The 69,689-nt window shown below is 45.3% G+C and overlaps 7 protein-coding genes across 10 annotated transcripts; 3 read left to right on the top strand and 4 right to left on the bottom strand.

The window, feature by feature from the left end:
- The first annotated feature begins 90 nt into the window (after nt 1-90).
- On the top strand, nt 91-2,438 carry LOC123148395 (scarecrow-like protein 22). The gene has a single exon (XM_044567793.1). The coding sequence runs from the start codon at nt 223-225 to the stop codon at nt 1,966-1,968; it is 1,746 nt and encodes a 581-aa protein (XP_044423728.1). The 5' UTR covers nt 91-222; the 3' UTR covers nt 1,969-2,438.
- Nucleotides 2,439-4,922: 2,484 nt separating this feature from the next.
- On the bottom strand, nt 4,923-7,710 carry LOC123148396 (50S ribosomal protein L9). Its single transcript, XM_044567794.1, has 6 exons — nt 7,487-7,710; nt 7,026-7,160; nt 6,547-6,609; nt 5,692-5,754; nt 5,503-5,574; nt 4,923-5,424 (listed from the first exon to the last, which is right to left on the bottom strand). Exons 1-6 carry the CDS (start codon nt 7,604-7,606, stop codon nt 5,260-5,262), a joined length of 618 nt encoding a protein of 205 aa, XP_044423729.1. The 5' UTR covers nt 7,607-7,710; the 3' UTR covers nt 4,923-5,259.
- A 1,535-nt stretch (nt 7,711-9,245) lies between these two features.
- On the top strand, nt 9,246-12,735 carry LOC123151057 (protein NPG1). Its single transcript, XM_044570838.1, has 5 exons — nt 9,246-9,576; nt 10,358-10,559; nt 10,711-11,903; nt 12,002-12,149; nt 12,229-12,735. The coding sequence occupies exons 1-5, from the start codon at nt 9,415-9,417 to the stop codon at nt 12,546-12,548; spliced, it is 2,025 nt and encodes a 674-aa protein (XP_044426773.1). The 5' UTR covers nt 9,246-9,414; the 3' UTR covers nt 12,549-12,735.
- Nucleotides 12,736-21,992: 9,257 nt separating this feature from the next.
- On the bottom strand, nt 21,993-29,776 carry LOC123147140 (uncharacterized). Its single transcript, XM_044566375.1, has 9 exons — nt 29,475-29,776; nt 28,300-28,557; nt 27,825-27,926; nt 27,289-27,390; nt 25,868-26,800; nt 24,519-24,776; nt 22,948-23,879; nt 22,334-22,851; nt 21,993-22,248 (listed from the first exon to the last, which is right to left on the bottom strand). Exons 1-8 carry the CDS (start codon nt 29,608-29,610, stop codon nt 22,366-22,368), a joined length of 3,207 nt encoding a protein of 1,068 aa, XP_044422310.1. The 5' UTR covers nt 29,611-29,776; the 3' UTR covers nt 21,993-22,248; nt 22,334-22,365.
- A 2,379-nt stretch (nt 29,777-32,155) lies between these two features.
- LOC123150589 (protein yippee-like At4g27745) lies at nt 32,156-34,947 on the top strand. 4 transcript variants are annotated; one of them, XM_044570430.1, is made up of 6 exons: nt 32,156-32,282; nt 32,517-32,669; nt 33,400-33,503; nt 34,017-34,240; nt 34,526-34,622; nt 34,705-34,947. In XM_044570430.1, exons 2-6 carry the CDS (start codon nt 32,519-32,521, stop codon nt 34,741-34,743), a joined length of 615 nt encoding a protein of 204 aa, XP_044426365.1. In that variant the 5' UTR covers nt 32,156-32,282; nt 32,517-32,518; the 3' UTR covers nt 34,744-34,947. The 4 variants fall into 4 exon arrangements, with proteins under 4 accessions (XP_044426365.1, XP_044426364.1, XP_044426363.1 ...); XM_044570429.1 differs by having other exon boundaries at nt 34,523-34,622; XM_044570428.1 differs by having other exon boundaries at nt 34,526-34,947.
- Nucleotides 34,948-36,518: 1,571 nt separating this feature from the next.
- LOC123152741 (wall-associated receptor kinase 2-like) lies at nt 36,519-39,866 on the bottom strand. The gene is made up of 3 exons (XM_044572215.1): nt 38,954-39,866; nt 38,690-38,833; nt 36,519-37,732 (listed from the first exon to the last, which is right to left on the bottom strand). The coding sequence occupies exons 1-3, from the start codon at nt 39,864-39,866 to the stop codon at nt 36,519-36,521; spliced, it is 2,271 nt and encodes a 756-aa protein (XP_044428150.1).
- Nucleotides 39,867-58,933: 19,067 nt separating this feature from the next.
- LOC123152740 (leucine-rich repeat receptor-like serine/threonine-protein kinase At1g17230) lies at nt 58,934-60,052 on the bottom strand. Its single transcript, XM_044572214.1, has 2 exons — nt 59,383-60,052; nt 58,934-59,289 (listed from the first exon to the last, which is right to left on the bottom strand). The coding sequence occupies exons 1-2, from the start codon at nt 60,050-60,052 to the stop codon at nt 58,934-58,936; spliced, it is 1,026 nt and encodes a 341-aa protein (XP_044428149.1).
- Between the last annotated feature and the right edge of the window lie 9,637 nt (nt 60,053-69,689).

Here is a 69,689-nt window from a genome sequence, read left to right as displayed (position 1 = left end):
AACCAAAAAAGAAGAAGAAAGAAAAGCCTTTTCTCTCCTTCCCCTTCCAAGAGGGCATTCATCGGCCCATTCATTTCAGATTTCACTCCTCACTCTCACTCAGTCACTAGCCCGAGGTCCCCATCTCCAGCCGACCCGACCCGAGCTGAGCTCCATCCACCCATCATCCATGGTGATGGTGCCAAGGAGGAGGACATAAAAGAGCATTCGACACAAAAACAAATGGTGGCCAAGAAAGAAAAGGCACCGCATAAGCATACACGCGCACACGCAACGCCACACCACCGCACGCACATACACGCACACCTCCTCCCGTCTCCACTTATGATCACCACCATGTCCTCCTCCTCCTGCAGCGGCCTGGGCGGCGGCGCGGCGGCCAACTCGAAGCGCAAGTCGCCGGAGCCGACGTCGGTGCTGTACAACCGGAGCCCGAGCCCGCCCACCTCCTCCTCCGCGCACTCGTCCGAGCCGCCGCCCATCAGCGCCGAGGACTGGGACGCCGTGCTGCTCTCCTCCGGCGGCTGCGACGACGCCATGGCCGCCGCCGCGCACGGCACCCGGGAGGACAGCTCCTTCCTCCGCTGGATCATGGACGCGGGGTACGCGGACGGCGACGGCGACGCCTTCGGCTTCAAGGGCCCCGCCCCCTTCGACCCCTCCCTCCTGCCCCCGCCCCCTCTCCACCCGCCGCCGTTTGACGAGCGCCGGGAGGAGGCGGAGGAGCACGCCTTCTCGCTCCCGCAGCTCCCGCCGCAGCTCTCCGTCCCGCAGCATCCGCAGCAGGGGCAGGTCCATTTCCCCGTCTCCACCGCAACAGCGCGCGCCGTCGGGGGAGGAGATGGAGATCTCGAGCCCCAGGCGGCGGTGGACGAGCTGCTCGAGGCGGCGCGGCGCGCCGACGCCGGGGACCCCGCTGGCGCGCGCGAGATATTGGCGCGGCTCAATCACCGGCTCCCCTCGCCGCCCGCCCCGCCGGGGCACCCTCCCTTGCTCCGCGCCGCCGCGCTGCTCCGGGACGCGCTCCTGCAGCGCCTCCTCCCTCCGACGCCCGCAGGCGGAAGCTCCGTCCTCTCGCCGCTCGACGTCGCGCTCAAGCTCGCCGCGCACAAGGCCCTGGCGGACGCGTCGCCCACCGTCCAGTTCGCGGGGTTCACGGCCACGCAGGCCTTCCTCGACGCGCTGGGCGCCGGCGCGCGCCGCGTGCACGTCGTGGACTTGGACGTCGGCTTCGGGGGCCACTGGCCGCCGCTCATGCAGGAGCTCGCGCACCACTGGCGCCGCACGGCCGCGCCGTCGACGCCGCCGCCGGCCCTGAAGGTCACGGCATTGGTGTCGCCGGGGTCGAGGCACCCGCTGGAGCTCCACCTCACGCAGGAGAGCCTGGCGCGCTTCGCCGCCGAGCTGGGCATCCCGTTCGAGTTCGCCGCCGTCGCCTTCGACCCCTTCAGCCCCTCGCCGCCGCCGGGCCTGTCCGCGGCGCCCGACGAGGCCGTCGCCGTGCACATCACGGTCGGCACGGAAACCTCCGGGCCGACACCGGCGTCCCTCCGCGTCGTGAAGCAGCTCCGGCCCGCCATCGTGGTGTGCGTGGACCACGGCTGCGACCGCGCGGACCTGCCGCTCCCGAGCCACGCGCTGAACGTGCTCCGCTCCTGCGCCGCGCTCGTCGAGTCGCTCGACACGCCCGGCGCGTCGCTGGACGTGGCGGCCAAGGTGGAGCAGTTCATCCTGCGGCCGAGGGCGGAGCGCCTGGTCACCGGCGGCGAGAAGCTGCCCCCGTGGCGGTCCACGTTCGCGTCGGCCGGGCTCACGCCGCTGCAGCTCAGCAATGCCGCGGAGGCGCAGGCCGAGTGCCTGCTCCGGCGCACGGCCAACCATGGCTTCCACGTCGAGAAGCAGCAGGCGGCGCTGGCGCTCTGGTGGCAGCGGTCGGAGCTGGTGTCGGTGTCGGCATGGCGGTGCTGATCCATCCCCTTGCTTGCAGAGCCTGAGCAGCCCGGTACAGTTGTAGTTCATCTTGTTGCCAAAACTTGAATCTTTCTCAAGTATTACTACTGTAGTAGCCAATCTTGGTGTGTGATATATTACTTACTACTAGCAATTTGAGGCATGAAGAATGGGAATTCGAAATGCCGAAAAACTGTTAACCCCCCAACCCGCGTTTTAATTGTTGATATTGTAATCCTCCAGTGTGATCATTGTGTATTATGCCAGTCATATTTTCAGACTGATTGAAGTTCAAGTCCTTTTTGTTTCTCTCCTCTTTGTAATTATTAAGCTTTTGCCACTGGAAATCAACAAGGATTTTCCAAGCAAAATTGTAGTAAAACAATAGTTCAGTTAAATCCTGTTATAATTTGTAGTAGCAGAGCATATATATGTATGCAACTGATTTATGCTGATTGATTGAAGTGTTCAACAGATCCCTAATTAAACCAGAGTATAGTATGTATGTATGTGTATGCATCAATCAGCCTGCAACTAAGGTTTTATGCTGATTGATGTGACAACTCTAATTCTATAAGATTTTTCTTTGTCCCCTCTGTATTTTCTTTGGAGTAGGACATCAAAGATGAACTGTAGATATGAATGTGATGTGCCTTTATTTACAAGTCAGGTCCATTGTACCAGTACCTTTCACACATCAGGATTTGCATACTGCACACTTGTTTTCTTTCCTCCCATGAATTATCATGTAAGTATGCTTTTCCTCAGCTTGGAAATTGCAATTTACTACACATTGCCACAATTTGAATAGTGTGGGGTTGTTGGGATGGCATGGAAAATGCAACTGTAGCGCGCCAAATACTGAAATTTAGGGTAACATGTATGCTGTATCCTCCTCCTCGTCATCATACCTACTGTTAAACAAGGGAAAGTTTCGGTTGGGGCGTCGTCATCGGCCTTCGATGATGATGTGCATTGCCCTAATCTTGCTTTGCTCTGTTTCGTTAACCAATTAAGGAACATTCTGGAAACAGGTACATGCTTATAGTTAGTAACATGTTTGTTTTTTCAAATGGCATATGAAATGTTGCTGTCACTCAATTCATCTATATGTTTTGCTTTCAGAGTTGCGGTTGGTACGTCGATTTGCAGTTGCTACCAATGGATTATGAGCCAATATTACAAATTTAATTTCTCAAGCAAAGCCTAGATTTCAGCGGAAGTCCGAAGCTGATTTCGCCTGTCCCAGCCAGCAGCCTCTGTATGAAATCCTTTCAGGAGTCGTCGCTATTACCTTTCGGTATCATGATAATATGCCCCGTCCTCTTGCATTCGGCTGCGCAAATGAAGCGCAAGTTCACCTTTGAGCAGTTTCTATATGAAGTTGAGGTTTTCCTTGGAGCCTTCCTGAAGATCATTGCAAGCTGAAGCCTTTCTTGTGACACTTTGATTTGTCTTGCTGGCTGTCCTCATCTCTCACTTTCAGCTTCCATTCACCATAGTACCACCACTAATGGTCTACCACATATGGCTACACAGCTGAGGCCTGAGATGTCATTCTTGTTCTGCCTTGGATGGAAGGCATGAGAGATATTTTTTAACCTAGCTTGAATTTGGCTCTATCATAGCCAAGCAGCTCCTCAGCAGCCTGTCATCTCTTGTCCACTCCAATGCACCAGTGGCAATTATTTCCTATGATATGATGCAGCAGCAGTAGTAGTATATTGTGCTTAGGGCATGAATCATATGGGTGTCACATGGGGCTTGCCCCTCATCACATGTACACCCCAGTTTCTTATATTTCACTTGGCCCCCTCCACACCCTATCAGCCAGGTTGATTTGTATATCTCTGGCTACACATTAGGTGAACTTTCTTAATTCTCCTAATTTGGCTCCACATACCAGCATTAGGTTTGCTTAATCACATGATGCAGCTGATTTGCACATGTTTTGTTATTTGCAATGGTGACCTCAAGCTTATATTTTTTTCATTTCTTTTAGTTTTTTGTAATGTGACATGTCTGGGAAAAAAATTCAATCATTCTTCCAAACTCAACTGATCCATAGAGTAGATCAATCAGACAGGAGTTGGAGGGGGAAAGAAAAGAGGAGATCACATCATGGACCACCCTTTTTGTTTGACTTTTTTCTGATTGATAGATGTAACCTGATATTATTTTGTGAAGAGGTTGGAGATTATGACCCCCAAACTAAAATCTCCTAGGACCACAAATCACACCATCTCATCCATATAAGAAGCTTGAGCAGCACCTTAACAATGGAGCACTACTGCTAATTGGGCTGCTGTTTCCTCCCCAAAAGAAGGCATCTCTGTTGCTTCTCAACCCTGATGCCTTGCAGGTGAGATCACCTGCTTTACAGCTTTCTCTTGCTGCATAGGAAAGGTATTTTGCAGTGCTCAAGCAAAGTGAGGATCTGGGCACCCCAGCTCCACATGAAAGTTCATCAGACTGCCAAAGTGCTGATTTTCACTCTTATTTTTTGCACCAGTGCCCTTCTCTTTCAACATTTTGTATTAGCACTTTGGATGCAAAGATAGCCCTTGTCGACGCGTAATTACCGCAATAATTTTTTCAAAGTAATGCCTGGCAAAAAATGGGAAACAAGATTAAGCAGAGATCGCAGAGATCAATGGGTCTCCACTGACAAGTCAGTGTCAATGTAATTCAGCTCAGATCTTAAAATAGGACCAAGACAATGATTGCCCGGGGTCCATGGATCAACTGATAACCATTCAGTCAAATGGGGGAGATAAGGAAGCACAAAATATGCGTGCGCGAATTAAAGAGCATTTCCACATCAAAGCAAAAGGCCGTCACACGACACGTAGAGCAATATAAGCCGACTAAAACGTCGATGGAGACGGCCATTTTTTCATATGATGATGACGACGCCAAATGAGCATTTCTGAGGAAGCTTTCACTCCCTGCCTCTCCTTTTCAAGGATGCCTTGCACACACAACCTTTCTTTCTTTATATCCATCTCCCCCCTTTCACACCAGGATTGGGCACACTAACAAGTCAAGAATATGATAAAGTCAAACAGCAACAACAATACTAGGCCCCCTACTCCAGGCAAATTATTCACTATTTCTCAACGTTTTTTTGTAGGAACAAAAGGCCCGATCATATCGCCCCGCCCGAGACGATGGCCCAAGCAAATTGTAAAGGGAAAAGGTTGAGTTTGAAGGTCTATTTCAGCGTGTCTCTTCATCCGAAGGCTGAAATGGCCTTTTGGTACCATTCAGCACCTTGGAAGGAGAGCAAAGATCGCCCACCGAAAGTGCTTAGGGTCTCCTGATCTTGACCTTGAGAGTCCATTGTAGCTTGCCTTCTGGGCGTGGTATATCCCTCGGTAAGCGAAGTGGCACCTCAAATTCTCCGAGGGATGACAATGGTGACACCAGGTGTAAATTGTCTGGGTAAATGTTGACGTTGAGTTGCCTCGCCACCTGTTGGTAAAGTTTGATGTTACTACCTACAGATTAATGTTTTTGAATAAATAGCGGATGACAGCGCTGGAGCAGAACCTCAGAAACAATTTCATCCTTCGTTACAGGAGAGCGCAACTCGATCCCTTCGGAGATGAACCGTCTGAACACCTATGAAACATAAATATTTTGATCAGCACTTGCTAATAGTGGACAAGATTATCCATCTGGAACATCAACAAAAGTATGCTGCACCAGGACTCCAAAATTTGGTGGAACCATACTAACCAAGAGAGCATTATCGAGCCGTTTTGCTGCTGCTTGACACTGCTTCAGTTTCTCTTCCGCTTGCTGTTCAAATGGTTGAGTTGAGAAGTAAATGAGTAACATTTTAAAACGAAATGAACTTAAGAGGCCGGTGACTGGGAAAACACATAAAAGATCTGTATTTAACCGAACTGAGAAAACAAGAACTTCAATGTCAGGATTCATTTACAAAATGTTGTTTTAAGTAAGCATCAAAAGGGATCTTTTCTATGCACAGTATGGAATGGAATGAGCTGGACGTTACAGTTCAGAGGACAGCTACTACACTTGTGTATCTGAAAAACAGTATTGGAACAGTGTTAACTTAGCTGGCTACAGTGGCAAAAATGAACTTAAAAAGCACTATATTCTAAACATAATATCTACTCCCTCCGTTCCAAAATAGAATGACTCAAACCTTTGTACTAACTTTACTAACTTTAGAAAGTTTAGTACAAAGTTGAGTCATCTATTTGGAACGGAGGAGTAGAAAGCCAACAGATAGAGAGACGACTTTCCAAGGCAACATCTCAACTATTTTCAGCACCATATGTTTAGAGTGGACTCGAAGTGCGTTAAACCAAACAAATCCAGTGAAGAACAGCCTCTGGACTGATATGGTGTTAAATAGCAAACTGAGTTTCAGGATGAATAGGAGAGGTCAGTTAGACAGAAATTGTGCACAAATCAACCAAAGACAGCTGTAGGCAAAAGTTCTGTTGAATGGCAAACAGGGTTTCAGAAAAGGAACAGGATAGGTCAGTTAGTTGTGTACTAAGAACTCTCATCTACACTGCAGTTCACGAAAAAGGAAGAACCACTCGGTGCACGACATACCCGAGCATCATCCTCCTCCTTTGAGACTTCTTTGACAACCACCTCCACTTCGCGTTTGTAAAGCTGATCAAACAAATGAGAGACTTGTAAGCCAGCAAAGCAGTAATAGTTTACAATGTAAATATTCTTACGGTAACAGAACTTTACAAGAAGCAAATACTTCAGTGGAGATGAACTAGAATGAACCAAAATAACTTCAGCACCAACTTGCTCACTGAACACAAGTAGCATAGAGTTGTATATAAGCCTATTCTACCAAAGAGCTACTAAGATGCAACAAGTATTGGAGAGCTCGTAAAATTCATTCAATACGCAGATGAAGAACTGATAAACGAACTCTGGAAAGCAGAGCCTCAAAAGCCAGCAGAGTAAGCTAGTAGTTAGTAAGCAAATGCTTGTGAGCCGCGACGGAGCATTCCAAACTGCACGGCCATCGCGGCATGTTTATTTCTATCGGGGAAAAGAAGGGGGAAGCTAACCTTGCTCTGCTCGCGCATGAGTATGGCGAACTTGTCGATGTTGGGGACGGCGAGCATCTTGGGCATGAGGTAGTTGCGGAAGTGCCCCGGCGCCACCTTCACCGTCTCCCCCGCCTTCCCCAGCTTGTCGATCGTCTGAGGTGAACAAGCGATGGGTGATGTCAAAGGTTAGTTCCACTTCCCCGCACAATCTAAAATCTCTAGGGACATTGTTGAAATGAAAGGCCAAAACTGAAGCTTTATCGGTCAAAAATACTACTGCTAGCTTAAAAAGTTTCAGAAATGCTGGAGATTTATCGGTCAAACTGTCGCTGAGGCGGCACCGGCCTCACCGGATCGAAAGCACCCCGCTCGAACTGACCGGAAACGCAAGCGGCTAGCGAGATCGCGGGATGCATCCTGCAGAGGTGGAGGACCGAGCGGAGCGTCGCGGGGGGAGGGGGGCAGGGGGGGTGGCTTACCGTGGTGAGGATGACCTCGAGCTTGCGGTAGCGGAGGCCGTGGCCGGAGAAGAGGACGGGGTTGGTGGCGGCGGCGCCGAGGCCGTGGCGGCGGAGGAGGGCGGCGCGGGCGGCGGCCATGGTGGAGTAGGGTTCAGGGGAAGGAGGCGACGGGGGCCGGCGGCTGCCACCAACGGGTGCGCGAGTGAGAGTATTGGTGGCTCGGCTTCCCGCCGGACCGGGCCGGTGCCAGGCCAGGCCCGCTAAGGGATCTCCATTTTTTCCTTTGATTTTATTTTTAAAATCCTTCTGCTGCCCAAAAGAATTTGCATTTTGCACTTTCTTGAGCCCTCTTTGATTTTATTTTTTAAATACTTCCGCTGCCATGAAAACTTTGCAGTTTCCACTTTTTTGGATGAGGAAGTCGACCAGAGCGGAAATCTGGAAAAGAGCCAGGGTTCTTCTGCTGGATGCCAACACCCTCTGCAATCCAATAAAATCAAATCAAACATTCAAAATCTCATCAGAATATCAACTTTATGTTTTTTTCTTAAGGCACATAAATGCATTTTTTTGTAACATAAAAGGTTATGTGAGTTTTTAGTCCAATTTGTTTCGTAGTTGGCAGGTTGAAACTCTAGGACTCGGATATGTGCTATACTCAAGCACCACATGTTACATTTTATTTTGCGCTGAAAATCAAGACATGCATCATTAACTTTCATATTTCATGAAAGTTACAATAGTTAGACCCTCTCCATTTCAATTTCCAAAGATGTAGGATGCAACAATTCCTTTTACCACCAAGACATATTAATATTGTGTGGTTTCCGTGATATGAACTCCCCTATCCCTTGGTGGCTATGGTAAATCTCCCCTCCAGGCTTCATCAATGAGACCGTGGATTCGCCTCCCCTCTACCTGCCGCTCCGACGACTGGTGGCGGGGTTAGGGATCCCGGTGCTTTCGGTCTGGTTAATAGTTTAGGTTAGGTTTTTTTAGTCTTCTTAGGTGTGGCGCTCAGATGGATGGCAGCGCTTTTTCTCGAGTTTGTGTTTCGGTCTCCGATTCTCCTCAAGTTCGTTCATCTGAACGTAATTGAAGGACCTCCGACGTAGATTTCTGTCGTCTCCTTGCTACGATGAGTTTAGTGTTTCTCGTCGTGTGACGAGATTTGTTGTCAGGTGCTTCAGATCTATTGAAGGGTTCAACGGTGACGACTACGACTCTAGGGCACTAGTCCTTACGGGCACATGCATGAAGACTTCCCGACTGTCATCGTATGGTCAAGCCGGCTACAGTAGGGGAACAACGGTAGTGGTCATTCGATGGTGAAGAGGCGTTCTTTGTGGGCAAGCCAAATGATTCTGATCTATTATCAATGTTCACCAGAAAAAACAAAGCACCTTGTTGTTTCAATTTTGCGAAAAATGATTCAAATCTATTATCAATGTTCACCAGCAAAAAAGAAAAATAAAGCACCTTTTGCTTTGCTCTTGAGCAAAAATTCTTTTGAGTGGAAAAAATACACCCTGTTGTTTCTCTTTGCAGCCAAGGACAAAGCATAGGTTACGATCACATCTTGGTCAACATATGTGGCCGTTCAAGATCATCCATGCATGCATTTGTATTGGTGGAGCTAGACAATCTATTTTTAGCTTGTCTTAGAAAAAAATCTATCATTAGCTCGAATTTTCTGGAAAAAATTGTAAGGACTCCCTTAAATTTCTATCGGTATTCCTGATGAACTTTCCACGTGGCAACAAGCAGTAGAGAGAGTAGTCGCAAAAGAGTAAAAATAGAAGACAGAAAAATTAGTGGAAAAGGGTACGCATGCGAACCGTGGAAGAAGTTGCCGCCTCCGCTCCTCTCCATCGACGACGAAACCGAGCACCTCCCAGCTCGACGAGATCGGGTGCCCGTCGGTGCGATCCCTCTGCTGCAGCGGCATGGCGGAGCCGGAGGACGGCGGCGAGGTCGCCCCTCCTGAGGCGGCGGCGGCGGCGACGAGCGCGGCCGCCCATTCGTCTCCCCCTGCTAAGGAGGAGCCGGCGGCAGCGGCAGAGGCAAAGCCGGCCAGCTCCGGCGAGGCGGTCTCCCTCAACTACGAGGTCCGAAATATCTGAAACTCTTTTATGAATGTTTGTTTGATACGTAGTACGGTGCTTGTCCTATATAATGCTGCTATGATGTGAACTTGGTTTGCAAGAAATTGCCATGTTTGAAGTGTTTGGTCAGTGCCGCCAATGTTATGTCAAATTTCGTATTGCCGGCGATGATGGTGTCAATTCAATTAAGCGATGACTTTGATTGTTCTCACATAAACCGAAAATGTAAAGATGCCAACGTTGGTCGTGCGTTTTTTTCAAAAAATATTGTTTGAGAGGCTTTGTGTGGGAAATGTGTTCCTTTCTTGGGGATGTCAAATGCTGAATTGTGATTCCATTTCAGTTCTGGTTCTATTTCATTGATTGGTTTATCCAATTGCGAATTATTCGGCAAGTTTATAAGACATGCACCTTTTTTTGTTCTTTATATATTTGGGTGAGTGAATTATAACACGATGGTGTCAATCAAAATGCTTTTTATTGGGTGAGTGAATTGTGAATAATCTTAATGCCAGTATAGGTAGCAAGATTTTACTGAATGATGTGTAATCATACGGAGAAAGGGACATTTTCTTTGTCCAGATTATGAAGAACTGATCATATTTCTATTCCCATGAACCATGCTATTGATCTCCATTGCAATTATTAATTTCCAAAAATGAAGTTCAAACTTAGCTTAATACATGGAGAATTCCAACCGTCATGCTTTCTCGGGTTTATTACACCAAGTTATTTTTTTGCGGGTTTATTACACCAAGTTCGTTTATACATCTATCGGTAACAGGAAGCGAGAGCTCTCTTAGGAAGGCTGGAATTTCAGAAAGGCAATGTAGAAGATGCACTTTGTGTGTTTGATGGAATAGACCTTCAAGCTGCCATTGAGCGCTTCCAGCCATCATCCTCGAAGAAAACAACAGAAGCTACTCTTGTTCTCGAAGCCATTTACTTGAAAGCATTGTCCCTTCAGAAGCTAGGAAAATCAATAGGTAACAAAATTGCTTTATACCGTTGTTTAAGTTTAAAACAAATTGCTTTAATTGTGTTTTACAAAAATAAATTATCATTTGGAAGTTGTTCTTTTTTTTAGCTTATTCTTTGACTTGTAACAAATTACTGAAATACCTGTTGAACATGCAGAGGCCGCTAAACAATGCAAAAGCGTCATCGATTCTGTTGAAAGTATGTTCAAGAATGGCACTCCTGACATCGAACAGAAGCTACAAGAAACTATCAATAAATCTGTGGAACTTCTCCCAGAGGCCTGGAAAAAAGCTGGCTCTCTTCAGGAAACATTTGCTTCGTACAGACGCGCTCTTCTCAGCCCGTGGAACCTCGACGAGGAATGCATTGCAAGGATTCAAAAGAGATTTGCTGCTTTCTTGTTGTATGGTTGTGTGGAGTGGAGTCCGCCCAGCTCTGGTTCACCAGCTGAAGGCACTTTTGTTCCCAAGACAAATATTGAGGAAGCCATTCTACTCCTCACAACAGTATTGAAGAAGTTTTATCAGGGAAAGACCCACTGGGATCCCTCGGTGATGGAACACTTGACCTACGCATTGTCGATTTGCAGCCGGCCTTCTCTTATTGCAGATCATCTGGAGGAGGTTCTACCTGGGATATATCCTCGGACGGAGAGATGGAACACACTAGCATTTTGCTACTATGGTGTTGCTCAGAAAGAAGTCGCTCTAAATTTCCTGAGGAAGTCCTTGAATAAGCATGAGAACCCAAAAGATACAATGGCATTGCTGTTAGCCGCCAAGATATGTAGCGAGGACTGCCGTCTTGCCTCCGAGGGTGTCGAGTACGCAAGAAGAGCGATTGCAAACACGGAATCATTAGATGTTCATCTGAAGAGCACTGGCCTCCATTTCTTGGGGAGTTGCCTGAGTAAGAAGGCCAAGATTGTTTCATCCGATCACCAAAGAGCTATGTTGCACGCAGAAACTATGAAGTCCCTTACGGAGTCGATGTCTCTTGACCGCTACAACCCAAACCTAATATTCGACATGGGAGTTCAATACGCTGAGCAGCGGAACATGAACGCCGCGCTGAGATGTGCCAAAGAGTTTGTCGACGCGACCGGTGGAGCGGTCTCGAAAGGTTGGAGGTTTCTAGCCCTAGTCCTCTCCGCACAGCAAAGATACTCCGAAGCAGAAGTGGCGACCAATGCCGCGTTAGACGAGACCGCAAAGTGGGATCAAGGGTCACTGCTCAGGATAAAGGCTAAGCTGAAGGTCGCTCAATCGTCGCCCATGGAGGCGGTGGAGGCATACCGGGTCCTCCTTGCTCTTGTTCAGGCCCAGAAGAATTCGCCTAAAAAAGTGGAGGTTTGTTTTCTTAATCAAATGCAGCAAAAAAAAAGTACCATCCGTATACTATTTTTCTCTTGGCACTTTCTCCATTAGTTCACATACCGATGCTTCAGGGAGAGGCTGGTGGAGTAACCGAGTTCGAAATCTGGCAAGGTCTTGCAAATCTGTACTCCGGCCTCTCACACACCAGGGACGCCGAGGTATGTTTGCAGAAAGCCACAGCCCTGAAATCGTACTCCGCCGCGACACTCGAAGCCGAAGGTGAGCCGAAAGCTCAGGTCACCAAACCCTTACAAAATTTCACCCCGATCGATGTACGAGTCGATGCAATGCAATGCAGGTTACATGCACGAGGTGCGCAAGGAGAGCAAGGAGGCGATGGCGGCCTACGTGAACGCCTCGGCGACGGAGCTGGATCACGTGTCGTCCAAGGTGGCCATCGGGGCTCTGCTCTCCAAGCAGGGGGGCAAGTACCTCCCGGCGGCGAGGGCCTTCCTCTCGGACGCCCTGAGGGTCGAGCCGACGAACCGGATGGCGTGGCTCAACCTGGGGAAGGTGCACAAGCTCGACGGGAGGATTTCCGACGCCGCCGACTGCTTCCAGGCGGCGGTGATGCTCGAGGAGTCGGATCCCGTGGAGAGTTTTAGGACGCTCTCATGAGATTATCACAACATACAGGAACTCCTTACTTTTTCTACCCTCCACATTACTCCTCTACTCTCCTTGTTTCTCTCTCTTGTTGTAGTTCAATGCATGTAAAGTTAACCGATGTGTATAGGCACAATTGTTTTGCATATTTATTTATTTTGCCGTGGGACCTGTATTTGCTCATGGAAAGTGTGATGCTTTCAGAAAATGCAAGTGTGATGGCAGCTGAACTGTTACTTGAATTTCGCTTTTACTTGCACTGTTTTAATTTTGTATGAGAATGATGACGCCAAAGCCTTGAGTTAACAGCGCTATTTAATTTACACTTCACACTGCACACTCTCTATACTATTGATAGCCTGGGCTTATTTTTTGTTGCCCTCTATACATTCTGCATAGCCATTTTTTTCTCTTTTTTTTGCGAGGGTAAAGAGTTTTGATAGTAATTGTGGACTTATCAGGAAGCTGAACATATATAGCAAATGTATTGTAAAGATGGACCTGCCCTATGCTGTTCTTCATCTTGGCGGAGGACCGGCGGTGGGGAGTGGTTTCGGGGAGGCCGGGGCGGCAAGGCGGCACGGGAGCGCTGCCGGCTGCGGGCGGCGGAGGCCGGCGGTTTGGCCAGTGGTGGCTGGCGGCTTAAGGGGGTGAAGGTTGAAGAAGCACTGTAGGCCTTTGATTTCACATCCAATGGCTCAGAAATCGACTGACCACAAATGAAAATTTTAGCTGACTGATTTCTAGCCATTTCCGTCAACAACACCTGGGTTCTGATTAGTTTCTTCAGGAAAGCTAGAATCAGCTACTGCCTTCAAGAAACAAAAATGGTCGACGGAGGGGGACAGGCCAGAACCATAGAACCATTCGTGTTATCACCCCTGATCACTGCAGTTGTGATGCTTCGGGCGGGAACAAGAATGGACGGAGGAGGACAAGCTGGAGATGGAGGCCGAGCTACAAGCAGCCGGGCATCAAACAACTAAATTTCTCAACCTAAATGGCCCTGTGCCCCTGTCCTAGTGTCGAATTTGAATAGAATGATGCAATCAATTCTTCTGTACCGCTCAAAAGAGTGATAGGATACATAGTTGCATCGCATGCTGGGACACAGATCCTCTGGCTAACCCTGCCTTACCCTGCCTTTGGGTCGCTGACAAGTGGGCCCCACGCTTGGTGGGACCCATGTGTCAGTGTCTCAATGGCAGGTTAGCCAAAGTCAGGGGATCCTCGTCCCACATGCTGATCACCAAAGGAGTACAATCAATATAAGTCGAACGTACTTGAGAACATACACAGGCAAAATAAGACAATTCTTGTAAATTCATCAGTCGCAGGACATGGATTTTATGCATTCTAAAGATATCAACATGAGCTTGTAGATGCGGGGGAATGAACAACCAGTTTCACACTATTAGATTTATTTTAGTTAAGCACTCAAGTCAGCACAAGCTAAACCATGCTATAAGCTGGGCATAAGAACAACCAAACTTGAGGGAAAAGGGCTAAAAAATGAAGGCTTCTGCGATAATTAAAATGACAAGCCACCACGCTTGCTACAAAATAGTATGTGTACCAGAGGATTCTTGTTAGAGGCACGGATGCATATTCACAATTCCATTTTACTCAAAAAATTGTTATAACCACTTTAAGGATTCTTTCATATCTATTCCACCAAGGCATGAACTGCTTAATATTGCTAAGTTGCAACTGAAACACAAGTTATAACATGTCACAACTAAGCCACTAGAAAATAGAATCACAACGTGTCACAAAACTGAAAAGATTGTGAAATAAAAAGAAATGGGAAAAAAGTTGCAATCTCAAAAAGGAGAGATTGTGCAGTAAAAAAGAGAAAAGAAACAACTTGCTATCGCCAGTTACCAGATCTTGCTAGATGTATCTACTACCCTTATAGAAACACCTCAACGCCTCTAAGAACACGTGCCTGTCCACGCGGCTCCTCCTCGCCCGCCTGCCGCGTCTCCTTCGCCGCGCCTCACCCGCCCATGCTAGAAGAAATCAAACCCCCACTGCGGCGCACGACCACGTGCCACTCGCCCTGCTCAACGCAGCCCTCCCAGCGTCCGTCCTCCTGGGCCACCGCCGCAGCCGTTGCCATGTGTGGATCCTGGACATCCTCGTCGTTTCATGGAACTGCTTCCAACACAGTCGCCGGCTGAGTCATTCACACGCCGAAGGGGGCCGTCATCCCCATGCTATGAACAATCATAAGTTCATTCCTTTTGTCTTCTGGCTAAAATCACTTTGAATCCACCTCTGTATACGAGACTGTAATCTCCAGAGTCTCAAGATACAAGACCAAGCTTGTTATTTTTCCAAGTTGTTCTTGCAAGGTCAAGATATAGTGGCAGTTTCTTTTTCGAGTGTGGTTTTTGTGCACCCACGGACATTCCACCCACGGTGCACCCACGATAAAAAACTTAGCAAAACATTTAAAAAAATTCTGAAATTTTGTGGATGTGATTATGACCAAATGTTTTAGGCGCTTGCAAAATTTGGTTGCAAAATGACACCCATAGAGCTTTGTACAAAAAACAAAGTTTGTGTTGAAAACATTTGAACAGTAAGGTAGGTGCAGAGCATCATTTGTATTTCGTTTATATGGAGATCATTTCATATTTTTCAGTGACCAAACTTTGCAAGCTCCTAAAACATTGGCTCATAATCACATCCACGAAGTTTCAGAATTTTTTTAGTTTGTTTACATTTTTTTCTTCGAATTTACTGTTCACTCCATAGGTGCGCCGAAGGTGGATGCATCCACTACTTTTCTTTCCTTTCCTTTTTCTCTGTGTATTTTACATGTTCGTACGTTTGCACCCTGCTCTGACTGCTTTCTTGTTCCAAGGCTGGTGATTCTACTCCAGAGCTTGCTACGGCCATCCAGGCCCAGGGCGACCATCACTCGCGGTGGCGAGAAGCACTTGGTCGAAGTTGTGAAGGTTATAGATGCGTACAAGGTATACGGCAAGCTCCGTGTTGAGAGGATGAACCGGCACCAATTGGGAGCTTGGATGAAGAAGGCTACCCGTGTGGAGAAAGTGGAGAAGAAGTGATGAGATGTTTATGACAGCTAATTGATGTTGTTATCTAAGTTTCTGAATGTGTGTTTTGGTCTGCTCGGATACCTTGTTTGATATCAAATAGCCCTTTCTTCCCACTGTTCAAATCAGCTCTTCATTGATATGCAAATGTTCAAACAATGTAGTTCAAATAGTTAAGTTGTTATGCCAGGAATATTTTGCAAAATGGTGAACTTATCATCTCAGATAATCTTTATTCATTATATAGATCAAGTTATCATTTATGTATTTTGAGAATAGTACAGGTCTCGTTATTATAGAACTATAGATGCTTGATATAATGTGCGTTAGTCCATACTTGCATTTTCATTGCACTAGTAAAACAAAAAATACATAACATCCACATCCCCTAGATACTTCAAGCAAATAATCCATTAGACTGATGAAAAGCCTCTCTGCGTTTGTCCACTAAAAAAGGTATGAGTTGCAATGAAGTAGCACTTCCCAATTGCAAAGAATCAAACCCCATCACATCCAAAAAATGGAAGCCCAATGAGTATAAATCTCAGTATGTGCTGCACTCAAACACTACTCTAGCAAGAAAAATCAAAGTCCATCACTATCGATGTGGGATTTTTTTTTTGCAAGAATAATACTTGTATTACTCAATTACCAGGTCCTTACAATCCTCTTGGACAAACTTCAAAACATCCTCAGGGCCCGAACCAACCCACGTAATTGTTCGACCCTCTACTTTAGCAAAACTAGCTAGTCTATCACTCGCTTTATTTTGACAACGAGGAACAAGAGTAATACAAGATTGTCTAAGACTCAACAGTAACTTAATTTCACCAACCAGAGAAGCATAAACCGACCGATCCACCTCGCCACAGGAAATCAAAGCCACCGCCGTACTCGAGTCCATCTCGACTTCGATTGGACGATCAGAACGCTGAAGTGCGAAAGACAATCCTTCCATACATGCACATAACTCCGCCTCTAGAGCATCTCTGCACGAGAACAGGACTCTGCAAGATGAGAAGATGACCGAACCCGCAACATCACGCAAGATCATCCCGGCACCCGCACCACCACCAGATGAATAGGAACCATCCGTATTTAGCTTAACCCATCCTTGGTGAGGCGGCCTCCACTCAGATTCACGAACTGGAGCCTTAACAAGAGGTGTGGCAGTGAAATAAGAAATACCGCACTTTCCTTTGGCTGGGTCACAGTGGGAGTTGAGCTTGATACCACGAAGTGTATCCAAATAATTTTGCAAAAAACTTATAGAGACAGCCATGGGCGGGGCAGGTTTAGAATGTGTTACTTCGTTTCGAATATGCCAGCTTCTCCAGAAAATTAATAATACCATGCATCTCTGAATATCACTCAGCTCACCAAGTGCATGAAGCAGCCACTCCTTCCCACTGTGTTGAAACGAACTTAGAGCAGGTAGACTCCACACTTCTGCCATGGACAAGTAAAGGTCGCGTCCAAACTGGCATCTCACGAACGGGTGAAAATTGTCCTCCACTTCCATGCCGCATACAGGACACCCACTAGACGATTCCAGACCAATCTTGTGCTTATTTTTCCACGTCGGCAGAGAATCAATCGACAGTCTCCATGCAAAATTACGCACTGTCGGAGGAACATTACATCTCCAAATAAACTGCCAGCATTTCCTGTTCCCGTCCGGAGAGGAACTACATGCCACTGCCGAGTCCCTGTGGGCTTCTTCAAACGCCATATTGTAAGCTGATTTTACCGTGAAGACTCCAAATTTACCCGGACCCCATGCGATGACATCCTCCCCAAGTCTTGGAGATGCTCTTATCTTTATTATTTCTTCGACATCAACTGGTATGAAGTATTGCTGGAGCAGTTCCAGGTTCCACGAACCATTGTCATTGAGCAGACAGGATACAAAACGTATGCGGCACCGACCTTGTAGTGACACCGGTTTGTATGAGTGAGGTCTTGGAATCCAATTGTCTCTCCATACTCTGATACTTCGTTCATTTCCAACCCTCTAAATTAAGCCTTTCTTCAAGAGATCGAGCCCATGACTTATAGCTTGCCACGATGATGAAGCATTACCTGAGAAGACCGTGTCCACTAAATTACCATGAGGATAATACCTAGCCTTCAAGACTTGGGCGCACAGACTGTCCGGTCTAGATAACAATCGCCAAGCTTGTCGGGCCAACAATGCTTGATTGAACATACGAAAATCACGGAATCCAGCACCTCCTTTGTTCTTAGGCTGTAAAAGGTAATCCCATCCTCTCCAATGGACCTTTCTTTTTCCTTCTCTAGACCCCCAATAAAAATTTCTCACCATCCTTGTCAAATCATCACACACTGAATAAGATAACTTGAACACACCCATGATATAGGTTGGCAATGCTTGTGCAACTGATTTAATTAAAACCTCTCTTCCTGGCTGGGCAAGAAGTCCATCCCCCCACTGAATCAAACGCTTTGTGAGACTAGTTTGTAGATTCTGAAAACGTCCCTTGGACATACGCCCCTCAGGAGTTGGGAGGCCCAAGTATTTTTCCTCAAAAACTAAGCTTGTTACCCCGAACACATCTCTAACTTGCTGCTGTATCATCACAGGGCATGTAGCACCAAAGAAAACAGAGCATTTACCATAGTTCAGACTTTGTCCAGTGGCCTTACCATAGAGTTCCAAAGCAGCCTTCACATTCTCCGCTTGGGCACTAGAGGCCTCAAAAAACAGTAAAGTATCATCGGCGAATAACAGGTGGGATTGTTGTGCTCAGCGGACTAGCTACTCTGAAACTCGCCCTGAAACGAAGCAAATCAACCTGCACGAGTGACTACATGGGTGACCATCTACTGTGCAGCAAGCCCTACGCTCCACTCGAGCCCCGACGAGCCCCTCCCCTCCCCCCCCCCCCCACCTCCCCCCAAATAGTTCGCTCGTCAAGGCCATTTGCATGCTTTCTCCACGCGATTTGCAGATCACCAACATTTTGGGGTGCATTTGGGGAAGGGTTTAATACCTGTGCCATGGAGCGTCGTCGTCCATGCTTTGAGACATCGATGTATGCAACTCCGACCCTTGTCCTTGCGTCGGCTTCACTGTTTCAGAAGATCGCCATCGCGAGGGCGTCACTTTAGGCGGTCTGATAAGATCTGGGTGCTGCTCGAACTTGGCTCGGGATTGAATGTTGCAACCCCTCTATCTCTCAAGGTCACGGAATAGGTGGGCGAGACGTGATCGACCTGGGCCCGTTTGCAGCGACACCGTCTGGCTAGGCATGCATGAGAAACGAGAGTCGCATGATCTTGAACGATCGGACAGCTCGCGAGGAGGTTTGCGTCAGCCAAAAAATCAGTCAGTTGAAATAAAGGGTTTTCTTTTAAAAGAGGATCATGTGTATTAAAAAATGTTCAATATATATTAAGAAAACAAAAAAGTTCAGTTTGTCTAAATAACATCCAAAAAGTGAACATACACTAAAAAATTCACTCTACATAGTCAGCGTATATTCAAAAATTAGTTCATCCTACAATAAAAAATAGTTTGGTTTGTAGTATTAAAAAATGTTCATAGTATATTAAATAAAAGCTTGGCATACATTAAAAAGGTCACTATATATGAAATTGTTCACAATATATTATATTAGAACAAATTATAGTATAGAAACCTAAAAGAAAAAAGAAACCAACATAAGGGGAAATGAAAAACACAAAAAGGACTATGAATAAATTAAAAAACAAACTAAAAATAATAAAATAAAACCACAAAACGAAAAACAAAAAAATGATGAACAAAACATATGTGGGTGTGAGGAAAAGCATTAAACTGAGGTGGCACACCCATCATCCATTTACTGTTCACGGGCGTTATCCCATCATGCATTTGTTGCCCGCGGGTGGTGAATAGGATTTGCATGAATTCCCCTTCCCGACCCACACAAAATCCGCTCAGGAAAGGAAAAAATCACTGCCCGCCGTCACTCTCCGTGCGCACTGCCTGATTGGCTGATACGTTACCCGCTGCTACGTGGCCTGTTGACCACCGGCAAAGGACCGGGAAGAAGAGGTGCCTTTGCAGGTGTATTCGGTAATTGCCGTTAATTTGTCATCGACGGTGACAAGGGTTGATGCGGACACCCCAATTATCTGCAAACGGCTAGGCAACCACGTCAACAACTAGCTGGTATGAAATCCTATCTTTATGTATAATCCCATGATCTTATCAATTTTGAGCAGTGCTTTTTAGATAGTATATCTAAATTCAAAGGAAATGACATTTAATTTCTTATAAATATGATAAAACTAATCTTTATTTATTTATAACAAACTTTTATTTCTATAACTTATAAATTCACTGTTTAATTTTACTTATAATGTTTTCCGTTACACATAGAAAAAATGATAACATATTTGTATATAGTTCTAGCACTTATCACACAAACTATACTTTTAGTAAATATATAATATTTTGAAATATATTATTATTATTTTGTATTTGATGCGTTGACTATTCTAAATATTTATTCAATCGAGTGTCCCAAGGTCCAAGAAAAAGAAAAGTTGCAAGACTACATAAATTGATTTGGGGAATAAAAATCAAAATCATAGCATATATGTATGTTCCGTTTGAGGCTTATAAATATCAGCTCTAAAGCATGTTATCTGACATATATCTAAACACAAATTTCTAGAATGTATGGTTGTCTATTGATACCTGGGTCTTGCATTGTAATAGCAGTAGAAAATGGAATTCTGATGAAGAAGCAATCAGGTTTTGAGTGTACATTTGGTGCCACACACATCCTAATTTTATTAAAGGGAAATTATATCTGGCGAACATTCACGGGGAAGGTTTTCCCCGCAAACGCCATGTTTGCCGTTTGATCTCGTGGCCTGGATCTTGGTGCAGGGCTGATGCCACGTCAGGTTTTTTGAACTGTTAGTTGCAACCAGCTACTAGGGCGAACGCTCCTTTATGTTCTCCCAAAAAAACAACATGAGATCTGATTCTGAGGAAGAAGAAGCAATCAGGTCTTATGTGCTAAAACTTGCATATATCTTGTGAAGCTAAAATGTTTTAAATTCAATGTTTCATTCAAAATTTTCGGACCGGCATGTACTTGCAATTATCCTAATTAATAAAGGGATTCTTGTTAAAACTAGGGAGTAATAAAAACAGGAGAGAAAAAGCAACTAAATGTAGCCTACCCCCGTGAGTGTGATTGTTGATTGCAGTTTAGTTTGTATGGTGATCCTGAGAAAGATTTCGTTGTACATGATCCAATTTGAATCTGATATCCGAGTAAAATTCAGGTAGCATTCTACAAGTTTCTGTGGATAGGGGAAAATGAAATGGACACAAGTAGCGTCCTTGGGGCCAACTCTAATCAATTCAACTACGAGTTGCTGATTCTACAACCTACAAACTACTTCCTCCGTTCCTAAATATTTGTCTTTCTAGAGATTTCAACAAATAACTACATACGGAGCAAAATGAGTGAATCTACACTCTAAAATATGTCTATATACATCCGTATGTGGTAGTCCATTTGAAATCTCTAAAAAGACAAATATTTAGGAACGGAGGGAGTAATAACAAATTTAGCTGCCATGACCACACGATGCTCTGTGTTACGGAACACCAGGAACGGTTTTATTATAAAACACTATTTCAGGAAACAGACAAAAGAAAACAATTCTTGCAATGCATTGCTAACAGGGCATGGACTTTACTCCTACAGTATAAGCATGAGAGATGCGGAAAAAATAACAACCAATTTCATATAACTAGTCCATCAAGGTACCAACCGCCTAATATCGGGAACTGAACACAAGTATACCAAGTCACTGACAAGCCACCAAAAGAGCTAGGTGCGAAAATATCAGTTAAAGCACTCGGTATGCAAGCTAAATCATGCTATTAGCTGGCCATATGCAGCAAGAACAAACACCCTGGAGAAACACACGCTCAAAAATCAAAAGCTTCTGCAATAAATAAATAAAGACAATTCCCAAAACATGCTACTAAAATAGTATTATGTGTACTGAAGGAGTCTTGTTAGACACACAGATGCATATTCAGAATTCCATTTTACTGTAATTTTATTATGACTAGTTTCAAGATTCTTTGATATCTATTCCACCAAGGCATCAACTGCTTAAAATTGCAAACCGAAATGCAAATTATAACAAGTCACAACTAAGCCACCAGAAAATACAAGTGTAACAAGTCACAAAACTGAAGAGATTGTGTAATAAAAGAAATGAGAAATAAGAAAAATTGCACTCTTAAAAGAGGTTGTGCAGTAAAAAAGAGGAAAACAAGCAAGTTGCTATTGACAATTACCAGATCTTTGCTAGATGTATGTATAAAGGGATTCTTGTTAGAAGTGCATGTTCGAAATTCAGTTTATTCAAAGGTCATTATAGATACTTCTCCAGGCACAAAAGGTACATACAAACTAGGGAGTCCTCTCTCAACAAAGGATGAACACAAACATAATAATGAGCCCTAGCAGCCAATGTAACATAGCAGTATTCCACACAAAGTATGAAGAAGATGAAAATCCAAACTTGCATCAAACTTATTAGGTTCAGCATCGTGCCGTTTGGTCCTTCACCCTGGCGAGGAGAGTGCGCGCAGTGTCTTCCTGCGAAACATGTACGCATCGGTGATGTTAGAGATCTGAACAACGAACCATGGAAGAAGGTATTCGTTGAGCCAGCAACGCTTACCGTTAGGGCTCGACATCAGCCAGCGACGATCTCTAGCCCATGAAAGGGGCAGAGCGGCTGCTATGATGTGCACCAGGACGCGGCTCTTTCTCCAAAATGACATTGGCCGGCGCCAACGTGACAGAGGATGATGGTGGCGCTGTTTGCCCCGATGCTAAACTTCGCTTGACGGCCTCAATTAGATCGGGCCACATTTCCATGACTTGTGCTGTCGCCATGGCTTTGGCTTTCACCTCGACTTCCTCTCTCATTTCTTCTTTAAGTTCTTCTCTCATTCCAGCCAATCTGGATTCAAAACTAGCTCGGCCGGCTCTCCTTCTCTGCCTCGCAAGCTCGCGGTCTTCGGGATAATGCGTGTCCCATTTTTCATTCAGCCCGACGCCGTTCACACGACCATAAGCCGGCCTCGTTTTCGGGTCCTTGCCGAGCACCACGTTGATCGACCTGTTCAGAGGGTCGTCCCACCTTGCCGAGGACTCCGACTCCTGGGAGCTTTGAGATTCCACATGATACTGCCTCTACAATACGGAGGTGACAGTTTAGAAATGTGACTACTTGGAAAGAAATCTATACTTAATTAGTATAACAAAAAAATAAGCAGGTTAATCAATTACCAGGAGTTCCTTGACTTTCGCCGTCTTCTCGTCCAATACCCATGTCTTAGTCTCTTCATCGTATTTGCACCGGCCCCTGATGTAATCATTTTCACGCGGGTTTTCAAATTCCTTGAAGGGGTTTGGTATGCCTGCTGCAGCAAACTCAGCGTCCTGCTTGTCCCACTTCGGCTTCTTCCCTGGGTAACCACGGCTTCCAAGGGTGTGGTGACCAATGTTCCTTGCCCGCATTTCCTTCCCCCATTTCTCCATCTCCTTGACTTCAGGGGTCTCGCAGTGCTGCTTGAACAGGTTCCAGTCCTCCTCAGAAACCGAAGGCCACTTCTTTTTTATCTCGGTTTCGTAATCTTTCTCAAGGTATTCGCTTTTGGCTTTGGATTTCCAACTACTCAAAAGCTTGGTCCACTTGCAGAGGGCTGTGTTATTTACCGGAGTGGTCTCGTCTAGGGACTCATCCGGGAACTTGTAATGAGTGTGCAGCTTCGATATGAGGAGTGCTCGCAAATTCTCATTGGCTTTCGACCTGAGATTGGTTTCATTAATGCTCACGGTTTCGCGAAGGATGCAGCCTAGGCCATTACTGTAACCTTGTTCAGCCTTCTTGGGACTAAGAGGTAGACCAGCCTCAGACACTCGGTTGATAACAATCCTATCGGTGCCAAGCATGTTTGGGCGCCTAGGTTTGCGTTGCTTTTTAGGTTGTCCAGCTGCCTGGTCCCCTTGGCCGGTCCCTTCGTCGCGATCGGTTGCATCTTCAGGATTTGTGGCGGTGCCGGACTCATCATGAACAGTGGATGTGTAGTCGTCCTGCCCATCTGTGTATGTGCCCAAGGCGTCGGGGCCGCCATGACGTGATGACGGTTCTACAGCTTCATCACCCGCGCTTATCGTCCGCGAAGAAGAGGCTGCAGCGGAGTCGTTTCCAGAAATATCTGTAAATTGTCAAATAAAAGAATTAAGCTACACAAAATGTAACTACATATAAAAATGCTATAGAATTACTAAAACAATATCTATAAAATCTATAATTACTGAAAATTTCTATGAACGAAATATTTGCTAGGAACTAGAATTAAAAATCCCCCTGTTATGGGATTCGATTCTTCTTGGGTTATCAATGGCTTATAACCATATAATGTTCTGCAGGTGTCGCAGCTGGGACAGATAGCAATCAGTTGGGCTTTGGGCTATAAGGATGTTATTCCATCTATTTCAGCAGGCTACTAAGACTTGTCATGTCCATTTATTTAGTTGCAGATTTATCTACAACTTCAAGCAGTGGGATCTAATCACCAACTAGATAATCTCATTGTAAGAAATTTTTTTGGATAACTCCTGAGAAAATAACTAGCAGCAGTTATGATGGCCCTTTTCACCAAAAGTACAAATTAGGGGGGACTTACAATCCAGTGATGCCTCCATGTGAGTTGGTTTTTTGTCACCCTGTAACCCTACACCTCTACCAGTGTACAGCTACAGGTCTCTAGGTAATCTATTTGGTGATTACTACTACCGACGCGATGCGGGACTAAAAAGATTTATTTACAGTGGTAGTACAGTCTTCCGCTTACCGGAGCGGCCATTGGTCGGGGCCTCCCCCCTGCTTCCACCGCGTGTGAGTCGAGTGCGCTGCAACGACGGCAACGCAGTCTCCGGTGCGCATGCCTCCCTCGCCCTCCTCCTCGTCATTCGTGGAACGACGACAACAAGGTCTTGGATGTGCACACCTCCCTCGTCCTCTCCGGTCGCTGCCTTTAACTGCATAACATCATTTTGTACTGAACCTGCCAAATGCTGGAATCTGCTCTCGACATCCTCATTAACCTGACCTGTAGAAACACCATCAATTGGGCATTTCAGTAGAACATATACTTCTGAATATAGATCATGAAAATTTGTCAGCTTAAAGAAAATCTAGAGTCCACGTTTTCAACCGACTCGGGAGCACTATCACTTACAAAAAGCACAGACAAGTCGACCTTACATGCCCAAGGCTTCACTTAATGATATAAATAGTTAAATACCACTGCATATTCATACATAGGACCCCTGCTTGATGCTATAAGCACCACTAACTACACTGCCAGAGAATATGTAACTTCCTCAATACCTCTTCCATACTTTATTATACGCATCAGTAGTTCCAACCATGTATAAAAATGCCCCTTTATGGGATTGGATTGCTCTTGGGTTATTCATACCTTTATTCGAAGAACTATCTACAGCTTCAAGCAGTGGAAAAATGTTAATCATGTACTAAAAATGTTAATCATGTATTCACAAATTTTCTATATAAGAAAAATTTATTAGATATATACCCAAAAACGTAATATGTGCATGGAAAAAAAGAAGACATCAATATTCTAAAGAAGTAGACAACCAAAAATGTATGTTTTCAGAAAATGTTAATAATGTATTTCAAAAATGTTTCTAATGTATACAAAATATTGTAAACTGGGAAAAAGTTAACATGTCTTGAAAAAAAAAGATGAAAATCGACAGAAAAGCAAAAAATAAAAAAAGTATAACGAAGAACGAAAGAAAACCAGTTAAAAAAAATATAAAATTTATAACAAAGAAAAAAGAAACAGAAAAAAGCAAAGAATAACTAAATAAATAAAACCCTATAAAACTTGAAAAACTATAAAACCGGAGAAAAACAAAGAAAAATATAAAAAAGAGGGAAACCATTGAAGAAATAAAGATTGGTAAACCAGAAGGATATATCATACATGGGAACTGGGTTTCCAGCTTAGAAAACAAATCAAAAAAGTGACGCTGAAGTAGGAGATAAAAAAAATCTCCTTATTACTCCCCCCTGTTCCAGCGCCCTGTAACCCTATTACTGCGCAGCTACAAGTCTTAGTTAATCTACTCGGCGGTTAACTACCGATGTGGAACTAGAGAGTCTTGTACTTACCGGAGCGGCCACTGGTCGGTGCATCCACCCTGCTTCCAGCGCGCGTGAGTCGAGGGTGCTGCGCCGAGGGCAACGCGGTCTCCGATGCGTGCACCCTCCTACTCGTCTCTGGCACCATGACAGGATAGTTGCCAGCTGCACCGAACTCAGTGTCCTGCTTGTCCCACTTTGGCTTCTTCCCTGGGTAACCACGGCTGCCAAGGGTGCGGTTACCAATGCTCTTAGCCCACATATCCTTTCCCCATTTTTCCATCTCCTTGACTTCAGGGGTCTCACAGTGCTGCTTGAACAGGTTCCAGTCCTCCTCGGAAACCAAAGGCCAGATCTTTTTTATCTCAGTTTCGTAATCTTTCTTAAGGTATTCGCTTTTGGCCTTGGATTTCCAACTACTCAAAAGCTTGGACCACTTGCAGAGGGCTCTGTTATTTACCGGAGTGGTCTCGTCTAGGGACTCATCCGGGAACTTGTAATGAGTGTGCAGCTTCGATATGAGGAGCGCTCGCAAATTCTCGTTCGCTTTCGACCTGAGATTGGTTTCATTAATGCTCACAGTTTCGCGAAGGATGCAGCCTAGGGCATTCCTGTAACCTTGTTCGGCCTTCTTGGGACTAACAGGTAGACCCTCCTCAGACACTCGGTTGATAACAATCCTATTAGTGCCGAGCATGTTTCGGCGCCTAGGCTTACGTTGCCTTTTGGGTTGTCCAGCTGCCTGGTCCCCTTGGCCGGTCCCTTCATCGCGATCGGTCGCATCTTCAGGATTTGTGGCGGTGCCGGACTCGTCATGACCAGTGGATGTGTAGTTGTTCTGCCCATCCTTGTATGTGCCCAAGATGTTGGGACCGTCATGACGTGACGACAGTTCCACAGCTTCATCACCCACGTTTAGCATCTGCGAAGAAGAGGCTGCGGCGTAGTTGTTTCCAGACATATCTACACATTGTCAAATAAAAGAATTAAGCTACATAAACTGTAACTACATATAAAAATGGTATAGAATTACTAAAAAATATCTATGAATTTATAATCACTAAGAATTTCTAGGAACTAAATATTTGCTAGGAACTAATTACCTATGAACTAGAATTAAAAAAACCCTTTTATGGGATTGGATTGTTGTTACGTTATCTATGGCTTGACCATATAATGCTCTGCAGGTGTCACAGCTGGGAGAGATAGCAATCAGTTGGACTTTGGGCTATAAGGATGTTATCCCATCTAGTTTCACTAGTAGGATACTAAGACTTGTCATGTCCATATCTTTATCTGAAGATTTATCTACAGCTTCAAGCAGTGGGACCTAATCACGAACTAGATAATCTCATTGTAAGAGAATTTCTGGATAACTGATGAGGAAATAACTAGCAGCAGTTATGATAGGCCTTTTGACCAAAAGTACCAATGGGGGGGGGGGGGCTTACAATCCAGTGATGCCTCCATGGCTCTGTTTAACTGCATACCATCATTTTGTAGTGAACTTGCCAAATGCTGGAATCTGCTCTCGGCATCCTCATTAACCTTACCTGTTGAAACACCATCAATTGGGCATTTCAGCAGAACACATACTTCTGAATATATCATGACAATTTGACAGCTTTATTCAAAGATTTATCTACAGCTAGAATTAAAAAAAACCTTTTATGGGATTGGATTGTTGTTAGGTTATCTATGGCTTGACCATATAATGCTCTGCAGGTGTCACAGCTGGGAGAGATAGCAATCAGTTGGACTTTGGGCTATAAGGATGTTATTCCATCTAGTTTCAGTAGTAGGCTAAACTAAGACTTGTAATGTCCATATTTTTATTTGAAGATGTATCTACAGCTTCAAGCAGTGGGACCTAATCACGAACTGGATAATCTCATTGTAAGAGAATTTCTGGATAACTGATGAGGAAATAACTAGCAGCAGTTATGATAGCCCTTTTGACCAAAAGTACCAATTAGGGGGGACTTACAATCCAGCGATGCCTCCATGGCTCTGTTTAACTGCATACCATCATTTTGTACTGAACTTGCCAAATGCTGGAATCTGCTCTCGACATCCTCATTAACCTTACCTGTCGAAACACCATCAATTGGGCATTTCAGCAGAACATATACTTCTTAATATATCATGACAATTTGACAGCTTTATTCGAAGATTTATCTACAGCTTCAAGCAGTAGAACATAAGCACAAACTAAACAATCTAGTAATAAGATATTTTCCAGAAAAGAGTGTTAAATCACTTGGGTCATCTTAAAATCAGAAGGATATATATATATCATACATGTGAGTTGGTTTTTTGTCACCCTGTAACCCTAGAAATATATGCCTGCACCTCTATCTCTGTACAGCTACAGGTCTCTAGGTAATCTATCTGGTGATTACTACTAACAAAGCGATGCATGACTAAAAAGATTTACGGTGGTAGTACAGTCTTCCACTTACCGGAGCGGCCACTGGTCGGCGCCTCCCCCCTGCTTCCGCCACGCGTGAGTCGAGCGCGCTGCAACGACGGCAATGCGGTCTCCGATGCACATGCCTCCCTCGCCCTCCTCCTCGTCATCCGCGGAACGACGGCAACAAGGTCTTGGATGTGCGCGCCCCCCTCGTCCTCTCCAGTCGCCTCCTTTAACTGCGTAACATCATTTTGTACCGAACTTGCCAAATGCGGGAATCTGCTCACGACATCCTCATTAACCTGACCTGTTGAAACACCATCAATTGGGCATTTCAGTAGAACATAGACTTCCGAATATATATCATGAAACTTTGACAGCTTAAAGAAAATATAGAGTCCAGGTTCTCAACTGACTCGGGAGCATTATCACTTATCACTTACAACAATAAAAAGCACAAACCAGTCGACCTTACATGCCCTGCAAATTCCGTCTGACACAAGGGCTTGACTTAATGCCATAAATACCACTGCATATTCATCCATACATATGACCCCTCCTTGATGCTATAAGCACCACCAACCACACTGCCGGAGAAAATGAAACTTCCTCGATGGCTCTTTGATACTTGCTATACGCATCAGAAGTTCCAGCCATGTATTAAAATGTCCCTTTTATGGGACTGGATTGCTCTTGGGTTGGTTATCTACGGCTGGGTTATAACCATATAAAAAAGCTCTGCAGGTGTTGCAGCTGGGAGAGCCAGCAATCAGTTGGGCTTGCTGATGGCTATAAGGTTGTTGTCTTCCATCTAGTTTCAGTAGTAGGCTACCAAGCAAGACTTTTTTTTTTTTTAGAATGCTAACAAGTAGTAAGACTTCTCATATCCATATCTTAATTTGAAGATTCATCTGCAGCTTCAAGCAGGGGGGCCTTAGCAGAATGTATATAATCTAACTGCATGAGATTTTTCTGGGAAATGGAATAGCGATAAATCACTTTGGCCATGACTTCCCCCAAGTAGGAGATTTCATGTTTCTAGCTTGAAAAACAAATAAAAGAAGCATCACTGGACTAGGAGAAGAGCACTTGTACTAATTAATTTTATTATCTCCTGATTACTCCCCCCTGGAACCCTACACACCTAACCTCTGTTACTGCACAGCTACAGGTCTCCAGTTAATCTAATCGGCGATGCGGAACTAGAGAGTGTGTTGTGCTTACCGGAGCGGCGGCGGGTCGGCGCGTCCCCCCTGCTTCCGGCGCGCGTGAGCCGAGGGCGCTGCACCGGCGGCGGCGGCGGCGCGGTCTCCGATGCGCGCGGGTCCCTCGTCCTCCTGCTCCTCGTCTCCGGCGCCATGGCAGAACAGGATAGCCCACCGCCCCGGCCGGCCGCTCCGCCGCTTAGCGACGGACGGCGGGAGACCGGGGATGGGATGGGGATCGGCCGGCGGGGGATGAAGACGACCAGAGCAGAGCTCCGCACTGACTGAACTAGTTCTTTTTTCTTTGTGTTTTTTACAACTTTTTTTTTCTTTGTTAGGACACCCGCACTGAACTTTTTTTGATTGAGAGAAAAATTAGGCGGTGCGGTAGCTGCTACGGCCCATTCAGTTTTGGCCCAGGCAGAGAATAAGCCTGCGCCCCGTCCGCTTGGCAGGACAAGGCCCAAACCTTTTTATTTTTTGGAGAGGGGGTGTGTTGCTTCGCTAAAAGAAAAAAAAAACAGTACTGTAAGTATACATTCCACTGAAATCTTTTTTTGAACACCATTCCACTCCACTCAAATCGGTCAAAATTACAAAAAGAGTGTAGTGCACATGTACTGTTTGGATCTGCTGCCGTTCCGGAGCTTTGCTATATCTACATAATTTTTTCTACGTAACCTACGAAGAAGCTGAGGTGGCCAGATTTGGTTGGGAGAGAAAACAGGCCGAGGCCCACCCACTGAAAATCAGAGGTGTGTGTGTGTGGGGGGGGGGGGGGGGGTGGTTAATTAGCTTAAAGAAATGAAAGGAACGTAACTTAGGTCTAGCATTTTTGTGCCGCTCCTTGTGGGAAAGAAGCCCAACGCTCCTCTGCACCTTCCTCAAGTTCTTCTCGTCGTCAACAATTTGTCTGGCCATCCCCAATTCTGCTCGATGAATCAGTCACTGCCATCACCACGTGAGGAATGAGCTGCACATCTCTTCCGTCGACACCAACAAGCTCCTATGTACCACTAGTAGAAAACAAGGCTTATCACAGCGCAATATACATATTAATCCCAGCTGCATTACGAATTGGGATTAATGTGAGCATTAGTCTCGGTTCGAGCTGCTAAAGGCATTAGTCCCGGTTTAAATGGGCCCTTTAGTCCCACCTTTTAGTTCCGGTACGTATATCAAACCGGGACTAAAGGGCCATTTCTCAAACTCTACCCCCCCGTCCCCCGTGTATCGTCATTTCAGTTTTAAAAAAAAACAAAAGAAAATGATAAAAGCTTCAAAAAATAAAATCCTTCGAGATGTAGTTATATTACTATATCTACTAGTTAGGAAAATTAAAAAACTTAAATTTAGACATGTTTTGCAAAAAAGTTTCATGAAAAAGTAAAATGGGTATAACTTTTGCATATGATGTCGAAAAAAAGTATAATATATCAAAATGTTCAGCACGAAAATCTGCATCCGATTTACCGTAGGTCTGTTTGCAAATTTTTAGAATCCTCAAATTCCAAAAGGAAAAAAAGATATGCTCAAATTTCAAGTTTTTTTTTGAATTTTGGTTAAATCTGGTCAAACTGCTTATTCAAGAAGTATTAGTGTTACTACATAATTATTCAAGAATATTAGTGTTACTAAATAATTATTTTCAAATTTTTTTGAATTTTGGTCAAACTGTGGTCAAACTACTTACTCAAGAAATATTAGTGTTACTAAATAATTATTGTTTTTTAGAATAATAGTTTCAAACTCAAACAGTGAAACGTGTGACTTCATGCTCAAGCTAAACTCCTCAGGGTTAACAGGATTGACATCTTACTATTGTCAGGAAAGCAACAAGTGCAGACTTGAAAAATGAGGGGGAATAGAACCCAGAAGTTAAGCGTGTTCAGGCTGGAGTAGTGAGAGGATGTGTGACCGGCCGGGAAGTTAGATGATTTGGAATGATGAAGGGTGATTAGAGATTAGAGGTTAAATTTAGTAGTGATGAGGGGTGATTAAAGATTAAATTGTAAAATAATTTAGAAATTTGAAAATCGGAAAAAATTTGGATTTTTTTTTAAAAGTCGTAACATTTCCTTTAGTCCCGGTTGGTGTTAGGTGAAGCTCCACACAGCAGCCACATGGAGGGCCTTTAGTCCCGGTTCATATAGGGCCTTTAGTACCGACCCTTTAGTCCCGATTTCGAACCGGGACTAAAGACCCTCTAGAACCGGGACAAATGACTCTTTTTCTACTAGTGTACGACTCCAACCTCCACTCGTAAGCAAAGTGAGACCATCTCCTCCCTAGGTTTCTTTAAGAAAAATCTTATGCAATTGGGGTCTTCAGAAAAGTCTGAAAGAAAACAGTATTTTCTTGGCCTCATGATTTTATAGAAAGCAATGAACTTCATTTCATGCGGGCGATATGGAGGTTACCCCTGAATTAATGTGAAAATGCTACACCACAGGTTGTGGGCTCTAACAGAATAGAGTTTTTTTTTTAAGAAAAGATTCAGGTCTGATGGAAGACATGAATGGTGAGGCATCACACTTAAAAGCATAAACTAGTACTTTCTCCGTTTCAAATTACTCGTCGTGATTTTAGTGCAAGTTGGAGTATAATTTAATCTTTCTTTTTGCCATTTTCTTACAAGTGGGCCCCACGTGAAATCCCGTAAATGCCCCTGCTGACCCAATTGACACTGAAACACTGGAGTGGAGAGGAGCTCGATCGTTCCCCATCTCTCTCGCCTCAGCTTTTCCTTCCGTCGTCGGCGACGCACTCCACGGCGGCGGTTCTCCACCGGCGGGGAAGCGCCGATGCTCCTCCCAGGCGACGCACGGTGAGTCGTCTTCCACCTCTCAGGCTCATCCCCTTCTCCCCGCGGCGGCGACCTAGGGTTAGGTTTTAGGAGCTCGCCGCCCGGCCCCGCCCCTAGGTAGTCTCCCGCGTCCTCGGCATGAACGAAGTGCTGCTGCTGCTCGTGACCGCCCCGCGCTGCTCCTGCTGTTCGGCGCCGGCAGCACACTGCTGCTGCTTATTGCTCGGTTGTTGCTGACCGTATTTGGTGCTGCAGACATGGGGAATTTCGCATCGAGTGATGCTTCTTCAGTCAAAGAGGCGCAAAGGGTATCAGCAACCAGCTCCACACCACCGGTGAACTGCTGCCGGGTGCCCAAGGACTCAAGGACAAGGAGGACGCACCACTGGGACTCTGGGAGCATTCAAGGTAGGTATGCTTCACCTCTTTTAATCAGAGGCTTCTTCAGTTGCTATACATTCTCACCACTACCGATTCTCACTGTCTAGCAGACTAGCACTAGTGCACAAAACAAACATGTGACGAAACAAAACAAAAAAGATAAGAGGACACTCTGCATTGCCGCCAAGGTTTTGGTTACTGGTCGAAACTTCGAGATTTCCCATGGTTACCGCGTATTTCCATGCCCCTCAATAAATCCCCATACCGAGCAAAACATACCAATTTTTTGAATTTAAACACTCGATTTAAAATAAAAATACGTAGGATCTAATTAATGACATGAGAGTTGGTTCTGACGTGTTGGTAGCAACCTAGTTCCTGTTTTGAGAGGTCTCTTGGCTCGAATGTTCATTCATTCATTTATTTGAATTCAAAATTCAACTATAAAATTCGTTCGAAATATTCTCGGTATTTCTTGGTAACCGTGGTAACCACGTTTACCAGTCCCCCTCGGTAAAATTGCTTCATTCGGCAACCAAAACCTTGATTGCCGCTGGATTATTAGATAATCCCTTACCTTCAGTTTTTGTATGATCAAGATGGAATCAATTAAGATGCCCAAAGAAGATACCTAGCTTATTCATATACGTTCTGGGCTTAGCGGGTTCTTTCCTTGTTGATCCTTCCTGAGAGATTGGACCTGGTTTCCCTGCTTGGTTGTGCAGTTATTTGATTCCTAATTTGATTGGTCAATCAGATTGGTTGGAGATGGCGGAATTGGCCGAGCCGCGGGTGTACAGCTGCCGCCATTGCCGGAACCGCGTCTGCCTCCACGACGATATCATCTCCAAGGCCTTCCAGGTGAACAACTTCACTAAGGGAAGGATAATTTATTTGCTTCTTGTCCTTACTGACGACTTTGGCCCCTGCGTTCGGGATCAAGAGTTGACAGACCTTAATAATCAATAAATATAGGAACTTAGATGGACCAGTTATGCTATACTGGTTGGGGATGTCATGCTAAAATTACTAGTAGTAAGTACTTGTCAACTAGCTAGGGACTTTAAATTGGCTCATCAACTGCAGTGGAGAGGTCCGACAATACAATATGAGAACGTTTCTGTAGCTGATCAGTTTAGCTAGCATTTGTTTTTCTATACTTACATAGTGGAGTTTCAGTTAACCAGATATACTACTTTTTTTTTTGCGGGGAACCAAAGATACTACTGTGATCTATCTATATGCACAATTCAGATGTTGAGACCTCGATACGCTATGCTATGATCTGTCTATCTCAATTTTGATTGTGTTTGGAGGATAAATACAATACTAATACTATCTCTCCTTTGCTTGCTCTTTTGGATGTTGTAATAGGGGAGGAATGGCTGCGCATTTCTCTCCTCTCACGCCATGAACATCACCACGGGGGCCAAGGAGGACAGGCAGTTCATGACGGGGCTTCACACGGTCGCCGACATCCACTGCCGTGACTGCCGCGAGGTGCTCGGATGGAAGTACGAGAGAGCCTACGAGGAATCCCAAAAGTACAAGGAAGGCAAGTTCATATTTGAAAAGGACAAGATCGTGCAGAAGAATAGGTAAGGAATGGAAAAGAGATTCAACCAACCATGTGCCAGCCAAAATGTTCTTATGGATCATCCATGCCTTTGTACATAGCAGTTCGTTTTCTTCTTTTTGAAACTACCAGTCTGTCGGTGTTATTTCCATGCCATTTGTAATCTGCAATGGTAATTAGTCATCGTTTAGTCATTCCGGTTTATGTATTCTACTACTCTGGAGCACCACATACTAGTACTTGTCCACTATCATTGTGTGGTTGTTAGGTTCCTAATTCAATTGGTGAATCGGATTGGTTGCAGCAGAGAGATGGCGGAACTGGTTGGGCCGCGGGTGTACAGCTGCCGCCATTGCCGGAACCACGTCTGCCTCCATGACGATATTATCTCCAAGGCCTTCCAGGTGAACAACTTCACCCAGGGAAGGATAATTTATTTTCTTTTCCTTGGTCATTACTGACTTTGGGCCTTTGGGCCTATGTTAGGGATCAAGAGTGGAAAGGCAGAGCTTAATCAATAAATAGGAACTTAGATGGACCAGTAATATATGTTGGGCTGGTTGTGGATGCCGAGCTAAAACCAGTAATAGTATCCACTAGCAGTTTTAAATAGGTCCATTCATCAACTGTGGTGGAGAGGTCCAACAATCTGAGAACGAACGTCTATGTAGCTGACTCTAGCTAGCATTTGTGTTTCTACATTTAAATAGCGGAGTTTCCTTCGGTTAACCAGAGAGAAATACTGTGATCTATCTGTACCAGCAGTTAGTCATCTGAGGCTGTCACATGAACTCCATTCAGATGCTGAGACCGCGATATGCTATGATCTGTCCATCTCAACTTTGATTGTGTTTGGAGGATAAATACATACTGATACTGTCTCTCCTTTGCTCTTTTGGCTGCTGTTGTGAATATGGAGTAGCCTGTGGCAAAAGAGTACTATGGGGCCACTGTGGCCTTCCATTAATATGAGAAACACACTATGGGGCCACTGTGGCCTCTGACTGGTTCTCTTGATGAGCCTGCATTCGGCGACGAAGAGATCCTAGCCTCCAACAACAGTACATGCTCCAATTGGTGCTGATGCACACAAGTCGCATTGCTGGCAATAGACGGCAAAGGAGGTTGACAGAAGCACTGATTTGCAGCTCTTGCAAGTATGAGGATTTGAGAAGAACAGACCATCAAATAAATAGATGGGAGGCTGGGAGTGGAACTCTACCTATCACGTTGTTCATCGCAACGGACTATTTGAGGGGAAATCGCGAAAAATTATAGGGATTAGGAGTGGAACATTAGCAAGGAGTGAAGATGTACGAGGATTTAGGACTTGAGAAAGAGGAACTGTGACAGTGGTTGGAGGAAGACGAAGAGTGAGAGAGAGCCGTGCGAGCGTCTCGTTGGCTGGGTTTTCATTACCTAGAGAATAGTAGCACTCGTACATTGCATCCAACATTGATTATTTAACCACCAATGCTTATACGTACTAATTACTTGTACTTCCTACTGATTTGGGGGCCCCGCTGAAGTGGGGGCCCTGTGCAGGCGCACACCCTGCACAGTTGCCTGGTACGGGCCTGAACCAAACGTAGCGTTTGTAGTGGCCCTCCAAACGGCTTCCATATGGTGTGATCGTCACAGGAACTGCTTCTGGTCATACGTGTTCTCATGGAAGAACTTTGCGGTAGGATCATGCAGAATGTAACAGAATGTCTCCAAGAGTCGTTTGAGAGCCATCTGCATGGATGGCCTTTGCTGCGGATCCACAACGGGGCAATCGATACCCAGCCTGAATACAATTGCCATGTCCTCCATGTACCGCGTTTGATCTGGGATCGGAAAGCCATTTTCACATGGAGATATTCACTCTTGAACTTCTCCAGTTGTCCTCCATGTATTTCTCAGTTAAGTTGTGCACCCAAATCGCCAAATTACCATCAGCTCCAGCTTCATTGGCCACCTGCTCCGCGACGAGTTCCAGCAATGTCACGCCGAAACTGTAAGTGTCAACTTTCTAAAAATTAGCGCCCGTTACCCCGCACTTAGCTATGTCTCCGATCGGCATCCTCGTAAGCGATATGTATACCTTGAATTTTGTTTCTAAGTTTCTGTTATGTTAGTATAATAATGGAAACAATCAGTATCAACTTCACTGATAGAAACTGATTGCGAACACACAGATTAAGGAAACAACAAAAGCACCCACAATGTCTCAACTCTCAACTTATTCAATACACACGCATGGTATATAACAAGCAACTACACAGAACAACTCTTTCACATGTAAACTGTAAGCAAGACTATCGAGGGTAGCTGCCAGACAGCAGATATTCTTCTTCTTGACTATATTGTCTACTCACGTTCTCTGAGCTTGTCCTTCTTATAGATGATGTATATCTCATTGCCGAATAACTCCCCTCATTTGTTTTTGCCAGTAAATCATCCCTAACCCGAACACGCTCTTTGGGTCCTTGAAGGGCCTCCAGTGTCATCTCCACTGACCTCATGGTTGGTCGCTCCTCCGCTCTTAGTTTCGTGCACGACACAGCTAGAGCAGCTACTTCCTCAACTTGGCTACCTCCCTCCTCCATGACCTGTGGATCCAGTATTTCTTCCAATTTACCTCCTGAAAGTAGTTCAATAAACTGTGCAACAAGCCCATCACCTTTGGACGATCTATATGTAATTGGCATCTTCCTCGTAAGCAACTCAACAAGAACTACTCCAAAGCTATAAACGTCACTTTTTTCTGTTAGCCGGCCACAGTAAAAGTACATAGGATCTAAATACCCTAAAGTTCCTTGCACCGCTGTTGTTATCCCTGTTTGATCCCTAGGAATGTGCCTTGAAGCTCCAAAGTCAGACACCTTTGCTGTCAAAGCATCATCAAGAAGTATATTGGTAGACTTGATATCTCTGTGTATCACGGGGACGGAAACACCCGAGTGAAGGTAAGCAAGAGCTTTGCCAATTTCTGTTGCAATCCTTAATATGTCTTGCCATGGTATTGATCTTAGTGGTGTCTTATGAAGATAATCACATAGGGTTCCATTGGAAATGAACTCATAAGCCAATAAAGGGACTTCTGTCTCGAGACAACATCCAAAAAGTTTTACGATGTTCCTATGATTGATTTGTGAGAGTATGGCAACTTCATTTATAAACTCGTTAATCTCACTCTTGACCACAATATTTGACTTTTTGATGGCCACAACATGCAAGTCTGACAAAATTCCTTTGTATACGGTACCGTGCCCGCCACCACCAAGCTTACGAGTTGGATGAAAGTTGTTTGTGGCCTTTTTCAGCTCCTTTAATGGGATGATCATCCTTTCTGCAATGTCTGACCTATGAGATACCAATTGCTGCAACAGTTGTCCACGATTTTCATTGAAGAACCTCTGTCGCAACTTTTGTTCCTTTTGATGTTTAAGCTTGCGAATTATTATCTTTGAGCCGATAAACAGAAGTAGAATAATTGGGCCACTTGAAACTGATAGACCAATGATTAAACCTGCAAAAAACAGATCGATGGGGCATGTATTTAGGGTTTGAGATGGCATAACTCAAATAAGTGAGGGAAGAGATATGAGGTTGGATCCAGGATGGAAAGTCTTGGTAAAAGGAGAGATACCAGCACACCGATAATCAACCGGTTATACCAAATTCAAATTTCTAAAAGTTCAAAATTTTGACCAAAATTTATCTCATATTCCAGTAACCCAACTAATAGGAGGGCCAGTAATTAACCTCGACAAGTCCGATAACCAGCAAGTTACCAAAATCCTAGGTGGATCACAAGGCAAATGATGCAAATAAGAGTGTGTGCGGCCAGAGAGAGTTTTGACTTCTGTTTCAAAATTTTGGATTGGATTTATCTATTAGTACCAATGTCTAATTATATAGTGTCATGGCACATTTAATTGTACATATATTCTAGATGGCTTTATTTGTTTCTTCTATGGATATGAAATGCTTGCTTATTGATTGTGTATTTTTTTCTTCTTCTATAACAGATGGTGGTACTCCATTCTTATATAATTGTGTTCTACAACCATTTTATTTAGGGGTTGTTGTCACTTGCAATAATATATTTCTACAACCTAAATTTCTTAGCAGAAGTTTGAATATTTTTTACATTGCCTAACTGATTATTAGCTTCTTTTTCATGCAGTATACTCTTTTTGCATGGTTCACGAGCTAATACACATAGAGCTTACTCACGTGAGAATACTGATTGCATTCAAGAAAACAAAAGGGAGTTGGTAAATATGGTTGGGAATGAATGATATCTTTGCACCTACTCCCTCCTTTCCAAAAGGTTATTTTATAGGCTTGTTTTAAGTCAAACTTCTTTAAGTTTTGATCAATCCTAAAGAAAAATATACCAACATCTATGACACCAAATAAATACATCGTGACATCGTATTTCATAATTGATCGAAGGAAGGTAAGGTATAATGGTGCTCACCTGTGTGTATGGACTTGACACAGCCTAATGGTTGGGTGGCGTTGCCTTGAAATCCTCGTCGGCACCTGCAGTCGAAAGATCCATCCATGTTGGTACACTTGCCGAAGCATGAATGTGACTGTGGCTGTTTGCACTCGTCGATATCTACATAAAACACGTAATTAAACATGAAGACAAGTTGATCATCCAAATCTAAAAGGAAGAAAAGGCAAATTCAACTGCGTTTGCACTCGAGAATTAGCAAAACTCATAGAAATTACTTACCTGTGCATCCGTTATCAAGGTATGGGTTGCCCTCGTATCCTTTCTTGCATTTGCAAAAATACCCCATCCCATTGGTGGAATTCGCGCACTCGCTGTGCTTGCTCACGCAAGCGTATCCCGGTGATTCTCTCGCCAGGGGGCATGACAAGGAGTTATTGCCGTTGCGGATGGCCCAGTCGAGCCAAAGCGGCATTCTCCACGGCTTGGCCGGGTCCGGCGTCCTCTTCAAGTCGGCGGCCTGGAATACATAGTGATTCCTCTCCACAATGAAGGCGTGGTTGCAGGGGCTGAAGTCCATGCCTGCATGCGGCCAATCGCCGAACGTCATCCTGGTGTCGAGGAGGGCTTGCGGGATACCGACGCGGCAGCAGCCGACGCCATTGCACTTTCGGTCGCGCGCGCTCTTGGTACTGTTGCAGTAGGCCACACACCCGCTGAAATACGAGTATGATTCTGGATTTTGGCGTCGTCGACTTCCTCTGCCGGCGTAGATGAACGCGTCGCAGCCCAGGACGAAGAGCTCGTTGGCGGTGTCGGAGATGCGGTACACACCCACCGGGTTGACTCTCAGCTGGCCGTCAAATCTGTTGGTCATGTTACCGGTCGCGTCAAAGCACTGGTAAGCCACTGGCACCATCACCCGGACCCTCGCGCGGGGTGTCACGGTCAGGTTCAACACGAGTATGGGCTCGGAGCGCATCTTCGCATCCGTCAGGAATGGCTTATCGGCGCCGCCGCCGGTCATGTTGTTGCAGCCGATCTGGAAGCCCCTGCGGAAGCAGCCGGCGCCGATGCCGAATGGGTAGAGGATGTCAACTTCGCCGCATCGCGCCTGGCAGCCAGGCTTCACCAAGGAGCTAGATGCGGTGATTGCCGATGCAGCTAGTGGCAATAGCACCAAGATCCATGCCATCGACATTTCTCACCACTTCTATTTGTTTGTGTGTTTGTTCAATGTGGGGGACGAAGCCTCCGTACATTTAAATACAAAAGAGCGAGAGAATATATAGCTCCCCTCCACCAGTACTCCTGGTGTGTGTTTTAAAAATATTGAAAAATGTATTTTTTTAATTAACTAGTTTGTTTGAGGAGTCGGTGGTTTGCTGCCGTCAAGAATATATTTCAAATTCATCAGTCAACTATCATCCGGCACTTCTAAACTGTGAAATTAAGATTGTCTCCGTCAGTAATACATTTCTGTAGTATGTGACCTCATTACCTATCTACGAGTCTCTTATCCTCTTGCATTTAGAAAACCATGTTACACTTGGATTATGTTGAGCCTCCAACTAGCGGATGGAGCCACGCGAGGCTAACCACTACCCTTCCTGCAGCAAAGCACCGGATGCTTAGCCAACAAGGTGAACGTGCGCAACGACTAACTCGGTCAACAATCACTACATTCCAGCAATCATTCAGTTTACAAAAGATCATACTCACCGAAAAGTAGATAAAAGCATCATACTTCCATTAACCCTTGAAACAGTCAAGCCAAGATATTACAAGAATACAAGATGGCAAAAGTGAAGAGCAAAACAAAAGTGGTCAATCTTTGAGGATTTTTTTTATAGAAAAAATATAAAGGATGATTCTTTTAAATCTGGTGCAACCTATCGGCTTTACATAAATATGTAGTCTTCGATTCCTGCCAGATTCTAATGCAAAGTGCAAACCATTATTGAGTTTAGGCACACCCAAACTAATCCTACGGGCATTATAAAGTTTGAGAATCTTCAAGTTGAAAGCATTCAAACATCGAAAAGTATGTCCATATTTTATCTAAAAAAAGTATGTCCATATACAGGTCTTAATAAACCAAGGCGGCACACCAAGGCAATTGTTTACCTAAAGTTTACACTTTAAGATATATGTTGGTGACGGAAGCTAGGGTAACATGGTAGAAGCCTCACAATTTTCAGGTCAAGTGTCTGAAGTTCCCTTGGCATTTCATCTTGCATCAGCTTCTTAACTAAAGCGACCAACTAGTAAACACCCATGCGAACACGCAGCTTGGTTTTTTTTTTCTAGCAACCAAATGGTTTGATATATATTTGCCCCGCCTACATTTTGCCAAGCCAAAATTAAGGTAGCCAAAGGTTTCCAACATTTGGTCTGCAAGTGTGAGGGGAACCATTGCATTTGCAACTTTTGGAGTCTAAGCGAATGATTCTTAATTTTTGACGTCACGGTCAGGTTTAGCAGCTGTACGTGCTCGGGGCGCATCTTGGCATCCGTAAAAAAAGATTTTTGAATCTGAATCAAAGAGATAAGAATTTGCTTCGGTACAACTAAAATGATTTCATAACGCCCCAGGTTTTGCATCATCTAAGCACAATGCAGAAGTCTTGCTCCGAGAGGTTCATATTTTGCATCCAAATCATTACAATACTGTTGTTTTCATAGACAATAGAATTGCTTTCATATGAATATAGATTCGTTTCCGTCAAAAAGGAAAACAAATTTATTTCAAACGACATGGGGACATGTTTTCACCACGGTGGACATTTGGTTCTATGATATCACGAAAACACCATATCCCAGCGTGTGACACGAATTGCATGCAAGAAAAGGTGCAACGACATTGTCTCTCGCACCGTCGCCATATGGACAGACGAGTTGCTTCTTACACACTTCTTGTGTGCTCCCTGAAATCCGAATACATAATCATGCAAAGGAGTTAGCGAAATCCGATGAACGAATCCAAGAGAAATGAAGAATTCTACAGACTATGATGCTTCAAATAACGGAAATATCTCTAGGAAAAAAGAGCAATGCATAATGGATTAATGCTACGTGCAATCTAGTTCCAAGCTAACGCATCATAGATACCTCACATGCTGGGCTTCACCCTCGTCACGTTCCTGGCTACGTCGCAACCTGGGGGGCTGCCGTATGTGTGTTGCTACTCCACGGAGAACTCCATGTGATGCATGAGATACAAAATCATTTGAACCCGGCCCACAGCCGCATGGTGAGAGCCTACCCCCGCTGGCGATGCATGTGCACTGCCGCCGGACGGGACGACGCACCGGCGCGGCGCGAGGGATTTCAGGACCGTAGTGGGGAACGGCAGGTCCTAGTGGATAGATCCGGCGCGGCGAGGGTGTCGCGAGCTCGGCGATGATGGAGCATGCGAGATGGGAACGATGTCATGTGGGTCGGGGCAGGCGAGCTTGATGCGGGATATAGAAACTGACGAGGAGTTATGGGGCTGTGGCGTTAAAATAGGTCTGGTTGCAAAACCGGGCAATGGATTTCAGATGCGCATCTTAGCCATGTGATAAAACACGTATCTACGGTCCACGAGCGGTCTGAAGGATTCTCTCTACCAGATGTATGATAATAAGTGTTTCCCTTACAAGTATGTGTGTAATATCTTTATATTTTTACCTTGTGATCTTTTCTATCTATGTATAGATTACCTTGCCGAAACCGCTTATCAATTCCTTCTTCTACTCCTCGTTGCGTCCACACTTTTACTTACTGAAGGGACTACGATTGATCCGTATACTTATGGGTTATCAGAGCGGAGGACATATTTATAAATAGTGTTTCTGTCACACGCAAGTTGTCACGGTTCTTATGCGAAAGTAACTATTTGTGATTCTACAAATGTTGTTACTATCCCAAGACACAAATAGACCAGAGTAGTAAATATGATGAGTTTACGACAGTGAGAATACTAACACTTGAAAGTAAATAACATAAATAAAACAGAAAGTAAAGTTGTTTTTCCTACAATGGAGAAGTTAGGCTAGGAGAGAATTCAGTTCATGGTGTACATCAAGTGTACTAGTGCGATGGTAAGACTAGTTACCTTGTATCATGAATATAGTCTTTGATCTGTTTGTTCGGTAGGCGGATCACCCTAAGGTCATGGAACTCCTCCTCGCGGGATTATATTCCATTTTATGGTCTTGCATTGCCGTTGCTATAGAGTGGTCATTTCCACAATTAAGGTCATTAGACCAGAACCAAGCATTAAGTTTAATGGATTGCCGCTATCTCATATTGTCTTATGTCCTCATAGATGTCTCCACCCGTCATGTCATAGGTCGTAGATTTCCTAAACAATATGTGTTACCTGTAGGTCTTGAGATCATGTTGCATGTGGCCTTAAATTGGACAACACGCATAGAATTCACCATAGAATAACTACTTACTAGACAGATCGTAAGACTACAAACATGAATAACGACATATATAATGGGCACAAATGAATCTTAGCACTCACCTACATCTCCTACGCCTAGATGGAACTACTCACACATCATAAGAGAATAACCAACGATCTCGGAGAATAAACCAATGAAAACCATACCAATAATACCATGAAGATCCATAATAAGATGAATGATCAAACAAGTCTCAAAATCCAGATTAGTACGAATAGAGTTTACAAGATCTTACAACTTGGAATTCCTCTTACAATAGTGAAGGCTAAAATGATGATGGAGATAAAAGGACCAAAACTATGAAGATCTTCGGTGGTTCTTCGGATCTCTTCTCTCTCTCTGTACTGGAAGTGGCGGCGTGACTAGGGTTCTTCAGTGTGTATCTCCTCTTCAGGAAAGTATCTTGTATTAATAAGGTGGAGCTCCAGGCACTTCATACAACCATCGATGCGAACAAATGCGCCCGCATGGAAGGATGTCCTTCACTCTTTTTCGCCTGGTGGCTGAGCCTCCCAGATGGAAGTTGCTCCATTTGGCCCTATATGTCGTAATTGTCCTTGTTTTCCTTCCATATACGACATTTCCTGCCAAACAATGGAAAAATGGACTTTCTTCTCCCTTGAAGGATTATCGTTAGAAATAACCAAGAAACGGGATTAATTTGGTGAAAACCAGATAAAACCACTTGCAAATAATGATAAATTCTCAAGCCATTAGGCCCCAACAACGTGCAGCGGCGAGGCATAGCGGCCAAGTGAGCACGCGACAACGATGTGCCGCCGGCGATGGCAGGCATTGGGGCCCGAGCTGCCACCAGATCCGTTGTGGTGGTGGCTGGTGGCTGGTTGGACTGGTAACCATCGAGAAACCGCCACGCCCGACTACATTGGCCCTCCTTCTTGCCGATAGCGGCGAGGTGGTGACCAGTCACTGTGTTGTGGACAACAGGGCGGCAACTAGTATTTGAGAGTGGAGTCGGGGAGGCGGGGCCTAGTAAAAGAACCCAAATGATAAGTGCCATACGTCAGGTGCATGACACTCTGGACTTTACGTTTTTTGATGGCAATTCCATTCACGCAAGGATGACAAATTCCAGTGACACACTAAAGTTGTCATCCTCGTGTCACTAAACTTCTCGTACTTGACGTGTGGCACTTATCAGGGTTCTAAAAGAATGAGGCAGGACCGGGTTGTCGGACTTTCATTCAAACCGCGTACCCGCGCCCCGTTTTGGGGTCGGCCTAGAGGATTCTGGACATCTGGACATGTTCAACCAACATAGAGGTCTGCGTTGAAGGCTAAAAATGTACGAATTTGAAAATGACAAATGTTGTCGGCCCCGCTTCTTTCGGGTAGGCACTTTTCTTTAATATAGTAAGAACGTAGATGCTCACATATATGCATATATACACAACCCTACAAATGCACACACGCATGCACACCTTAGCTCTATGAGCACGTGCGAGAAACTAAGCCGACATAATATCTTGAGATTAACGAAGTCGCCACAAACTCCTTCATGTTCGATGGGAACGTCTTCACCCACTGAACCACATCGTCAAAATGTCTGTATAAATTCAAAAAAGTGCGACCACCGGTGTCAAATATAGGACTTCAACTCTGACGGGTTTTGTAACACCCTCGATGCGACTATAGCTCCCACGTGTCGAGGCACGACTTAGAGACATAATCGCATTGAAGGCATATGTCGCAAGTTAGGCAATCTTCACAACATCCCATGTAATATAAATAATGAAGGGGAGATAACATAGTTGGCTTACACTCGCCACGTCAACCAAGTACATAAATAACATTACATCATCCAAACACTCATGGCCCGACTACGGCGCCAAAATAAAAGAGAACCCAACATGCGACACGGACCCAATCACCCCCAACTGGGCACCACTACTGATCATCGGGAAAGGAAACATAGTATCGTTGAGAGTCTTCGTCGAACTCCCACTTGAGCTCATACGCGTCTCCTGGAGCGGAATCATCAGGCCCTGCATCTGGTGTAATAGTGATCTGTGAGCCACAGGGACTCAGCAATCTCGCACCCTCGCGATCAAGACTATTTAAGCTTATAGGTATGGCAAGGTAAAATATGAGTGGAGCTGCAGCAAGCGACTAGCAAGTATGGTGGCTAACTTATTCGCAAAAGAGAGCGAGAAGAGGAGGCAAAGCACGAGCGAGAAGCTAGAGAACAACCTGCGCAAACATTACTCCAACACCGTGTCCACTTCCCGGACTCCGCCGAGAAGAGGCCATCACGGTAACACACTCAGTTGATTCATTTTAATTAAGTTAAGGTTCAGGTTATCTACAACCGGACATTAACAAGTTCCCATCTGCCCATAACCGCGGGCACGGCTTTCGAAAGTTCAAATCCCTGCAGGGGAGTCCCAACTTAGCCCATGACAAACTCTCACGGTCAACGAAGGAATAGACCTCCTCCCAAGACGTTCCGATCAGACTCGGTATCTCGGTAACTCAAGACACTTCGACAGGTTAAAACAAGACCAGCAACACCGCCCGAATGTGCCGACAAATCCCGATAGGAGCTGCACATATCTCTTTCTCAGGGCACACTCAGATTGTCTTAGGTACGGGTAGGCCAGCCCAGAGTTGCCCCTGGTGGCCACCGGCAGCTGACAGGTGGACCAACACTCAGAGGAGCACTGGCCCGGGGGGGTTAAAATAAGATGACCCTTGAGTCTGCAGAACCCAAGGGAAAGAAAAGGCTAGGTGGCAAATGGTAAAACCAAGGTTGGGCATTGCTGGACAAGCTTTAATCAAGGCGAAATATCAAGGGGTTCCCATTATAACCCAACCGCGTAAGGAACGCAAAAATCCGGGAACATAACACCGATATGACGGAAACTAGGGCGGCAAGAGTGGAACAAAACACTAGGCGAGAGGCCGAGCCTTCCACCCTTTACCAAGTATATAGATGCATTAAGATAACATAGCAATATAATGATATCCCAACAAGTAAATAAATGTTCCAACAAGGAACGGCCTCCAATCTTCACCTGCAACTAGCAACGCTATAAGAGGGGCTGAGCAAAGCGGTAACATAGCCAATCAACGGTTTGCTAGGACAAAGGTGGGTTAGAGGTTTGACATGGCAATTTGGGAGGCTTGCAAGCAAGTGGTAGGCATCGTAGCAATGGCATAGCAAAAGAGCGAGCAAACTAGCATAGCAAAGATAGTAGTGATTTCGAGGGTATGATCATCTTGCCTGCACAGTTGTCAGAGTTGACTGGATCCTCGAAAGCAAACTCAACGGGCTCCTCGTTAGCGAACTCGTCTCCCGGCTCTACCCAAACAAGACAAACAAGCAACAAGGATACAATCAACCACGTGCAAACTCAAACAACACGATGCAAAGATGATATGCTATGCGGGATGCGATGCGGGATGCAAAATGCAAGATATGACAGGAAATGCATGAACCTGGCCTCAACTTGGAATTCTAAGGGTTCCACTGGAAATATGAGATGAAATCGCTTGAAAACGATATAAAGAACGCCGGAATCGGAGTTACGGTTTGGAAATGGCAAGCGATTCAAAAATGACACCGGTCTGCGATTTACAGCAGGTAGGCACCTAAATGCAACGAAATGAACATGCTACAGCACCCAAACATGACAACAAAATACATGGCAGGGATGCACGCAAGATGCTTAACAAAATTCTAGCACTGAGCTACGGCCAATTCATCCATTAACATGTTCAAACAAGCACGGCAAAAATGCAAATGGAAAACATATCTCAAACTTTGTGAAATTAACACTTGTCTGGAATTTCAGATCATATAGCCCTCTTCGGAGCAACAAAACAACATGCTACGGGAACTGAACATGACCAAGAAAGACATGGCATGGAGCTACTCAACAAGCTTAACAAAAGTCCCTTAGTGACCTTGAGCCAAAAGGGATCACAAAACATCCTAACAAGCACACGAACATAGCAAAAACATAATCAGTTTTCAGACTTAGTGAAAACTGGGACATGCTGAAACATAACTCACGAAGGCATGTTTACGAGCTCGATGCACTCTCCACGGTGTAAGTCATGGCAAGACAAGCATACATCCCTTAAGAAGGCACACAATGAAAGCTAGACATGGCAAGAACAATGGCATAGCATGCACGGATCAACTACAATAGCATCGGCAAAATCGCAAACAAGTTGACGATCTGCCCAGATTCGCAACGAAGCAAAAGTAGAGCTTGATTGACTCAAGCTAGGGTGCTCCATAATTGCAAACAAAGACATGGATGGATATAGCACTACAAGATTACCAAAACTCCCTTACTGATCATCCTCAAAAGAGGCACGGATCACTAGGAAACAACATGAACATATGGCATCATGAGATAAACAATCCCAGGACTTAGTGAAATCACTAAGTCCCTGAAAACAGAATTAGCAAGTGCACCACTTTGCAAGCTTGCACAAGTCACCACACACATCCTAAAAATACATGGGTTGCACCTCTGGAAAGATGACAAAACCCTTAACAAAACATATGAAGAACTCACGGGCATATCATGCACACATTAATCATGGCAAAAATGACAAAAGTGCTAAACGGAGTAACAGACCTGACAATTAACTCAAGTAGCCTTCTTCTAACAGCATTTCGGGCATCAAGATGAACTAAAATGAAAATGATGCAATGGAATGAAATGATGCACTATCTGATATGAACATTTTGATATGCTATATGCCCAAATCGAAGCTACGGATGCAAAGTTACGGGGCCCCGAACAGAGGCACTTGGATCTGCAGATTTCAGGACTTAGGAAAAAAATGACCTAGATCTAGGGTTACTGTAGCCGACGCGGATCTGGATCAGGGCGCGCCTCCCGAGGATCGCCGGATCCTCATCGGAGCTTGCCGGCGGGCTGGGCGGCGCGACAGGGCAGCGGGGCGGCGCGGTGGCGGCGGAGCGGCGCGGCGGCGGAGGCGCGGGCGGCGAGGCGCGTCGGCGGCGGCGGCCTGCTTCGGTCGGCGGGGCGGCGGAGGACGCCGGGCGGAGGTCGCCGGCGGCTCAGGAGCTCCTCTCCCTGGAGCTTGGTGCGGAGGCGGCGGAGGGGAACGGGCCCCGCGGGCCGGCGGCGCGGAGCGGCGATGTGGGCCGCAGGGCGCCATGTGGCCTTGCGGGATTGGCCCGGGCGGATCGGGCGGACACGTCCGGCCGTCTGGATTTTTGTCCGGCGGTCGGAGGAGGAGAGGGGCTAGGGTTTGATCCGGAATTTTTGGGGAGGACCTATATATAGGCATAGAGGGAGCTAGGAGAGTCCAAATGAGGTGCGGTTTTCGGCCACGCGATCATGATCGAACGCTCTAGAACATGGAGCAGAGTTTGGTGGGTTTTGGTCTAAATTGAGGGGTGTTGGGCTGCAACACACACGAGGCCTTTTCGGTCCCTCAGTTATCCGTTGGAGTATCAAACGAAGTCCAAATGGTACGAAACTTGACAGGCGGTCTACCGGTAGTAAACCAAGGCCGCTTGGCAAGTCTCGGTCCAATCCGGAAATGTTTAATCCCCACACACGAAAGAAAGTTAGAAATGACCACCGGAGGAGAACGAAGCGCCAGAATGCAAAACGGACAACGGGGAAAATGCTCGAATGCATGAGATGAACACGTGTGCAAATGCAATGCACATGATGACATGATATGAGATGCATGACAACGATAACAACACACGGAGACAAAGACCCGAACCCGAGAAAATAAAATAACTTAACGCCGGAAATGGCAAGAGTTGGAGTACAAATAGGGAAAGTTACATCCGGGGTGTTACAACACTCCACCACTACGAAAGGATCTCGTCCCGAGATCTAGGACTGAAAGAATGCCGGGTATTCAGAACGGAGGTGATCCTCGCGTTCCCAGGTAGCTTCACGGTCGGAATGGTGTGACCACTTGACTTTGAGAAATTTGATTGACTTGTTGCGAGTCTTGCGTTCAGTCTCTTCAAGAATAGCAACTGGGTGCTCACGATAAGAGAGATCTTCTTGGAGCTCAATGTCCTCGAAGTTGACGGTGCGATCAGGAGTCTTGAAGCACTTTCGAAGCTGAGAGACATGGAACACATCATGAACATTTGCAAAGTTTGAAGGAAGCTCGAGTTGATAGGCGAGGTCGCCTCTCTTGCTGACAATCTTGAAAGGTCCCACGTATCTAGGGGCAAGCTTCCCTTTGATACCAAAGCGACGAGTACCTTTCATAGGAGAGACACGGAGGTAAACATGATCTCCGATCTCGAAAGCCAAATCGCGGTGCTTACTATCATAGCAGCTCTTCTGACGGGATTGGGCTGCTTTGAGGTTATCTCGAATGACTTTGCACATTTCTTCTGCTTCTGTGATTAAGTCATTACCCAAAAGCTGACGTTCACCGGTTTCAGACCAGTTGAGAGGGGTACGGCACTTCCTGCCATACAGAATTTCAAAAGGGGCCTTGCCCGAACTTGCTTGAAAACTGTTGTTGTAGGAGAATTCAGCATAAGGAAGACAATCCTCCCACTTCATGCCGAAGGAGATCACACAAGCCCTGAGCATATCTTCAAGAATCTGGTTGACACGCTCGACTTGACCGCTTGTTTGAGGATGGAAAGCTGTGCTGAAGCGGATATTAGTGCCCATGGCCTTCTGAAAAGAATCCCAAAACTTCGAGGTAAAGATGCTGCCACGGTCTGAAGAGATCACTTGAGGAATACCGTGTAGAGAGACAATACGCGAGGTATAGAGTTCCGCCAATTGAGCTGCAGTGATCGACTCTTTGATAGGCAGAAAGTGAGCCACTTTGGTGAGTTTGTCGATGACAACGAATATAGCATCATTGCCACGCTTGGACTTTGGAAACCCAGTCACGAAGTCCATTTCAATGTGGTCAAACTTCCATTCTGGAATGGCAAGAGGTTGGAGGAGACCAGTTGGCCTTTGGTGTTCTGCCTTCACTCTTCTGCAGACATCACATTCATTCACGAATTGAGCGATCTCGCGCTTCATTCGAGTCCACCAATAAGCTTGCTTAAGGTCCTGATACATCTTCGTGCTCCCAGGGTGGATGGAGAGGAGAGAATTGTGAGCCTCGTTCATGATCACTTTACGGAGGTCACCTTTGGGCACAACAATACGATCCTCGAAGAAGAGAGTGTCCTTGTCATCAAGGCGATAGCACTTGTACTTGGACTGACTCTTGGCAATCCCAATCTTCACCTTTTTCACCATAGCATCAAGAAGCTGGGCTTGGCGAATCTGGTCTTCCAAGGTAGGAGAGACTAGAAGGTTGGCGAGGAAACCTTGAGGAACAACTTGCAGATTAAGTTTGCGGAAAGCTTCACAAAGCTCGGGTTGATAAGGCTTGAGAATCAGACTGTTGCAGTAAGCCTTTCTGCTCAAAGCGTCAGCAATCACATTAGCCTTGCCTGGAGTATACTCAATACTCGGATTATACTCTTGAATCATTTTGACCCAACGAGTTTGCCTGAGGTTGAGATTAGGCTGAGTGAAGATGTACTCGAGACTCTTGTGATCAGTGAAAATGTCCACTTTTCTTCCCAATAGAAGATGTCTCCAAGTCAAAAGAGCATGCACAACTGCCGCCAACTCGAGATCATGAGTGGGGTAGTTCTTCTCATTAGGCTTCAACTGGTGAGATGTATAAGGAACAACTTTCTTCTCTTGCATCAAAACTGCGCCAAGACCTTGGAGAGAGGCATCACAAAAGACCTCGTACGGCTTGGATTCATCAGGCGGAGTCAGAACTGGAGCAGTGATCAATTTCTCTTTCAAAGTGTTGAAAGCAATATCACACTCCGGAGACCAAACATACTTGACGTGCTTCTGAAGAAGATTAGAGAGAGGCTTCGCGATCTTAGAAAAGTTTTCAACGAATCTTCAGCAATAGCTTGCGAGACCGAGAAAACTGCGGAGTTGCTTTACGTTCTGAGGAGGTTCCCAATTCACAATTGCAGACACCTTCTCAGGATTCACGGCAATGCCCTTGGCAGAGATGATATGACCAAGATAAAGAACCTCATCAAGCCAAAATTCACACTTGGAGAACTTGGCGTAGAACTGATGTTCTCTGAGCTTATCGAGAACCAAACACAAATGCTTGGCATGATCTTCCTTGTTCTTGGAGAAAACCAGAATGTCATCGAGATAGACCAAAACGAAGTCATTGGTGTAGGCGTTGAAGATGAAGTTCATCATGCGAGAGAAGGTCGGAGGAGCGTTGGCGAGGCCAAAAGACATGACAGTGTATTCATATGAACCAAAGCTTGTTCTGAATGCTGTCTTGAGAATATCTTCTTCACGAATGCGAATCTGGTGATAACCCATACGGAGATCAAGCTTGGAGAATACTTGGGCACCTTTGAGTTGTTCGAACAGCTCATTGATGTTGGGAAGTGGGTATTTGTTCTTGATGGTCTTCTTGTTCACTGGACGGTAATCAGCACAAAGTCGGTCCGTTCCATCCTTCTTATTCACAAAAAGAACACCACAACCCCACGGAGAAGAACTAGGCCGGATGAGGCCCATTTTCTCTTGCATATCGAGTTGCTTCTTCAGCTCTTTCAACTCTTCAGGTCCGAGCTTGTAAGGACGTTTGCACACAGGTTCCGTACCAGGCTCAAGATCAATAACGAATTCAACTGGCCGGTGCGGAGGCATTCCTGGAAGCTCTTCTGGAAAGACGTCTTGGTATTCACAAACGGCTGGAATTTGAGAGACGGCATCCAATTCACCCTTCTCATTGAGAGAAAACAGACGGATAGTATTATCCCGAGCGGCAAAGACAATTACATCCTCAGACGAATGGGTCAATTGAATCTGCCTGGCTGCACAATCAAGCTGAGCCTTGTGCTTAGAAAGCCAATCCATCCCGAGAATAAGATCAATATCCGAGTCACCGAGAACCGTTGGAGAAGATAGAAACTTGTAGTCACCCAAAGTGATAGTAACATCCGGAGCAATGGAGTTAGCATGCATGCGCTTACCGGGAGAGACAACTGCTAAAGGACTAGGCAAAATTTGCAAAGGCAAACCATGCTTAGATGAAAACGGTCTCGAGATGAAACAATGCGATGCACCCTTGTCAAAAAGAACTTTTGCAGGAATATCATTAACGGGAAGGTTACCCATGATCACATCTGACGAGTCCTCTGCCTGAGCTGCATTCATCAAATTGACCTTGGCATGCTTGGGATTATGCTTGACCACCGCTGTACTTGTTGATCTGACAGGAGGAGGAGGAGGAAGACGCCTCTGGTTGAGACACTTGTTGGCATAGTGACCCTTCTGTTGGCACTTGTTGCACGTGACCTCTGAAAGCGGACGGTGATACGGAGCACTCGATCTTGGAGGTTGAGATGAAGTCTTGTTCTGAAAGCCAGGGTTGGGTGGGTGGGAAGAACCACTGCCACCTTTGCTCTTCTGCTGATACGGCTGACGGAACGGAGGAGGAGGAAGCCAAAACTTCTGCTGCTTGGCCACTTGAGTAGAGGAAGAATGAGTAACATATCTGACTCGCTTCTTGGAAGCATCACACCTCAACTGAGCAGCCTCTTGCTTCAGTGCCATGTTGTAGAACTCATCGTACCTCAAGGGCTCAAAGAGAACAAGAGCGAGCTGAATATCTTCTCTGAGACCACCCCTGAACTGATATATCATGCTCTTCTCATCAGAGACGTCCTGCTTGGCAAAGCGGGCGAGCTTCTGGAACAACTTGTTGTAGTCATAGACAGACAAAGAGCCTTGCTTCAGATTGCGGAATTCCTCACGCTTGCTTTCAACCATGCTTTGGGGAATATGATGAGCTCGAAAATCTCGACGGAAATCATCCCAAGTGATAACACGTCCACCTCTGGAGTCCTTGTACTGCTGGAACCATTCTGCAGCTTGATCTTTGAGTTGGAAGGAAGCGAACTTAACAAAGTCCTCAGGCCTGACGTTACTGCACTTGAAATGCTTGCACAGATCCACAAGCCAATCGTTAGCATCGGTTGCCTCAACACAATTGCTGAAAGTTTTTGGCCCGTTAGCAAGGAACTGGTTGAGTGAAGCAAAGTGATTCTGATTGCTGCGTTGATTCCCTTGACTGCCTTGATTGCACTCTTGAAGAATTTGCATGATCAGCTGTGTGTTTGCATTGGTTGCGGCCATCACAGCTTGCCATGCCTCTGGAGGAGGTGGAGGTGGTGGTGGATCAGGATTCGAAGTCATGCGCGTTGGAGGAGCCATCCTGAAGAGGTTGACCACCATTAGCACATTGATAGACAAATAATGAAGCTGAATCCAACGGAATGAAAAAATTGCAACATATAGTCTTCACATCCGAACAAAATGAACGAATGCATTTCCTCTTGAAATGGTCACATATCCATAAATTGAGAAGCCACGTAGAATTAAGGTAGAGAAATAAATCAACAAGGTACGGATCAAAAACGAATAATCGGTAAGAAATCCCAATCTCAAACCAATATCCGTGGAAGAAGAACTAGAGCTACTAGAATTCCCACCTATGAAACTCCCGAACTTTTTCGGTTATGCAATCAGGTGTTGGGGATACAGGGGAAGCATAATATCTCACCCAAACTAGCAAATCCTACATCCAGCTGTATCCATCCTTCAACACATAACCAAGAAACTTTCGGAAACCATCTACCTCAACCTTCGAAAAGCATCCGTTATACAAGTTATGGCAATACTTCCGAACTCCCGCCCCATTACTGGGTGGCGTCGAGGTTATCTCACCAACGAACTGCATAAAAGAGATTTTCGATGTCGGCGTACTAAACTCAGGTATTCCAGAACTGCAACGATAAAATTATGATGACAACACCTCAGAGCTCAACTCCCCGGGACACTTCCACTAAACCCCTGACAGGAGGCACCAAGACAATGTTCTCATCATAAAACCATCGGAACGGTTCCAAGATACCCGCGTGATCCTAAATTTTTTTTAGTGAAATTTGAGAAGAGAAGAGTCAAAACTCTACGTCTGGATGCCTTACCAGAGCGATGAGGAGACTGGGAAGTAAAAAGAATTCCTAAACTCTCCAATATATAATTCCTAAATGACTCAAAACATTTTTCTAGACACAACTCGGCCGCTAATAACGATCAAGCAATGGGGCTCCTAAGCTCGGGGAAGGCTCTGATTACCAACTTGTAACACCCTCGATGCGACTATAGCTCCCACGTGTCGCAATTGGGCACAACTTAGAGACATAATCGCATTGAAGGCATATGTCGCAAGTTAGGCAATCTTCACAACATCCCATGTAATATAAATAATGAAGGGGAGATAACATAGTTGGCTTACACTCGCCACGTAAACCAAGTACATAAATAACATTACATCATCCAAACACTCATGGCCCGACTACGGCGCCAAAATAAAAGAGAACCCAACATGCGAGACGGTCCCAATCACCCCCAACTAGGCACCACTACTGATCATCGGGAAAGGAAACATAGTATCGTTGAGAGTCTTCGTCGAACTCCCACTTGAGCTCATACGCGTCTCCTGGAGCGGAATCATTAGGCCCTGCATCTGGTGTAATAGTGATCTGTGAGCCACAGGGACTCAGCAATCTCGCACCCTCGCGATCAAGACTATTTAAGCTTATAGGTATGGCAAGGTAAAATATGAGTGGAGCTGCAGCAAGCGACTATCAAGTATGGTGGCTAACTTATTCGCAAAAGAGAGCGAGAGGAGGAGGCAAAGCACGAGCGAGAAGCTAGAGAACAACCTGCGCAAACATTACTCCAACACCGTGTCCACTTCCCGGACTCCGCCGAGAAGAGGCCATCACGGTAACGCACTCAGTTGATTCATTTTAATTAAGTTAAGGTTCAGGTTATCTACAACCGGACATTAACAAGTTCCCATCTGCCCATAACCGCGGGCACGGCTTTCGAAAGTTCAAATCCCTGCAGGGGAGTCCCAACTTAGCCCATGACAAACTCTCACGGTCAACGAAGGAATAGACCTCCTCCCAAGACGTTCCGATCAGACTCGGTATCTCGGTAACTCAAGACACTTCGACAGGTTAAAACAAGACCAGCAACACCGCCCGAATGTGCCGACAAATCCCGATAGGAGCTGCACATATCTCTTTCTCAGGGCACACTTAGATTGTCTTAGGTACGGGTAGGCCAGCCCAGAGTTGCCCCTGGTGGCCACCGGCAGCTGACAGGTGGACCAACACTCAGAGGAGCACTGGCCCGGGGGGGTTAAAATAAGATGACCCTTGAGTCTGCAGAACCCAAGGGAAAGAAAAGGCTAGGTGGCAAATGGTAAAACCAAGGTTGGGCATTGCTGGACAAGCTTTAATCAAGGCGAAATATCAAGGGGTTCCCATTATAACCCAACCGCGTAAGGAACGCAAAAATCCGGGAACATAACACCGATATGACGGAAACTAGGGCGGCAAGAGTGGAACAAAACACTAGGCGAGAGGCCGAGCCTTCCACCCTTTACCAAGTATATAGATGCATTAAGATAACATAGCAATATAATGATATCCCAACAAGTAAATAAATGTTCCAACAAGGAACAGCCTCCAATCTTCACCTGCAACTAGCAACGCTATAAGAGGGGGCTGAGCAAAGCGGTAACATAGCCAATCAACGGTTTGCTAGGACAAAGGTGGGTTAGAGGTTTGACATGGCAATTTGGGAGGCTTGCAAGCAAGTGGTAGGCATCGTAGCAATGGCATAGCAAAAGAGCGAGCAAACTAGCATAGCAAAGATAGTAGTGATTTCGAGGGTATGATCATCTTGCCTGCACAGTTGTCAGAGTTGACTGGATCCTCGAAAGCAAACTCAACGGGCTCCTCGTTAGCAAACTCGTCTCCCGGCTCTACCCAAACAAGACAAACAAGCAACAAGGATACAATCAACCACGTGCAAACTCAAACAACACGATGCAAAGATGATATGCTATGCGGGATGCGATGCGGGATGCGATGCGGGATGCAAAATGCAAGATATGACAGGAAATGCATGAACCTGGCCTCAACTTGGAATTCTAAGGGTGCCACTGGAAAGATGAGATGAAATCGCTTGAAAACGATATAAAGAACGCCGGAATCGGAGTTACGGTTTGGAAATGGCAAGCGATTCAAAAATGACACCGGTCTGCGATTTACAGCAAGTAGGCACCTAAATGCAACGAAATGAACATGCTACAGCACCCAAACATGACAACAAAATACATGGCAGGGATGCACACAAGATGCTTAACAAAAGTCTAGCACTGAGCTACGGCCAATTCATCCATTAACATGTTCAAACAAGTACGGCAAAAATGCAAATGGAAAACATATCTCAGACTTTGTGAAATTAACACTTGTCTGGAATTTCAGATCAAGAGTGGACAGAGCTTAATAATCAATAAATAGGAACTTAGATGGACCAGTTATGCTGGACTGGTTGGGGATGCCATGCTAAAATTACTAGTACTAAGTACTTGTCAACTAGCTAGGGACTTTAAATTGGCTCATCAACTGCAGTGGAGAGGTCCGACAATACAATATGAGAACGTTTCTGTAGCTGATCAGTTTAGCTAGCATTTGTGTTTCTATACTTACATAGCGAAGTTTCAGTTAACTAGAGATACTACTGTGATCTATCTATGTGTACAATTCAGATGTTGAGACCTCGATACGCTATGCTATGATCTGTCTATCTCAATTTTGATTGTGTTTGGAGGATAAATACAATACTCATACTATCTCTCCTTTGCTTGCTCTTTTGGATGTTGTTCTAGGGGAGGAATGGCCGCGCATTTCTCGCCTCTCACGCCATTAACATCACCATGGGGGCCAAGGAGGACAGGCAGTTCATGACGGGGCTTCACATGGTCACCGACATCCACTGCCGTGACTGCCGCGAGGTGCTCGGATGGAAGTACGAGAGAGCCTACGAGGAATCCCAAAAGTACAAGGAAGGCAAGTTCACATGGTGGCCGAGCTACGGCCCACGGTGGGCAAGCTCCAGCACCGCATGGAGCCATGGCAGGGGCGGTGGCTTTCTAAAGCCGCCCGAACGGTGCTAGTCAACTCGTCCCTGTCCAGCCTGCTCCTATTCATAATGAGCTTCTACAGCCTGCCCGAGACTCTGCACCATGAGATTGCCAGGGTCCAGGGTCGCTTCTACTGGGCCGGTGAGGGAGACAAGCAGAAGTACCACATGGTACGATGGTCTGAGATTTGTAAGCCTCGCGATCAGGGCGGGCTTGGGATAATGTGCTCCAAGCGGATGAACATTGCCCTCCTAACTAGATGGCTTTGGCGGATTACGAATGGTGAGGGTGACCTTTGGCTTCGCATCATTCAGCAGAAATACCTACGAGACCAACCCCTCGCCTTTTGCCAGCGGTCCGGTGGTTCCCAGTTCTGGCAATCTATCATACAACTGCTTCCGGTCCTCCGCATTGGATCCTCGATTACGGTTGGATCTGGTACTGCCACGTTGTTTTGGTTCGATCGCTAGGCTAGGGATGCCCCCTTCGCGGCTCGTTTTCCTGACCTGTTCTCCATTGCGGTAGACCCGCGGATTTCTGTTGCGACGGCCCTTATTGACTTAGGGCAACTCGCGTTCCAGCGTCGCTGCCATCCAGGAGGCCGGTCACCTACGCACCTCGCAGGGCCGGCATCACTTGGGCCTTCCAGAGGAGGTAGTTCCCCCTCGTTAACTTCTCGGTTGGTGGTGCGCCAAGGTTGAGGACGACAGCACCCGAGGTGGAGGCCATGGCGATAGATGGGATTGTTTTGGGTCGCTAGATGATAGGGAAGAGCCAGGCTCTGTATACCATGTAAGATGTGTTTCGTGGAAGCGTTCCTACTCCCGACGGGGAGCCGTATGCGTTTATTTATGAGAGACGGGAAGCACCCTGCCATGGCGTACAATCCTTCGATGATCGCTAGGACTCCTCGATACAAGATGAGGAGACAGAGAAGGCTACGAGTACATGAGAGAAATAGAGATAGAGAAGGTTTAGATTACATGAGAGTTTAAACAGATATTCTAACAGAATCATCATACAACTGAACTGCAATTTACATTCAGTATTTACACATCTATATACTCACAGGGGGAGGTTACATTTAACTACAGCCTATTAGTTAGTTATCATCCAATTTAGTAAAATAGTTGTGTATTGCATTTGTTCTTTTCCATCATGCACCCAAGAAGATTATACATTGGCCCTCATGAAATATTTTCAGTGGGAATACTTCCTAAAATTTCGAGATTTTGTTGTCAGAAACATGAGAATGCCATGTTGCCTACTTAACTCAATATTCTGTAACAAGAAATTTCATTTTGCAAGTTTCAAATGAGCAAGCACCCCAAAGACTAACATCATTGAAGATCCAACAGAAGTGTGAATCTGTAGATGCATGTGTGGAGCAACCAGGAACACAGCACACATTTTTTTTCGAAACGAAGGCAAAAGATTTGCCTCATCGATTAATTAAGAAGAAGAGAATTACCCAATTAATTAACAGAAACTGGGCGATACAAACCAACGATATGTGTACAACTCACAGAGCATGCAACCCCATAGGCGCACAAACAGCCCAACACTCTGTTTCCATAGCATTATGAACATCGTGCACGGGCAAAAGCAAGTAAAGGACATTATTGCGGGAGGAAGCAACATTTTGATATAAAGGTGCCTATTGACATCAAGGACATTCCCTTGCTTGCGTATTTCATTTCTTTTATTTTAAAGTAACTAAGGCACTTGGTTTTAGCCTGTGGCCTTACAGGATGAGGAGGCCACGGAATGGGCCACGCCCACGGCTGCGGCACAGTCGTTTGAGAGCTATCTGCATGGACGGCCTTTGCTTCGGATCTCCAACGGTACAATCCACACCCAGCCTGAACACGGCCGCCATCTCCTCCATGTACCGCGCTTGATCAGGGATGCCCTTGTCCACGACAATCTTGAACATTTTCAGATGGTTTGCCATCAATTCATTGCAGTTGTCCTGAGCCCAAATCGCCAATAGACCATCTGCTCCATTGGCCAACTTCCCTGTGACTAGCTCCAGCAGCAGCACACCGAAGCTGTAAATGTCTACCTTCTCCGTCAGCTGGCTTGCCGCGACACCATACTCTGCAAGTAATTAACTACTATCAATACAAGTTAAAAGGCCAAGCTAGTTAATTAAGACAGAATTCCATTGCGTGGATCGATGGCCTGGCGTACCTGGAGCTGCATACCCAAAGTTACCAACTGGAATGTCCCCGATCGGCAATGGTTGGTTAAGCCCGGCAATGTTCATCTGCGCAATGCCAAAGCTGGCTATCACGGCCTTGAAATTCTGATCAAGCAAGATGTTTTCAGAGTTGATGTTGTGGTGGACAATCGGTCTGTTGCATCGGTGATGCAAGTGGCAGAGCCCTTGGGCCAAGCCGATGGCGATGGCAATCGTCTGCGGCCAGCTCAGTGGCTGCTCGCCCCCCTCCCGCCGGTGCAGCCAGTAGTCAAGGCTGCCATTCACGGGGTACTCGTAGACGAGCATGATCGCGTCTTCCCTCTGGATGAAGTGTAGCACATTGATGATGTTGTCATGAGAGATGCTGGCTAACAGAGTCATCTCCAACTTGCAGCGGTTCTTGACATTGTCATCCACTAGTAGTGCTGGGTTTGCATTCTGGAACTTCTTGACCAGCAGCGTAGTCGGGAGACCGATGCCAGCGGCTCCCTGCACGTGGACTACGTACAGTTGTTGGTCCTCCCCTATCCTTCTGCTAGCCCACATGCTTCTCTGGTTATTTTCAGTGAGGCTGTCGACTATGCCTTGATCGTTGTACTCGATAGGCGGTGGTGGCGCCACAGGACGGCTGATGCGCTGGAACCACCGTGATCCGGGCATTTCCAGCAGCGACAAGGGTGGTCAACCTGCAGCTATGAGAGGCAGAGAGAGATGCATGTTGGTGATTAGTTTGTCAGGCACAACAAATTAAAGATGGGTGAATCATCTGAAGAAATATCTACCAGGATTCATTCAATTACCAGTGAAAAACAGATGGTAAAATTCATAACCCAGCTGTAGTATCTGGCTGACCTGCTGCTGTAGTGTAGTGTAGTGTAGTATAGGAGGTGTTCAAATTCAGTTAATGTTGCTGTTTACCGGTAACTAGAAGAGAGGAGAGCAGCACAAAAAGGAAAGGAATTTGGAGGCGGTCGGAGCCAGAGAAGACGGTGATGAATTTGGCTTGGGAATTGACACGGGACACGTACCGTGGAACGGCCAGTCGTGGTGCCGTCCGACCATGGCTTCCGGGGCACACCAGCCGCAGCCGCATCTCCCGTACCGGCACACCCGTCTCCGGCATGCGGTACGGGCACAGGCACAACAGCCGCATCTGCCTCCCACGACGGCCTACTGTCGCCGTCCCAGCTCGCCTGAGCAACAACCACAGCGACAGCAACGAACGCCTCCATGGTCTCCTCCGGATCCACAACGCCGAGAGAGCGTGGATGGGAGGGGATTAGGGTGGGGGAGAAGAAGACCATGGCTGGGAGTCGTGGTATGTACGTTGGCAAGAAGGGATGGCGTGGGGAAAGGAGGAGAAGGAAGAAGAAGAAGAAGAAGAAGAAGAAGAAGAAAAAGAAGAAGATAGAAATGAGGTGGGAGGCAGGGCTCCATTTATATATCGGGCATATAAGTATACGTGTGCTGCTGGGACGTAGCAGTACCACTAAAACTTTTGGGTTCAAAAGAATAAATAAAAACTAGGTAGTATGGTTTTGTGCCAAGAGACTCGAAAACAAAACCATGGATACGTGGCAGGGTTCAAAAAATTCGACTAAATTTTGGCAAGGTTGTCCAACATGCATTTGTAAAAAAAAAATGAGATTACGTACAGTTGCACTGACACTCAATATATATACCTCGGTTCAGCCGCCGCCGTCGCTGTCTATGGCAGTACAGTACAGTAATGCTCTGTATCTCCACTCCATTCGGATGGGGAGGCCTACCCCTTGCTCCTGCCCAAGCGGAAGTTGTTAGTTTTCGTGTTCACTTCGTGTTCACGGGACAGATTATAGGCGGTGAAACTGAGGCCATCACTTTGGAAAGTGCACAACGGACACAACAAGTCCATGTCGAGAGCTAGTTGGGGCCGGCGAAGAGTCCAATGCGTCAAACATTTGCCTTATTCTCATCAGGAGAGATCGTCCATCGCCAATGTTAGATTAATTTCGAGGGCGTTGCCGATCCATCGAAGACAAGCAATCACACGCACATGACAAACTACACAGAGATTTGTTAATGAAATTTACAAACATGACTACACCACATCCAGAGGCATGATTACAGGCACACCTCCCCAATAGTGCCAATCATATAAGCCCTCCAGGGCACCAAATAGCGCTCCGACCTCGCGCCATGGGCGCCCAGAGCGTCTCTCTCGTGATCTCTGTCTTGACCTAATTTGATTCTGACGGGTTGGGGAGATAAGACATGGTTGATGACGATTCTCGATCTTTCGTCCCCGCCGAATCGCCAAAAAGTGTACCCGCGACGCTAGAGTTGATGCACATAGCTAACGTTGAAGGCGACCCGCCTAGAAGGGCCGTACACAAGCAATCCACGGGAGTTTTTGTAGACCAGGAACCCCACGCACCCAGAAGGGACCCCGTCTAGATGCGCAGCGGCTATAGGTTGCCCTAGGTCGATTCGCTCGCCCCTAGAGCCTCGATGATCGCTGCCCTTCAACACGAAGAACGAACGAAGAACGAGAGAGAAAGAACAAGGGAGGGATCTAAACCTAGGGTAAAAAGTATATGGGTTCGGCGTGAGCTACAGTGCATCACCCCTGGCGTTGAGAGTACACGGTGACGTGTTCGTGTGTGAACACACTTTTGAAGGAAATATGCCCTAGAGGCAATAATAAAGTTATTATTTATTTTCTTATGTCATGATAAATGTTTTTTATTCGTGCTAGAATTGTATTAACCGGAAACATAAGACTTGTGTGAATACATAGACAAACAAAGTGTCACTAGTATGCCTCTACTTAACTAGCTTGTTGATCAAAGATGGTTACGTGACATGAGTTGTCATTTGATTAACGAGATCACATCATTAGGAGAATGATGTGATTGACTTGACCCATTCCGTTAGCTTTGCACTTGATCGTTTAGTATGTTGCTATTGCTTTCTTCATGACTTATACATGTTCCTATGACTATGATATTATGCAACTCCCGTTTACCGGAGGAACACTTTGTGTGCTACCAAACGTCACAACGTAACTGGGTAATTATAAACGTCACAACGTCACTAATCTCTTCATGGGTGGAGTCGGGTCCATATTGGTTATTTACCAAAGAAGCTGGAGTGGGCTCGTAAAAGACTAAATGTGTTGTTTAGTAGGAATGATCATTCTGCAGTGATGGAAAGGAAGAAAATTCTTCAAGACATGGATGAGCTTCTTATAAAGGAAGAGATGCTATGGAAGCAAAGATCTCGTTTGGATAAAATAAGAGGAGGAGATCGTAATACTAATTATTTTCAGAGAAAGGCTTCATGGAGAGCAAAGAAAAATTATATTGCGGCACTAAGGAAGGATGATGGGGGTCTCACGGAAAATCTGGAGGAAATGAAAGGTATAACAAACTCGTTCTTTAAAAATCTTTATTCTGTTGATGACTCCGTTGACCCGTCACATATTATTCCGTTGGTTAAACCCCTTGTATCTGATGATACGAATGATGAGCTTTGCAAACCGTTTTTGGAACAAGAGATTAGTGATGCGCTTTTTCAAATGGGACCGTTAAAAGCTCCGGGTCCGGATGGTTTTCCTGCAAGGTTTTTCCAACGAAATTGGGGTTTGATCAAAGTGGATATTATTAAGGCTGTCCAACAGTTTTTTAATTCTGGAATTATGCCAGAGGGGATAAATAACACAACTATTGTTCTCATCCCAAAAGTTAAGAATCCTCAGTCTATTAAAGAGTTCAGGTCGATCAGTTTGTGCAATGTTATCTATAAGATTATTTCCAAATGCCTTGTTAACAGACTGCGACGGCTCCTTGATGGTACGATTTCGCCTACTCAAAGTGCATTTATTCCGGGAAGGTTAATTTCTGACAATGCTCTCATAGCTTTTGAATGTATACATTCGTTAAGTACGCTGAAAGATTCCAGAGGGGAATTTTGTGCATATAAGTTGGACTTGGCGAAAGCCTTTGATAGGGTGGACTGGCGTTTCTTACAATGTATGATGGGGGCTTTGGGCTTTGCACCAACGTGGATAAATTGGATTATGGCATGTGTTACATCAGTGAAATTTGCAGTGCGCTTCAACGGACAATTGTTGGAGACGTTTTCACCTACTCGGGGGCTCAGGCAGGGAGATCCTTTATCCGCGTATTTGTTCCTATTTGTTGCCGAGGCACTTTCTTTACTGCTTAAAGATGCTTCTACCAGGGGAGCTCTTCAGGAGTTCCATTTGAATAGACAAGCCCCAGGTATTTCTCACTTGCTGTTTGCGGACGACAGTATGTTATTTTTCAAAGGCTCCATTGATCAAGCAGTTGCCATTAAAAATATTTTGACGGAGTACGAGAAAGGGACTGGGCAGTTATTAAGTCCTGATAAGTGTTCCATGATGTTTGGGAAAAAGTGTAGTCTGGAGAACCAAGTGGCTATAATGGTAATCTTAAAAATTACGGTCGATGGTTTCAAAGATAAATATCTTGGACTACCGGTTCCTGAGGAAAGAATGAAAGCTGGTAAGTTTCAATCTACTAGAGAAAAGGTTTTGAAAAGGCTCTCTGACTGGATAGAGAAATACGCTTCTTCTGGGGTGAGAGAGGACTTAATAAAATCAGTTATTCAATCTCTACCTGTGTATGCTATGTGTATTTTTAAGTTCCCTGCCTCCCTTTGTGAGGAGTTAACCAAGATTATCCGGAATTTTTGGTGGGGAGATGAGGAAGATCGAAGAAAAACACATTGGTTAGCATGGGACAAATTAACAAGGTCTAAAGGTAAGGGTGGTATGGGATTCCGAGATCTCAGATTATTTAACCAAGCCCTCTTAGCCAAACAAGCGTGTAGGTTATTGGTTTATCCGAATTCGTTGTGTGCTAAGCTGATGAAGGCAAAGTATTATCCTCAGGGACATATTCTTGATACAGTGTTTCCTCAGTCTGCATCACTCACTTGGCAAGGTATCATACATGGTCTGGAATTACTTAAAAATAGCGTCATTTGGCGGGTGGGTGATGGATCTAGTATTAATATTTGGAGGGATAATTGGTTATCCAGGAGCACTGGACTTAAAATCTCAGCTAAAAGGCATAATACTAGATTGAGATGGGTCTCGGATTTGTTCTTGAGTGGGAGAAAGGTATGGGATGAAAATTTGATTAAGTACCTTTTCTATCCCCATGACGCAGAGGAGATTCTTAAGATTCGTATTCATGCTTATGGGGATGGGGATTTTATTGCGTGGCACTATGAGAAAAACGGTATATTTTCTGTTAAAAGTGCGTACAATTTAGCGATTAAGTTGAAGGATAGTCATGATAAATTGGGTCAATCTAGTGGAGATCCATGTGGAGAAAGAAGGCTCTGGGATTTAATTTGGAAGGCTAATATCCCTCAAAAGATAAGGATTTTTGCCTGGAGAGCAGCAACCAATAGCTTGGCAGTCCAGACCAATAGAGTTAAGCACCATCAGATTACTTCAGGTATGTGCTCTATTTGTGGAGTAGAAGATGATAGCACTTTTCATGCCCTCGTTACTTGTTCTAAGGCTCGTGCTCTGCGACTCGCCTTGAGAGAATCGTGGAATATTCCTGATGAAGAGTGGTTCAAATTTTCGGGGCCAGATTGGCTATTGATTCTGTTGGATCATTTGAGCCTGCAACAGCGAGAGCAAGTTTTGTTTCTTTTCTGGCGAGCATGGCATCTGAGAAATGATTTAATTTTTGGAAAAGGGCAGGAATCCATTGCTGCTTCTGCAATTTTTGTGGTAAACTATTGGTCTTCTTTTACGTCCTGTCATCACACTGTCGAGGTTGTTCCTAGTAACAAAGGTAAAGAAAAAATGGGAGGTGCTACACCAGTTTTCGCAACATCACAACAACAGGTGGGATGGAAACCTCCACCAGAAGATTATATCAAGATCAATGTCGATGCCAGCTATGTGGAGAGTATTAATGCGGCCAGTGTGGGGGTGGTTGTGAGGAACTCATCTGGCGAAGTTATTATATCTTCGTGGGACTTTCTGGGTCAGTGCTACAGCGTGAATGAAGCTGAGCTGCGTGCTTGCCTGGCAGGCCTTTATATAGGTATTACTCTTCACCAGTCCATTATTTTGGAGACTGATTGTGCTTTTGTCTGTTCTTTCCTTGCAAATGAGGATCTTGACAGGTCCTCGCTCGTTGATCTGAAGAAAGAAGCCTTGAGTATTTCGAAGATGCTTAAGAATTTTAAAATTGTGAAGATTAATCGGAATGCCAATAAGGTGGCTCATGAGATTGCGAAATTTAGCTTTATAAGTAAAGCTGATGGGATTCTTCTTAATAGTGTCCCGCCCTGTGTGGCGAATTTTGTAATGAACGATTGTAATAACATTATTAATTAATTAATGTATGGGTTTTTTTCAAAAAAATAAAATAAAGGTGCTCTACAGGTGTCTTCTAAGGTACTTGTTGGGCTGGCGTATTTTGAGATTAGGATTTGTCACTCCGATTGTCGGAGAGGTATCTCTGGGCCCACTCGGTAATGCACATCACTATAAGCCTTGCAAGAATTGTAACTAATGAGATAGTTACGGGATGATGTGTTACGGAACGAGTAAAGAGACTTGCCGGTAACGAGATTGAACTAGGTATTGAGATACCGACGATCGAATCTCGGGCAAGTAACATACCGATGACAAAGGGAACAACGTATGTTGTTATGCGGTTTTAAAGATCTTCGTAGAATATGTGGGAGCCATTGTGAGCATCCAGGTTCCGCTATTCATTATTGACCGACGACGTGTCTCGGTCATGTCTACATAGTTCTCGAACCCGTAGGGTCCGCATGCTTAAAGTTCGATGACGGTTATATTATGAGTTTATGTGTTTTGATGTACCGAATGTAGTTCGGAGTCCTGGATGTGATCACGGGCATGACGAGGAGTCTCGAAATGGTCGAGACATAAAGATTGATATATTGGACGACTATATTTGGACACCGGAATGGTTCCGGATGAGATCGGGATAATACCGGAGCACCTCTCCAAATAGGAAAAGGAGGAGTCCTACTCCCGGTGGGAGTAGGACTCCCCCCTTGGGCGCCCCTCCTCCCCTTGGCCGGCCCTCTCCTCCTCCCCTTTATATACGGAGGAGGGGGGCACCCCATAGACACAACAATTGATCTCTTGATCTCTTAGCCGTGTGCGGTGCCCCCCTCCACCATAATCCACCTCGATCATATCGTAGCGGTGCTTAGGCGAAGCCCTGCGTTGGTAGCAACATCATCATCATCACCACGCCGTTGTGCTGACGGAACTCTTCCTCAAAGCTTGGCTTGATCGGAGTTCGAGGGACGTCATCGAGAACGTGTGCAGAACTCGGAGGTGCCGTGCGTTCGGTACTTGATTGGTCGGATCGTGAAGACGTATGACTACATCAACCGCGTTGTGCTAACGCTTCCGCTTTCGGTCTACGAGGGTACGTGGACACACTCTCCCCTCTAATTACTATGCATCACCATGATCTTGCGTGTGCGTAGGAATTTTTTTGAAATTACTACGTTCCCCAACAGTGGCATCTGAGCCAGGTTTTATGCGTTGATGTTATTTGCACGAGTAGAACACAAGTGAGTTGTGGGCGATACAAGTCATACTGCTTACCAGCATGTCATACTTTGGTTCGGCATTATTATTGGATGAAGCGGCCCGGACCGACATTACGCGTACGCTTATGCGAGACTGGTTCTACCGACGTGCTTTGCACACAGGTGGCTGGCGGGTGTCAGTTTCTCCAACTTTAGTTGAACCGAGTGTGGCTACGCCCGGTCCTTGAGAAGGTTAAAACAGCACTAACTTGACGAACTATCGTTGTGGTTTTGATGCGTAGGTAAGAACGGTTCTTGCTCAGCCCGTAGCAGCCACGTAAAACTTGCAACAACAAAGTAGAGGACGTCTAACTTGTTTTTGCAGGGCATGTTGTGATGTGATATGGTCAAGGCATGATGCTATATTTTATTGTATGAGATGATCATGTTTTGTAACCGAGTTATCGGCAACTGGCAGGAGCCATATGGTTGTCGCTTTATTGTATGCAATGCAATCGCCCTGTAATGCTTTACTTTATCACTAAGCGGTAGCGATAGTCGTAGAAGCATAAATTGGCGAGACGACAAACGATGCTACGATGGAGATCAAGGTATCGCGTCGGTGACGATGGTGATCATGACGGTGCTTCGGAGATGGAGATCACAAGCACAAGATGATGATGGCCATATCATATCACTTATATTGATTGCATGTGATGTTTATCTTTTATGCATCTTATCTTGCTTTGATTGACGGTAGCATTATAAGATGATCTCTCATTAAATTTCAAGGTATAAGTGTTCTCCCTGAGTATGCACCGTTGTGAAAGTTCTTCGTGCTGAGACACCACGTGATGATCGGGTGTGATAGGCTCTACGTTCAAATACAACGGGTGCAAAACAGTTGCACACACAGAATACTCAGGTTAAACTTGACAAGCCTAGCATATAATAGATATGGCCTCGGAACACTGAGACCGAAAGGTCGAGCGTGAATCATACAGTAGATATGATCAACATAGTGATGTGCACCATTGAAACTACTCCATCTCACATGATGATTGGACATGGTTTAGTTGATTTGGATCACGTGATCACTTAGATGATTAGAGGGATGTCTATCTAAGTGGGAGTTCTTAAAGTAATATGATTAATTGAACTTAAATTTATCATGAACTTAGTACCTGATAGTATTTTGCTTGTCTATGTTGATTGTAGATAGATGGCCCGTGATGTTGTTCCGTTGAATTTTAATGCGTTCCTTGAGAAAGCAAAGTTGAAAGATGATGGTAGCAATTACACGGACTGGGTCCGTAACTTAAGGATTATCCTCATTGCTGCATAGAAGAATTACATCCTAGAAGCACCGCTAGGTGCCAGACCAGTTGCAGGAGCAACACCAGATGTTATGAACGTCTGGCAGAGCAAAGCTGATGACTACTTGATAGTTCAGTGTGCCATGCTTTACGGCTTAGAACTAGGACTTCAACGACGTTTTGCACATCATGGAGCATATGAGATGTTTCAGGAGTTGAAGTTAATATTTCAAGCAAATGCCCGGGTTGAGAGATATGAAGTCTCCAATAAGTTCTACAGCTGCAAGATGGAGGAGAATAGTTCTGTCAGTGAGCATATATTCAGAATGTCTGGATATAACAATCACTTGATTCAACTGGGAGTTAATCTTTCGGATGATAGCGTCATTGACGGAATTCTTCAATCACTGCCACCAAGCTACAAGAGCTTCGTGATGAACTATAATATGCAAGGGATGGATAAGACGATTCCCGAGCTCTTCGCAATGCTAAAGGCTGCGGAGGTAGAAATCAAGAAGGAGCATCAAGTGTTTGAAGGAAATATGCCCTAGAGGCAATAATAAAGTTATTATTTATTTCTTATTTCATGATAAATGTTTATTATTCATGCTAGAATTGTATTAACCAGAAACATAATACATGTGTGAATACATAGACAAACAGAGTGTCACTAGTATGCCTCTACTTGACTAGCTCATTGATCAAAGATGGTTATGTTTCCCAGCCATAGACATGAGTTGTCATTTGATTAACGGGATCACATCATTAGGAGAATGATGTGATTGACATGACCCATTCCGTTAGCTTAGCACCTGATCGTTTAGTATGTTGCTATTGCTTTCTTCATGACTTATACATGTTCCTATGACTATGAGATTATGCAACTCCCGTTTACCGGAGGAACACTTTGTGTGCTGCCAAACGTCACAACGTAACTGGGTGATTATAAAGGTGCTCTACAGGTGTCTCCGAAGGTACTTGTTGGGTTGGCGTATTTCGAGATTAGGATTTGTCACTCCGATTGTCGGAGAGGTATCTCTGGTCCCTCTCGGTAATGCACATCACATAAGCCTTGCAAGCATTGCAACTAATGAGTTAGTTGTGAGATGATGTATTACGGAACGAGTAAAGAGACTTGCCAGTAACGAGATTGAACTAGGTATTGAGATACCGACGATCGAATCTCGGGCAAGTAACATACCGATGACAAAGGGAACAACGTATGCTATTATGCGGTCTGACCGATAAAGATCTTCGTAGAATATGTAGGAGCCAATAAGAGCATCCAGGTTCCGCTATTGGATATTGATCGGAGACGTGTCTCGGTCATGTCTACATTGTTCTCGAACCGTAGGGTCCGCACGCTTAACGTTACGATGACAGTTTCATTATGAGTTTATGCATTTTGA

This window comes from Triticum aestivum, chromosome 7A, assembly GCF_018294505.1.
Source record: "Triticum aestivum cultivar Chinese Spring chromosome 7A, IWGSC CS RefSeq v2.1, whole genome shotgun sequence".
NCBI classification, from domain to species: domain Eukaryota; kingdom Viridiplantae; phylum Streptophyta; class Magnoliopsida; order Poales; family Poaceae; genus Triticum; species Triticum aestivum.
Note: the sequence above shows the minus strand (reverse complement) of the source record. Positions and strands in the feature narration are given on the sequence as shown.

Excerpts from the sequence above, each read along its gene's own strand:
- LOC123147140 (XM_044566375.1), bottom strand. The coding sequence starts at position 29,610 with ATGGCGCCGGAGACGAGGAGCAGGAGGACGAGGGACCCGCGCGCATCG. Across the intron at positions 27,927-28,299 it reads GCCGACCAGTGGCCGCTCCG|GTAAGGTTAATGAGGATGTC; the intron begins GTAAGTGGAAGA and ends GTGTTTCGACAG. Across the intron at positions 23,880-24,518 it reads CCCGACCAATGGCCGCTCCG|ATATTTCTGGAAACGACTCC; the intron begins GTAAGCGGAAGA and ends GACAATTTACAG.
- LOC123151057 (XM_044570838.1), top strand. The coding sequence starts at position 9,415 with ATGGCGGAGCCGGAGGACGGCGGCGAGGTCGCCCCTCCTGAGGCGGCG. Across the intron at positions 10,560-10,710 it reads GAAGCTAGGAAAATCAATAG|AGGCCGCTAAACAATGCAAA; the intron begins GTAACAAAATTG and ends TTGAACATGCAG. Across the intron at positions 12,150-12,228 it reads CGCGACACTCGAAGCCGAAG|GTTACATGCACGAGGTGCGC; the intron begins GTGAGCCGAAAG and ends AATGCAATGCAG.
- LOC123148396 (XM_044567794.1), bottom strand. The coding sequence starts at position 7,606 with ATGGCCGCCGCCCGCGCCGCCCTCCTCCGCCGCCACGGCCTCGGCGCC. Across the intron at positions 5,755-6,546 it reads AGGAGGAGGATGATGCTCGG|CAAGCGGAAGAGAAACTGAA; the intron begins GTATGTCGTGCA and ends CCATTTGAACAG. Across the intron at positions 5,425-5,502 it reads AGGATGAAATTGTTTCTGAG|GTGGCGAGGCAACTCAACGT; the intron begins GTTCTGCTCCAG and ends CTTTACCAACAG.
- LOC123152741 (XM_044572215.1), bottom strand. The coding sequence starts at position 39,866 with ATGGCATGGATCTTGGTGCTATTGCCACTAGCTGCATCGGCAATCACC. Across the intron at positions 38,834-38,953 it reads CCTTGATAACGGATGCACAG|ATATCGACGAGTGCAAACAG; the intron begins GTAAGTAATTTC and ends TGTTTTATGTAG. Across the intron at positions 37,733-38,689 it reads TGTCAAGTCCATACACACAG|GTTTAATCATTGGTCTATCA; the intron begins GTGAGCACCATT and ends TGTTTTTTGCAG.
- LOC123152740 (XM_044572214.1), bottom strand. The coding sequence starts at position 60,052 with ATGCCCGGATCACGGTGGTTCCAGCGCATCAGCCGTCCTGTGGCGCCA. Across the intron at positions 59,290-59,382 it reads CTTTGGGTATGCAGCTCCAG|AGTATGGTGTCGCGGCAAGC; the intron begins GTACGCCAGGCC and ends AATTACTTGCAG.
- LOC123150589 (XM_044570427.1), top strand. The coding sequence starts at position 32,519 with ATGGGGAATTTCGCATCGAGTGATGCTTCTTCAGTCAAAGAGGCGCAA. Across the intron at positions 32,670-33,399 it reads GGACTCTGGGAGCATTCAAG|ATTGGTTGGAGATGGCGGAA; the intron begins GTAGGTATGCTT and ends TTGGTCAATCAG. Across the intron at positions 33,504-34,016 it reads TCATCTCCAAGGCCTTCCAG|GGGAGGAATGGCTGCGCATT; the intron begins GTGAACAACTTC and ends ATGTTGTAATAG.
- LOC123148395 (XM_044567793.1), top strand. The coding sequence starts at position 223 with ATGGTGGCCAAGAAAGAAAAGGCACCGCATAAGCATACACGCGCACAC.